The sequence below is a fragment of the Pelobates fuscus genome, chromosome 2 (genome assembly GCF_036172605.1).
Source record: "Pelobates fuscus isolate aPelFus1 chromosome 2, aPelFus1.pri, whole genome shotgun sequence".
Taxonomy (NCBI): Eukaryota; Metazoa; Chordata; class Amphibia; order Anura; family Pelobatidae; genus Pelobates; species Pelobates fuscus.
The window spans coordinates 17,645,371-17,717,459 of record NC_086318.1 but is presented as its reverse complement, the minus strand read 5'-3'; positions in this window follow the sequence as shown (position 1 = coordinate 17,717,459).

Genomic DNA, 72,089 nt, shown 5'->3' with positions numbered 1-72,089 from the left:
GGGCTTAGTCGGTCACCTAACTGTACGAGGCTAGTAAGGTCGGTCTGGGGATCCCTTTCTAACAGGTCCGGTAAAGGTAAGTTCTCGGTGTCGTCGGTAGCTGGGGCACAAACTGCTGCAACATCTTCGGGTCGTTCCTGATACTCCTTGAGCATGTTCACATGAAAGGACCGTTGTACCCTTTCATCCGAACAGCTGGCTATGAGATAGGTAGTATCGCATACCTGAGCTAACACCTTGTACGGGCCCTGCCAAGATGCTTGCATCTTGTTTGCCTTCACAGGTTTGAGCACTAGGACCTTCTGCCCAACCTGGAAGACCCGCTGTCGAGCACCCCGATCGTACCATCGTTTCTGTTTCCCCTGGGCCGCCCGGAGATTTTCCCTTACCATCAGGGATAGCTTCTCCATACGGTCCCGGAGTTCCAGTACATACGGTACTATGGGGGTCCCTTCTTGCTCTGTCTCCCCCTCCCAGTGTCCTCTAATGAGATCTAGGGGTCCACGAACCCTTCTCCCATAGAGTAACTCAAAGGGGGAGAACCCAGTTGATTCCTGGGGCACCTCTCTGTATGCAAATAGCAGATGAGGCAGGAATCGCTCCCAGTCTCTGCAAGTGTCAGTAAAGGTCCTCAGCATCTGTTTGAGGGTACCATTAAATCGCTCGCAGAGACCGTTAGTCTGTGGGTGATAGGGTGAACTAAGTAGCGGGTTGATGCCGCACACCTTCCACAGCTGCTGGGTGAGCACAGCGGTAAATTGGGTTCCCTGATCCGAGAGGATCTCCTGCGGGAACCCGACCCTAGTAAAGACTTTAACCAGGGCATCAGCAACCGTCTCTGCCTCTATATTGGACAGCGCTACTGCCTCTGGGTAACGGGTGGCGTAGTCTACCACAGTAAGAATATATTTCTTACCGGATGGACTAGCCCTGGCCAGTGGACCCACAATGTCAACGGCTATGCGGGAAAAAGGCTCTCCAATGATAGGCATCGGCTGTAGCCTAGCTTTTGGATGATCTCCCCGCTTACCTACCCGTTGACAAGTGTCGCACGTGCTACAATACATCCGCACATCTCGGTTAAAATTGGGCCAGAAAAAGTTTTGGGTGATTCTATGAGCTGTGCGGTGGGAACCTAGATGACCTGCTAAGGGCACGTCATGCCCAATCCGCAGAATCTCCTGCCGATACTTTGCAGGTACTACTAGTTGTCGCTTCTGCGAAGGGGCATTCGGTTTCGGGGAAGGTTTCGGGATCCTGTACAGCCTATCCCCCACCCACTCGTAGTGTTCCCCACCTACTCCTTCTTCCCCAGCGTCGGCCCTGGCTCTGTACTTGGCTAACGTCGGGTCCTCCCTAGTTTCTTTCCCGTACATCTCTGGGGTATCCCAGCCGAACGGGGCCTGGTCTAAGGTACAAGTCGGGGTAGAGAGTCTTACCTGGGTCTCAACAGCAGGTGGGCCGGCCTCAGTGGCACGGGTCTGGGCACGGGTCGTAACAGCGTCCACTGCAGCGGGGCCCATGGGAGCAAAGGCCGAAACCAGGGGGGCCAAGTCGTTGCCAAGAAGAACATCAGCGGGTAAATCCTTAATGACCCCCACATTCACGTGTCTAGCGCCCACTCCCCAGTCCAAATGTACCCGGGCCACGGGTAGACGAAATACTGCACCCCCGGCTACTCGCACCGCCACGGTATCCCCGGTATGTTGCGCTTCGGACACTAGGTGCTTTTGGAGCAAAGTCAGGGTTGCACCAGTGTCTCGTAGCCCACTGGCCTCCTTTCCGTTGACCTTTACACTCTGTCTGTGGTGTTGTCGATTGTCCTGGTGGGCAGCCTGAACAGGGTCCGCCTCATGTAATATGCCCCAGCATTCCTCTTCCTCTACACAGTGGACGGCTGGAAGAGGTGCTGGGGAAGGGGCCCCCGTGGGTTTCCTCCAGGACTGGTTCCTGTTGGCACGGTTCATCGGGCACTCCTGTCGCCTGTGCCCTAGCTGATTGCACAGGAAGCACCGAAGGGGTTCAGAGTACTCTCGGGCGTTAAACCGGGGTGGACGTTGGTACTGGGCAGCCGGAGGGGGTGCGGATGGTCTGTTTATGGGAGGCTGATACGTGGCAGCGGCTGGTTGGTATTCCGCTCTGGCTGTGGCCTTGGTGATGGAATTGTCCAGTCTGCGAGCGTCAGTGTACTCGTCGGCCAAGCGAGCCGCCTCGTGTAGAGTGGAAGGCTTACGGTCTCGTACCCACTCTCTGACCCCTGTCGGCAATTTGTCGAAACAATGTTCCAATAAAAACATCTGCAGCACCTCTTCTCCCGACACCGCCTGGCACCCTGCCATCCAGTGGGCGGCTGTGCGATGTACCTTGCAGGCCCATTCCACGTATGAGTCCCCAGTTGTTTTTGCAGTGTCCCGGAACCTCCTCCGGTATGCCTCGGGTGTAACGGCATACCGGGCAAGTAAAGCTTCCCGGACGGTAACATAATCCCCGATCTCCTCATCCGGAATAGCCCGAAAAGCGTCGTTGGCCCGGCCGGATAACTTGCCGGACAGTATAGCAACCCAGTCTGCCGGGGGTACCTTGTGCAGAGCACATTGCCGCTCAAAATCCGCAAGGTACCCGTCAATCTCTCCTTCGGTCTCACTGAAGGCTTTGAAGGCCGCAAACGGCACTTTCTGTTTGTCCCCCGGGTTTGCTGTGACTGGGGCCGCTGCAGTACCGTTTTGGCGTAGCAGGCTGGCCTCCACAGCGGCTTGAACCTGGGTGACGATCTCCGCGGAGGGGTTGGGGCCATAATGGGCCAGCCGAATTTTTACCGCCCGGTCAAACCTTGCCTCCTCGGGGGTTCTGTCGTCTGGGCTGGGTCCATTGGTTCCCTCTGCCGCTGGTACTCCATCCATTTCCAGCAATAAAGCAATAATGTCCCTCTTCTTGAGGTTACTGGCCTGTCCGCCCCTTTGTTCCAATAAGTCTTTTAAGGTAGCTCTTCTCAGGTTTTGGTATTGTAGTTCCATTTTATTCTTGGTCGTAGCGGTTTCTTTGGGCGTTGAAGATCATCCCGTCGCTTGCCACCAGTTGTTACGGTACCACCTTCCGAGCTCCAGACACAGTCGTTAGTCACTTGTATTCCCGGTTCCCCCAATAACGAGACCAAGCTCCATTATGAGGGTAAAACATGAACTGAGGACTGGAACAGCCAGCCTGCCTTTTATTTGCATTTCACACACACAGGCCACACCCAAGGGGAGGCATAAAACAACCACTGGCATCGATGGTACATCCCACACATTCCCTCCCCTTGGTGTGACACATAATCTTATTATACAGGCAGTTTAGAATATATTTTTATATAACTTTCATAACTCCAAATCCATCCATCATATTCACGTAAAAGGCACATATTCAGATTCAGCATACTTAAATCATAAACAGTCTCAAAAATCACACCAATCCCTCCAGTGAATCCAAAGTTACTCGAATGTCTGTTTATGACCGACCGCAGCTACCGTTTCGTGCCCAAAAGAGTTCCCTGGATTCGGGCTATACGGTCGGTCACTTGTGGGCCTAAAAATGTCTACGTCCTGTTCGAAGTGGATCGGTACTTCGACTACGTTGTACTGTCGAAGTATCGTCGATAGTACGGGTCGGCGGATTCGAAGGTAAAATGGCCGCCGCCACGTGGCCCTTTGTCCGATGTCGGCCACCACGAGGCTTTGATAGCTTTAGCGCTTCGTTGGTTTTGGCTGTATTCGAACTGTTAGTTGTGCAAAGTCACAACTCTCCGCAGGATCTCTCAGGGACCATAAGTACTGGGCAAATCAGACGAACCCAATCGATTTAGTCCAGCGGGATGGGTCTGTCACAACTGGCTTGGCTGAGATTGCCAAGGAGGTGGGCTGGGGCAAAGTCAAACACTGACCTGGCCAATCAGCATCTCTTCATAGCAGAGGGTACTCAATGCAGAGGGTGGAAACACTGAATGTCAGTGAAATTTCAGTTCTTGTACACTGTGCAGCACTGCCCCATGAAGCACCTCTCGTAGCCATCTGAGGAGTGGTCAGTGGAGGTGTCCCTAGGCTGTAATGTAAACACTGCATTTTCTCTGAAAAGACAGGGTTTACAGCAAAAAGCCTGAAGGGAATGATTCTTCTCACCAGACCAACTACATTAGGCTGCATTTGTTCTGGTGACCATAGTGTCCCTTTAATTGTTTTTGTTGTTATCTCATGCAACATGGAACGACTCAATGCGGGAATGTTCAGTAAATCTTTAGTGAAATTAACTAAATCTTGCAGGGTGTTAATCTGTTGCCTCTTTTGCACCCTAACTGTAATTTTGTCAATAACCTCAATTTTTTCAGCAATGCAATGGATTTATCAATCTTTCTGGCACTTTCTATATAAAAAAAAAATAGTTTCCCCAATCCTGGTTACCAGGCTCCCATTAACAGGCAGGAGAATAAACTGTTTATGTACATGTAGGTCAATTTAATGTTAATCCACATTTTTAGAATAAATTCTGCACATTTAAAATCAGTCAAGCAGGTTAAAATGGTCCGTGTTTACTACCAAACAGCAGCATTGAACCAGTTACAAAACGAGAAATAGAAAACATAAAAATGTCTTCCTTCCCACAAGATACATTTGCTTGTTTATCAATTCTTCTTCCTTCTAACCTCGAGGAAACACAAGATATCTTCTATACTGAAACAAGCATGACTCACAATTGCATCTCCTTTCAGTTCTTACATTCTAATCAGACAAAATCGTTTGATCAGACATTCTTTCTTCTAGAAGGCAGGCATGTGTTCTTTATGGTGCGAAAACAACAAGTGCATAGCTCTGGGATCATTTTCATTCAAATCATCATTATTCCATTGAACTGAACAAAAATAGCAGAAATAATAGCAGAAAGGGAGGAGGAGAGCATTTTAACATTCAAATTCATTTTTATTTCCTCCAAGCAAGTCCCATTTCAAATGTTTTGTGTACAAACTTTGTGAACTTGCTATTGCTTGTGGCACTGGAAGATTTTAATTCATTTTATGTAACAGGAATACAGCTCTTAATAATTATTATTTTCAAATGTCTGTTATATCATTGGCAACCTGTGACCATACATATTTTCTTAACATCTTAAAACTGTGGCTGCCTAGTCGCTAGTTTACAGGAAAACTATAGGGTCAGAAATACAAACATGTATTCCTGACCCTTTAAAAACACAACTCCCCCCCCCCCCCCCGAATCCCTCTACACCTTAAAAATAGTACAATCTTACCTTTATTGCAGTCTGATGCTGCTGCTTGCTCTACCCATGAACTACCTCCTTGGATGACATCATCAGGAGGAGTGTGGTTTTTGTTTACAAAAAGTGCAGGTTACAATAGCATTTGTCACTTTTATAAGTTAATATTGTTACACACCCCTGGCTGAGAAAACATGTAAAACAGATTTATTGATTTTTTTAAATGCACTCAATTATTTGCTCAAAGCTCAGGGTTGAAGGTATGATTTCAGTAGGGGCAACCCTTTAACGTAGATAAATGCAAAGTTATGCACTTTGGGGTTAAGAATGCACAAGCAACTTACACCCTAAATGGTAGTGAACTAGGGATAACCACACACGAGAAGGATTTGGGAATTGTTATAGACAACAAATTAGGCAGCAATATGCAATGTCAGAAAAAAGGAAGGAGGAAACCGCGCTCTAAATATGAGGAAATATACAAATATACAAAGAATATACGTACACAATGGTAGGAGTAATGATCTCTGTTATAATATAACCTCAAAGAGAGAAAAAAAAACACATAAAAAATAATAGTGTACCATATCAAATATAGTGGATATATGAATGAGTAATTAAGATATTTTTCACTCACATTTCACAGAGCTGACTAGGAGCTCTGCCGTTAGTGCGCGTGGACGGAACAATCCCCGTCTTAGGATATAAATGAAGCAGAAATGTGAGTGAAAAATATCTTAATTACTCATTCACATATCTACTATATTTGATATACTACACTATTATTTTGTATGTGTTTTTTTTCTCTAATTGAGGTTATATTATAACAGAGATCATTGCTCCTACCATTGTGTACGTATATTCTTTGTATATTTGTATATTTCCTCATATTTAGGGCGCGGTTTCCTCCTTCCTTTTTTCTCACGCTACTTTCCTACAAGGTTGGGGTTCCTTGTATTGGTTACTGCTGCCTATTTTACCATATAGCGAGCGCCTAATTCATCCATCTTCTATACAATATCAATGTCAATCTGCAGTTGCTAAGGCCAGTAAGGTTTTGTCATGTATAAATGGGGCATAAATTCTCGGGATGAAAATATAATTTTGCCTTTTTATAAATCGCTGGTAAGACCACACTTTGAATATGCTGTGCAATTTTGGGCACCTGTTCTAAAGAAAAATATCATGGCACTAGAAAAAGTGCAGAGACGAGCTACAAAATTGATAAAAGCAATGGAGCATTTTAGTTATGAAGAAAGGTTAAAAAAATGTAATCTGTTTAGTTTGGGAAAAAAGGGACCTGAGAGGGGATATGATAACATTATACAAATATATTCAGGGCAAGTACAAACCATTATCTGGAAATCTATTCATAAACATTGCTATACATAGGACACGAGGATACACATTTAGGCTGGAAGAAAGGAAATTTCATCTAAGGCAAAGAAAAGTTTTTTTTTTTACAGTAAGAACAATAAGGATATGGAATTCTCTGCCTGAAGAGGTGGTTTTATCAGAGTACTGCTATTTTGGTCAAGACTAAATTTTTCATGGTTTGTTGCAAAATTAGAAGCGCTTCAGACTGGGTTTTTTGCCTTCTTTTGGATCAACAACAAAAACATATGTGAGGAAGGCTGAACTTGATGGACGCAAGTCTCTTTTCAGCTATGCAACTGTGTAACCTTAACACATTAAAGCGTTGGAACAAGGGAACTACTTAATGGTTGGATTAACTCAGTTAAAATGTGCATACTACCGCAGATTCTTATTCTTTTTAGAGCAATACCAATAATGATCCCAAAGTCAGATTTAATAAAATTATGGCATACTATAAATGCACATATCTGGAAACATAACCCCCCCTATGGTATAATTGAACACAATGAGCTACAAAATTACAGAGGCTGGTATGGGAGTCCTGCAAATACAGAAATACTATATAGCATCTATAATGGCACAAACAACAGCGCTAATAGACAAGAACAAAATACCTCTATGGCACACATTAGAACAATCATTTTTGCCCCTATGAGATATTAGACCTTATATAGATAGCACACTGTGTCCAACCTGCAAATCCTTACTTTCTATCCACAACACAAGCTTCTTTGCAGATGTGGAGGAATTTGGCCTTTAAACTGTTGGGACGAGATAACTACTTTTATTATGCAACTTTGCAAAGTTTAATATACTATACAAAATATTTAAATATATTGACATGGGGAGCGTGGCCAGCAGACGAGAGTAATGGACGCATAAATCCTAGCTCCGGCTACACGGGTCTGCCATCTACCTCTATCCACTGAACAAAAGCAAGATAAAAAGGAACAAAACTAAGATGTCACAACAGAAAACCAAGAAGAATGCCAGCAAGGCGGAAAAAATATTTTTTTTTGGCAATAAAGCGACAGACCAAGAAATATCACAAGCCTCCATGCAGGAAAGCGACACAGGCCGTGAAGGCCCAAACACCCCGGTGGTCACGGAACTGGACCTAAACCCGGACAGAATCACCAAAAGCTACCTACAAACAGCGCTGGATGCACTATCTCAGAAATTAATCAGTACCTGGCAACACTCGATGGACTCACTGAGAAAAGACGTCCAAGAGCTGGGGAAACGCACGGCACATGTGGAGACTAAAATGGAGAGCTTTGCCTCAGCCCACAGTGATCTAGCTTCCCATGTCGAACAGCTAGAAAAGAAAATAACAGCAACTGAAATCAAACTCACTGACTTAGAAGACAGGGCCCGCAGGAACAACTTGCGCTTACGAGGGGTACCTGAGACAATAACGATGGACAACCTGCAGGCTTACGCTAGAGGCTTATTCAAGGCCTACGCACCGGACATTCCCACAGAAATGCTGCTGATTGACAGGATTCACCGACTACAACGACCGCGCTTTCTACCGGAGACAGCACCAAGGGATATTCTGCTCAGAACTCATTATTACCATGTAAAAGAACATATCCTACGAGCCTGCCGCAAAAGAGGTACGCAACCAGCGGAATATCCTGGGGTTAAAATCTTTGCCGACATCTCACCATCCACGCTACGCAGACGAAAAGACTTTGCTCCGGTTACTGATCTAGTGAGGCCAAATGGACTGCGCTTCAGGTGGGGTTTCCCCACCAAAATGATTGTAACCAAAGATGGGGCCACTCAAATTATTAACACACCTGAGGAGGGCCTACGTAAACTCAACGCATGGGGACTCACCGACCAAAAGCCAGAACAAGGGGCATCACCGGCGGAGCGCTTACCGCTGGACTGGAGCATCACCTTGCCGAGACGGGGAGATCATTAAGGCCGCAAGTATAAAGCTTAACTCACACAACGATCAGTTCTTGCCGGCTCAGGACATTTTATATATGCTATCTTAACATAATTTACACTACTAACTTAACATCTTATGACCAACATGTGTAAACAGAATGGACTTCTTTACTATTTTAGTTTTATGGGTCTTAGAGACTTACTCTCAGGTTAATGATGAAGCTAGTGGGTGATGTACTCAGGTGATACATATAGAGGGCACTACAAGCTTTAAGCAAACGCCTACATAGGGACAGTATTTGATAAAGTTAAAAATGGTCATGTCCATAAAATCAGGAACTTACAGGGATAATGCCAGATCTCCCCACGTTAGGGATTACATGGACAAACAATATAAATAAAAAACAAACAAACAAAAAAAAACCCTGAGCACCATGACCACCAATATAAGACCTAAACAAGCAGACCCGCTGCCACTACTTGGAACACGAAAATTCCTACCCCCGAGGTACCAACAACAGGTACCCTGCCTCAACCACCCCTGCCTCTTACCCCAACCCCATTACCCCCCCTCCCCCCAACGAAACCATGCAAAGACAAAGGAACATGGCAGGCACCACCACATAAACCACCACTGACCACTACCACCATAATGGGCTTAATAGAGCTACAAGCTAAGCAATTACGATATGTAAGGGACCTCCACACACAAACAAGGTACTTCAAAACAGAACCATGTCCAGCAAACGCAAAACACGAAGGCAGACACGACAGTAGGTTGAACTCTACAGAGTTCCAGTATGACATGCCACAAGGGCATAATGCAATGTCACACAAATCTCCTCATTTATCATGCCTGACATAACATTACAAATTCATAATGTAAGGGGTCTTAACACCCCACATAAAAGGAGACTACTCATGGAGAGGATGAAAAAAGAACAAATTGACATAATGGGCATACAAGAAACACATTTTAAACATAACAAAGTACCAGAATTCAGCCTAAAGGACTTCCCGACCCAATACCATGCTACACATTCATCTAAGTCAAGAGGAGTCTCGTTCCTCTTTCACAAATCCATCACCTTTGAACTACTGCAAATAAACAAAGACCCAAGCGGAAGATACATTATTCTACACTGTACTATTAATACAGCCACATACACCCTGGTAGGCCTATAAAGTCCCAACACGAATCAAAGAAACTTTTTACTCAAAGTTCTTAATAAAATACCATCCCCACAATGGGCTTCATTAATCATATGCGGGGACCTAAACCATGTCATGCACCCATTGGCCGACACATCCCTCAGCCCTAACACACCTAGAGCCCAATCCCTAAAAAAAACAATGCAAATCATTAACCAAATTAGTGTTGGAACACAATCTATATGACGTATGGAGAACGCAACACCCCACGGACAAAGGATATACATATCACTCACAAGTGCACAAATCATACTCTAGGATTGACATGATACTGGAAGCTAACACCATTCTACAAAAGGTAAAAGCCAGCCAATTAGGAGATATAAAAAAACACAACCAAAACGGGATACGGCTGAAAATTCTATAAAGGGAACATATAGGAAAAACACAATAGTGTAATACAGTAAATACAATGTATCTTGCGCTGATACTAAATGCACTCACGAGATGATGTAGATAAAAGCGCTCATAAGGTGCCTCCCCTGATGATATGGGGGGCTGGTAATCTCCCTTCCAATACGAGATGGCTGAAAGGTACACGGGACTCCAAGTAGGATCAAACTCCAAATCTTTTTATTGTATAAAAGGTGAAATCAACACCATTAAAATCAATATTAGAAATGCGGTATTAGGTCCTACGCATTTCGTTCAAAACATAAACTTCATCAGGGACCGCAGTAAAAATAACCACATACAATCTTACAGGCAGTAAAATCATACATCCTACTCCCCCCTTAATACAATCCCTTTAAATTGGGCTAGTCCCAATGTTCAATTAATCAATATTGTGGGTGTTTCCATTCTTCACATTCTCCATTGGTCCTAGGGTAAATCCTCTCAGCTGATAGTGTTTTCGGCATTTAGATCAATGAAAACGAGCGCGCTCAAATTAGAACGAAAATCGGAAGTGAGTGCGATCTCCTACTTCCGCGTTCCAAATGCGTTCCACATGCGTTCCACCTGCGTTCCACATGCGTTCCATCTCTATAACACTTTCATAGTAGCAAGAAACAAAGTGCTTGTGCACATAAACACAATTAATAAGGAAAGAAGCATAAAGTGCTTATCTATGTAAAGAAAAAATGTGTTAGTATATACAAAACATTGTTTTTATAATTTCTAATACTGTGTCCATATGACCCACAGTCTTATATTATTTACATAATCTGTGTAAAGTGACACATATAATATCAGTGGATTAAACCACCCTTATCATTTCATTTTTTTGATTTTTTTTTATAATTTTTTAACACTTTGACAATATATTAGTATATATATATATATATAAAGAAAAGGAATTGCTGATTCAAATACTGTGTCTAAGTGACCCAAAAAACTACATTATTTACACAATCTATATGAAGTGACTCATATGACATAGATGTCTTAAACAACACTTATCTTTCTTTTCAACACATTAAAAATATTCCCTCAATGATAGTAAACACATCCAATTTTGTATTTATATTTTAATTAGTAGACACATCTTTTAAAGAAAAAAGAGAAAAAAAAGAGTCCCCTAAAGGAAAAGAGCGAACAGTTACACAATGGTCAGAGAATGAATGGGTATTAAGTCTCTTCTGAATATTGTTCAGATGTTCTAGAATTCTAACCTTCAGAATACGCTTAGTGCGACCTACATACTGCTTACCACACGGACACTGTAGCAAATAAACCACATAGTCCGTGTGGCAACCAATCTCCATCTTGACCCCAAACGTCTCCCCTGTAACAAAACTTGAAAATTCCTTTGATCTTCCCGTATAAATCGTAGTGCAGACCTTATATACACCACAGCCCCTAAAGGATCCTGAGACTACATTTGAATGATCCCTCTTAGATTTAAGGGCATAGCTAGGGGCCAGCATATTTTTTAAGTTTTTATTCTTTTTAAAAATTACCGCTGGACGGTCAGATAAAGAGCTACCTAAGACTGGGTCCTGTTGTAAAATAGGCCAAAATTCATTGAGACTTCGTTTAATCTTAAAATGATCCACATTGTACTGTGTAACAAAAGCTGATTTAAATTTGTTGTCAACCCCAGTTATATGAACTTTTTCCTCCAATAGTGTACTGCGCTCAAGGAGGCCAATAGATCGGATTTCTTTTTCCAAACTATTTTTTTCATAGCCCCTGGCAAGAAGTTTATTCTTTATATGAGAGGATTGGGTATAAAAGTCCTGAGGCTGGGAGCAATTGCGTTTAAGTCGAGTAAATTGGCTTCTCGCTATGCCCCTCAGCCAGGGCTTATGATGACAACTTCGTTGGTGGACATATCCATTACCATCTGTTGGTTTAAAAAAACATTTGGTATGGATCTTCCCCTGATCACAAAAGATAGCCAGGTCTAAGAAATGAATTCAATTTTTGTTCCACTCAGGTGAAAAGATTAAATTATAAAAATTGGAATTGAGATACTGAACAAAATCAAAAAACTAGATGAAGGCCCCTTCCAAATGATGATCACATCATCGATGTAACGCCGCCAGAGCACCAGGTTCTCCCTCCAGCCATGCCCCAACCACACAAATAATTCCTCCCACCTCCTCGTGTAGGTGTTGGCATAGCTGGGGGCGAACCTGGTGCCCATGGCGTTCCCAGTGATCTGTAAATAATATTGACCATTAAAAAAGAAAAAAATATGTTCCAAAATGAACCGAACAGCAGTCAATATAAATTTCTTTTGATCCTGAGATAGATCCATGTCCCGAGACATGTAATGATCAAGGGCCTCCAATCCCAAACTGTGACTAATTACCGTATACAGAGAGGTCACATCCAGTGTGGCCCAGATGTATTTGGGGTCCCACTCTATACTCTTCAATTCCTGAAGAAAAGATTTTGTGTCACGTATATAAGATGGTGCCCCTTGAGAATATTTTTGAAGAAAAGAGTCTACATAAGCGGACAGATTGGCAGTTAAAGAATTGACTCCGCTAATGATAGGACGACCCGGTGGATTGGGGAGATGCTTGTGGGTCTTGGGGAGAGAATAAAAAATCAGAGTAACAGGGTGTTTCTGAAACAAAAATTCAAAATTCTTTGGTGATATAATCTTCTTGTCTCTGGCTGCAACCAAAATACCCTTACGTTCAGAATTAAAAGCAAGGGTGGGGTCCTTGTTAATAGTGATGTAAGTGTTCCTGTCCCCAAGAATATTAAGTGATTCCTCCAGATAATAGGAGGTGGTCATTAGTACTATACCACCCCCCTTGTCTGCCTCTCTGATTACTAAATCCTCTCGTTCTTTCAGTTTTCTCAAAATAAACTCCTCCCTTTTGGTTAGATTAAAAGAACATGGACCTCTATTTTCTCTTTTTGTTAGGGATTGGAAATATTGATCGACCATGTGTTCAAATGTTTCTAAAAAAAAGGGCCCTTGCTTTGGACTGGAAAAAAGTGCGATTTGGGGCGAAATTTATAATCATCCCTTTTCCCCACATTCTCAGAACCAGTTTCATTCGTAGGAGGATGTAAAAGAAAATGTCTCTTTACGGTCAGAGAACGAATGAATTTTTTCAGGTCTATGTAAAGATCAAAATCACTGGCAGTTTTATTAGGGGCAAACTTCATCCCTTTAGAAAGCAAGTCTATTTCCTCCAATGTAAGTGGAATGTCAGTTAAATCGAAAATACCTCTCTTAGTCTATTCCTCCTTCAAAGAAAAAGGTTTCGATATCTGATCTAATCCTCCATTCTCACCCTTTTGTGTGGTGAGTCCTGGTTTAAAGGGGCAAATCTGTTTGGGTGCTCCCAGGTGTTGACTCTGGGTCGGAAATAATTGGTTATGGATTTCTCCTTTGGACCTCTGGGTTTCCCTTGAAAATGTATCTCCTGTTCATTATACTGTGAAGGAGCCTTAAAGGTGTCAATATGGTTATGTACAGCCTGGGTAGGGGATCTTAAAACACTCTGTTTGTCAGGTGAATTTCTCAGAGGAGAAGAGGGTCTCTGTCTATTCCATATTTTTGAATAGCTAGTGGATCTACCACGCTTGGGTGCATAGTTATCCCTGTGACTGAATCTGGATTGGGAGTGATCCTTCACCCCAGTGGGTAGTCTTTGGTTTATGTCATGGGCATGAAGGGGTGCTGCCCAGAGACAGCACTATCCCTTTAAATGTAGGAACCAATTTAGCAAAGAATAAATGCAAAAGACACAATGAATAGTGCAAATAAAGAAATATATATTATAGTGAATCAAAGTACAAAAAGATAACAAAACAACATAATAAATATATACAAAGTTACAGAACAAAATGTATATAACAATATAGGATAAGCATGAATAGTGCTGGCAGTGAATACTTAAATAGTCCTTTGGTATGAAGGCAGGATTGTGCAGGCACCACTAGTAATAGGTAGGACACAGATCCAAAGATCACAAGGCCGATATACCAGGAAGTAAGACCAGAGGCAAAATAAATGAACCAGGCTGCAGAGTCAGGATCACTGGAAATAAAGCAGAGATCACGGAACCAGGACACAGGATCGGAGGGCACAGCAACGAAGGACCAGGAGGACACAGGATGAAGACCAGGAGAACACAGGAACAAAGAACAGTATGCAGGATCAAGGAGCCAGGAGGCAGGAGCCAGAATCACGGGAAACCAGGAACCAGGGAAACAGGAGACAGGAAACAATGATCTGGCAAGGAGTGAGGGGAGAACCCAAACTAAATAGGTGCTAAACAAGGACCAGGTGAAGTGCTAAATGAAAAGAAATGAGGAACAGTGCCAAACAGAAACAGTGGTGAGTATGAGTACTGCACGAGGGCAAATCAGCTAAGGAGTGGCGTGACAGTTTATCTTATTAAGAGGGTAAACACGTGATTTTTTTTCTCATTAATTTATTTCGGGTAGAGAAACTATTGGTCAATTTATCCTCCTTATCCCTACTATACTTTCTATTTTTTGTTTCTGCAATATTTTCATCGAGCTTTTTAATATCGGTTTGTAAAACCTCATCCCTCTCTTTGAAATCCGTTCCCTCTGCATCCACAGGGGGATTGGATTCAAGTTCAATTAATTAATTTTCCAATTTACTCTGTACCTCTTTAGAGTGTCTAATAATGAGCTGAATCCGCTGAAAAGAGCAATTGGTAAGAATTTCATCCCATTCCTGTAGGAAAAGGTCATCTTCCAATCCAAATGCCGGTGTTTTGTCTATTCTTAAAACACAGGGGATTAAACCTTCCTTGAGATAATTCTCAAGATAGGCTATCTCCCACCATTTTTTGGTTTCCGCAGACGATAATCTCTCCTTTCTTCTAAAAAATTCATCTAGTCCCTTGAAGGGTTGTGGCTTGTCCCACTCTTGAAACAAAGCCTCAAACTTCCTTCTACGATTACTTTGTAGATTAGAAAGGAAACTTACATTTGTCGCCATAATAATTTCAGATGTGTGTACTTCAAAGTAGTGGATAACAGAAAAACCAACAGATATAAACACCACAAATAGTGTGAAATTACTTAGCTTTGATTAATTTATCCTAGGACCAATGGAGAATGTGAAGAATGGAAACACCCACAATATTGATTAATTGAACATTGGGACTAGCCCTATTTAAAGGGATTGTATTAAGGGGGGAGTAGGATGTATGATTTTACTGCCTGTAAGATTGTATGTGGTTATTTTTTACTGCGGTCCCTGATGAAGTTCATGTTTTGAACGAAACGCGTAGGACCTAATACCGCATTTCTAATATTGATTTTAATGGTGTTGATTTCACCTTTTATACAATAAAAAGATTTGGAGTTTGATCCTACTTAGAGTCCCGTGTACCTTTCAGCCATCTTGTATTGGAAGGTAGATTACCAGCCCCCCATATCATCAGGGGAGGAACTTATGAGCGCTTTTATCTACAGCATTTAGTATCAGTGCAAGATACATTGTATTTACTGTATTACACTATTGTGTTTTTCCTATATGTTCTCTTTATAGAATTTTCAGCCGTATCCCGTTTTGGTTGTGTTTTTTTATACTTGTAAAGATCGTTTCTTGTGGATAACGATCCCGGGAGGCTGCACACTAATCAAAGCTAAGTAATTTCACACTATTTGTGGTGTTTATATCTGTTAATTAGGAGATATAGTATGGTCAGACCATGCACCACTATCAATAACATTACAATCTGATTATGACCACAGGGGTAAAACCCCATGGAGATTGAATGATACCTTGTTACAAAACGAGGAATTCCGCAAACAGATAGAAACAGAACTTAGTGATTACTTTCAAAGTAACACACTTCCAGAACTAAAACTTACAACTACATGGCAGGCACATAAGGCAGTAATAAGAGGGGTTTTTATAAGCAGAGCATCGTATATCAAAAAAATTAAAAATAAAAAAATATCTAGAACTCTTGATGGCCTTGCAAAACCTCAAACAAATGCAGCAAACAAACCCTACTTTAGACAAAACACACGAAATAGCTAGAATCACTAAGCTACTCAATGAGCTACATGTTGAAGACACAGCACAAGCACTTCAGAGACTAAAAATAAGAAACTACACCCAAGGGAATAAAGCCGGGAAAGCCCTGGCATCCCTGCTGCGACAAAAGCAAACTCAAGCCAAAATTCAGTACATCTACAAAAAAGAAGGAGGGAAAAGATACGATCCACATGACATTCTTGCAGAAATGGCGAGCTTCTACACATCACTATACAACTTACAATATGACAAAAATACCCACCAACCGACCACTACAGAAATCTAGATTATCTAGATTATCTCAGGAACAACGAGAAGCACTAAGTAACCCAATCACACTAACGGAGTTACAAGTTATACAATCACTACCGATAGGCAAATCACCGGGACCTGATGGTCTTACTGCAGCATACTACAGAGCCTTTAGCCACCTCATAGGACCCCATTTGACGGACACACTCAATATGATAGTAACCACAGGCTCCATGCCACAAGACATTTTGAGGGCGCATATAGCGACACTTCCCAAACCTGGCAAGCCATCAAGCAAACCACAAAATTTACGCCCTATGTCATTACTAAATTTAGATACCAAAATCCTAGCCAAAATATATGCCACAAGATTATCAGCCTTGATACCCGCAGTAATAAACTCAGATCAAGTGGGATTTGTTAAAGGAAGACAAGGGACAGATGGAACGAGAAAACTTTACGATTTAACGTACACCAAAACACGCCAGGGCGGACCCAGGGTATACCTGTCACTCGACGCCGAAAAAGCGTTTGACAGGTTGCACTGGGACTATCTCAATGAAGTACTGCACTATACTCAAAACCCACTGCGAGAGTAACAAATGGGGGTTTCGCATCGCGACCATTCAGTATAACTAATGGAACACGGCAAGGTTGTCCGCTGTCCCCATTATTATACATCTTAGCGTTGGAGCAGCTGTTACAAACGATTAGAGACAACACCAAAATCATGGGCATTAACATCGGTAACACGCAGCACAAACTTACAGCAGTCGCAGACGATGTCATGCTGACATTATCCAACCCGCTAATATCTATCCCAGCTTTTAAAGCAACATTAAAAGAATTTAGTGCGTGCTCATATTATAAATTAGATGAAACAAAAACCCAAGCTATGGGGTTCAATATACCCGCAGCGGAAGCCAAACGGTTACAAGATATGAATGCCTTTGAGTGGAAACAAGATCACCTATCTTTGTTAGGTATCAAATTTACAAAGTCAGAGCAAAGACTAATCAAGACTAACTATACTTCCCTTCTCCAAGCAATTAAACAGCAGCTTTTGCAATGGACAAACAAATATATTTCATGGACAGGCAGAATAGCTGCGGTGAAAATGATGGTCCTCCCAAAACTCCAATATTTATTTAGAACCCTTCCTATACGTCTGCCAGCAACATATATTAAAGAAGCAGAACAAACACTTAATTCCTTTATCTGGGCAACAAAAAGACCCAGAGTAGCCGCACACATAATGTACATGCCCCAGAAGAAAGGGGGAATGGGAATGCCAAACATAGAAAGGTACTATAAAGCAGCACTGATCAGTCCCCTAGTAACGGCCTTTCACCTTCCGGCATATAAACCATCATGGGTACAAATAGAAGCCTTTCACACAGATGGTATCGAAATCACCACATTAGCAGGGATAGAGAAAAAATATAGAAAGATTTTCCCGCACATGTGCGCTACCACTTCACTAACTTTGAAGGAATGGGACAGGTACATTAAAATACTGAACCCGGAAGGGAACATCCTCCCAATAATGACGCTCCTTTGAATTGATAATACCAAATATCCATATCAGTAAATGGGTGGACAAAGGCTTAACACACATATACCAACTCCTGGACAATAGAGAACCTATCCCCTTCCACAAACTACGAAAACAATACGAACTAACGACTACTGCGGAATTTGCACATAGACAGATCAGTTCATGGATCAAACGGCACAAAGAAACGACACGTACACAAAAGAACAGGGGACACATGACAGAACTAGAACTAGTATGCAACACCACACAAAAAACACGGGGCACCATGGCAAAAATCTATGAAAGCTATGGCCGCCACACCGAGACACATCACATGGGTTTTATACAGAAATGGGAAAAAGACCTAGGCAAACACATCCCAGAACGGGAATGGCTACGCAGCTTTACAGTCAACAAACAGTTCACGCTCTGCACATCCCAGATAGAGATGACTAGGAAAATGCTTTATAGGTGGCACATGGTACCCACTAAGACGAAACACGTAGACCCCACACAGTCAGGAGAATGCTGGCACTGTGGATTTGCAACAGGCGATGTAATACACATCTGGTGGAATTGTCCAATGTAACGGATCGCCTGGCACCCCGACTTGGTACCTCCGTTAATGGATGCTCCTAGTGCTTCCTGAGGGCTCCAAGCACTCTGGCAGACACCCTAATCACCGAATCCAAGAAAACCTTTAAATTCTCCCAAGCGTATGAATGCTGTAGACCATTGAATAGGAACCATACGAATAGGCTTGTACCCCTAGCAGTCAACTGGAACAGCATACAATAAATCCTTCCCCCAATAATGAGACGACACATCACTTTGAGGTTAAAACAGGAACTCTGGACTGGGACATCCAGCCTGGCTTTTATTCACAATCCACAAAACATAGTGCTGCTCAGAGGGTTTTGCAGAACAACCAATAAACACATTACAACACATACAATGCAAGTACAGCAGCCAATCAGACACAATGGGACAATAGAAACACACCCAGCATATTCCTCCCCTCTGCTTAGGAGATAATTGAGTCAATTACTGTATCTACTCAATTATCTCCAAGCTGAAAAGTTACACTTTTTATACATTTTTATAACTTGGTGAGTTAACGTCGTACATACATAAAACTTATATTATTTTAACCAGTATAACTTGGGGACAAACATATCCAAAATTCACTTGAATAGGTTCAGGGGTTTAACGGTTAGGTCGAAGTCCTTTGTTTTCACTTGCAAGCATGGCTTTTCCTTGTCCCTGGGACAACACCCTGCTGGAGAACAATGGATCCGGGGGAGGGGAAAAGGAATTGTCCAAAAAGTTTCAGTATGTCCATACACTGTTTTTAAAAGGCCAGCACAGTACAATAAAAGTCCATTCACTGTGCTTAAAGGGCCAGTAGCCGCACAATAAAATACAATATGCCCAAATATTGCATTCAAAAGTACAACTTTACCAGGGGCCATAGTCAGCAGGTAGGAGGCGGGCAGCCAGGCCTCTCCAATGCCCAGTGGCGAGGTTGGTTTCGCCACATTTCTCCCCTTTTTCCAAACATACTAACAGGGTACCTGACCTCTTGCCGGTCAGTGCCCTTGTTAGTCCAGCAGCCCACCCACAAAACAGAAACAGCAGTACAGTCCACCCACAATGAATGGTTACTACACCTGAGTAATGGAAAAACTTGTCCAGGTCCAGGTGCCTCACCCCGGCTGTGTGGGGGACTGGTAGGCTGTTTTGGTGGGTTGCTGAGTGGGCAGAGACCAGCGGTACTCTGCCCTGGTGCCAGCACTACTACAGGAGTAGTCTGGTTGGAGCCTGGTTGCTGGAGACCGACTGTCTCCCCTTTAGCTGCGCAGCTCTGCTGCTGGAGACCGACTGTCTCCCCTTGAGTTACACAACTCTGCTGCTGGAGACCGACTGTCTCCCCTTTAGTTACACAGCTCTGCTGCTGGAGACAGACTGTCTCCCCTTTGGCTAAACAGCCCTGTTGTGGGGGGGCAGGACCGACTGTCCCTACCCCCTGTGCTGGAAGTGCAGAGACCACGGTCCCATCTGCACAGGTGTGGGGCTTACAGTCTCCCCCTGGTACATTAAGCTGCCGCTGGGGAGAGGTGGTAACAATCTCCTCTCCCATTAGAACACTCTGCCGCTGGGGAATGGAGACTGGGCTCTCTATTCCCTTTACATTATTGATCCGCCGCTGGGGAGAGGTGGTAACAATCTCCTCTCCCATGCATACTTCCCGTCTCTGCGGAGGGAGACCGACTGTCTCTCCTCCCAGCACAGAGTCCTGCTGTGGGGAAAAGGGGGCTGGGCTCTCCATTCCCTGCTGGATACTCTGCCGCTGGGGAATGGAGACTGGGCTCCCAATCCCCAACAAATCACACTCCTGCTGGGGAGGGAGGACGGCCCCTTCAGCTCCGTGTAACTTGGGCGCAGAGACCACGGTCCCATCTGCGCTGGTGTGGGGCTTACTGTCTCCCCTTGGTGTGCTAAGCTGCCGCTGGGGAGAGGGGGTAACAAACTCCTCTCCCTTACACACTTTCAGCCGCTGGGGAGCAGGGCTGACCCTCTGTACTCCCTGTAGGCAGGGCGCAGAGACCACGGTCCCATCTGCGCTGGTGAGGGGTTTACTGTCTCCCCTTGGTGAGCTGCGCTGCCGCTGGGGAGAGGGAATAACAAACTCCTCTCCCTTACACACCTTCAGCCGCTGGGGAGAGGGGATAACAGGCTCCTCTCCCTGCACCGTAGAATGCCGCTGGGGAGCAAGAACGGCACCTTCAGCTCCCTGTAACGCACACTGCCGCTGGGGATCTGGGCCGACTGCCCAGCATCCCTGTAGGGCCGGTAGAGAGACCGCAGTCCCATCTCCACCTGCCATCTGTGGGTCTTCCCAGGACCAATCCGTGAGGCCCCGCAACATTTGTGAGTAAGGGCCCGGTGGAGAGACCTTGGTCCCATCTCTACCTGCCTGTTGTGGTTCCTCACAGGACCAGTCTATGAGGACCCCCACTTCGGGTTCCTCCCGCCGCCTCAGGGAAAGACGGCTAACCTCCTCGGATGCAGCCTCTACTCGGCTGCTGTACCGCTCCTGCTGCTGAGCATACTTCCTCTCTTTTGCCAACCGGAATTCTCGGTCCAGCCTTGTGTTTCGCTCAGCCATGACCTGGTTCCAGATCACCCGGCGTGTCTCCATGGGTATATCATCCCCATACTCGGCCACTCGCTGCCTCACCTCGGCCAGCCAATCATCTCCAGAGCCAGAACCTTCCATACTTGTCTGCTCCCAGGGGCGCTGCACGACTGCTAGCGTTGCCCTCAATTTGTAAATCCAAACAGTGTCTCTGAGCTGCTTTACCTCACACTAGGACGCCATCCCACCGCTTGCCACCAATGTAACGGATCGCCTGGCACCCCGACTTGGTACCTCCGTTAATGGATGCTCCTAGTGCTTCCTGAGGGCTCCAAGCACTCTGGCAGACACCCTAATCACCGAATCCAAGAAAACCTTTAAATTCTCCCAAGCGTATGAATGCTGTAGACCATTGAATAGGAACCATACGAATAGGCTTGTACCCCTAGCAGTCAACTGGAACAGCATACAATAAATCCTTCCCCCAATAATGAGACGACACATCACTTTGAGGTTAAAACAGGAACTCTGGACTGGGACATCCAGCCTGGCTTTTATTCACAATCCACAAAACATAGTGCTGCTCAGAGGGTTTTGCAGAACAACCAATAAACACATTACAACACATACAATGCAAGTACAGCAGCCAATCAGACACAATGGGACAATAGAAACACACCCAGCATATTCCTCCCCTCTGCTTAGGAGATAATTGAGTCAATTACTGTATCTACTCAATTATCTCCAAGCTGAAAAGTTACACTTTTTATACATTTTTATAACTTGGTGAGTTAACGTCGTACATACATAAAACTTATATTATTTTAACCAGTATAACTTGGGGACAAACATATCCAAAATTCACTTGAATAGGTTCAGGGGTTTAACGGTTAGGTCGAAGTCCTTTGTTTTCACTTGCAAGCATGGCTTTTCCTTGTCCCTGGGACAACACCCTGCTGGAGAACAATGGATCCGGGGGAGGGGAAAAGGAATTGTCCAAAAAGTTTCAGTATGTCCATACACTGTTTTTAAAAGGCCAGCACAGTACAATAAAAGTCCATTCACTGTGCTTAAAGGGCCAGTAGCCGCACAATAAAATACAATATGCCCAAATATTGCATTCAAAAGTACAACTTTACCAGGGGCCATAGTCAGCAGGTAGGAGGCGGGCAGCCAGGCCTCTCCAATGCCCAGTGGCGAGGTTGGTTTCGCCACATCCAATAATAGTAACACTATGGAAAAATGTGAGACGACTTATATATAATTTAGATAGGATAGACATACCGCTCACCCCAGAAGTGTTCTTACTTTAACACTTTCCCACAACCCTAGCCAAGCATCACAAGTACCTTGCCTATCATATTATCCTGACAGTTATCACTGCCATAGCCAAATCATGGCTTCAAAAAGAACCGCCACTGTTAACGGCATGTATAGTCCAAATAGAAACAATCAAACTCTATGAAAGCAAGACCAGAGCGTATAGAGCCCCCAAAACATTCTGGGTGGATGCGTGGAACCTATGGGATAATTATAGAAAAACGCAAAACCTAGGCCAGAGTTGACCAGCAAAACAAAACAAGCCGAAACGAGACACAATGTGGGAAAGCCATGTTCCTGCCAATCCCACTACTCCCACTACCCTACCCTCCTCTCCTTTCACCCCCTCACCCCAACACATACCACCCATATCCTCATTCTACGCCCAGTTAAGAACACCTTGTTGAGAAATGTTATTATAAAAGACAAAGCAGGTATGAGAATATACGGGATTATGTGAATAGTAGGCGGATAACGTATCAGAATATGGGGCTCGCAATAACCCACGGAAACAAGAAAGCTATGCCTAAATATCTGCCTACATGTTGTATACCCATTTTAATGACAATGTGGAAATGCATGTGTGAACCTGAAATATTGTAAAATTATCCTGTATGTATTGTAAAACACTTGATCTCTGTATGTACCTTATAAACTGCAAATAAAAAAAAATTAAAAAATAAAAATATATATTAACATGGAGAAATAAAGGAATAACAAAAGTGAAACATATAATAATAGGTACGGATATATACCAGTTCCCAGATATACAAACTAAATAAGGGCTACACAACAGAGAGCTGTATACATATCTCAGGGTGAAACACATCCTAATAAAACTTCAAGTGGCAGAGGTGGAAATATCTAACTAACATGAATTTGGAAAGTTATGTTTAGGGGGACGATCACAGGACAAGCCTCTCTCAATATGTTATAGAGGACTATTACATTTTATAAAACCCAACAAACTGTCTTTTATGTTTAAATGGTTGAAGGGATTAAATAACAAATGGGAGTCTTTGCAGTTGTATAGGGCGATAGGAATGACCAAGATTGCCACTCATAATATAGAACATATAGAAGCAACTCATAAAATGTGGTTACAATGGTATATAACACCCCAAAGATTAGCAAGTATATACCCAGGAAATACAGGTATATGCTGGAGGTCTGGGGAAACGGAGGGGTCCATGGCCCATATGTTTTGGTACTGTGAAAGGATTACTGCTATGTAGAAATATATTCAACAATTGATATTTAATGTCACAAATATATTGGTGCCCCTACAACCAGATATCTATTTATTACATATTATGCCAGAGAGGCTATTGAAACAGGAAACCGCAATGATAATATATATATTTTAATGGCCGCAAAAAATGCTATACCTAGCTTATGGAAAACCACAATACAAAGTACCATCATAGTAAGAGAAAAGATTTCCAATACTAAATGCCATACTTTTGGTGTATCATCCCAATGGGCAGTAAATGCCTAAACTTGGTATATAATGTCAATGAGCAGTAAATGCATAAACCCTGTTTGTAGTCGGGGACAAAAGCCGTATACATGATAAGTTAGATATATGAGCAAGTCGGTTGTAGTGTGCCGAAACCGACGTATCGGGTAGGCCTGTAATAAAAGAGGGCCCACCTGTAATAGTAATATGTATAAGGGGAGAGGTGGGAGGGATGAACCAGGCAGCATCAGCCCTGTGGTGTAGGGGGCCTGAGTTTAAATAGCCGGGTAACCCCTCCCACAACTTCAGGCTACGCCTTCCAATTTGTAGTCGGGGACAAAAGCCGTATACATGATAAGTTAGATATATGAGCAAGTCGGTTGTAGTGTGCCGAAACCGACGTATCGGGTAGGCCTGTAATAAAAGAGGGCAAAAAGTTGAATAAGATACCTTATTACACATCTTTACGTTGCAAGATTCATAACGGCTTGTCCTACTCAAATCTAGCTCTGGTTGTGGTATGTATCTAGTATTATACTGTGGATTTCCAGCGTCCTAATGTTTATGGTGTGAGCAGGGAAATTTTTCTGGAAGCAGCTGATGCTGCCCTGATTCTGGAGGAATGTCCCGAAAAGGCATTGGGGTTGAGTCCCCGCCTAGTTAAGAGGGTTCTGAGGTACATTATGAATTTAGCTGTAGTGAGTGGTTTGCCCTGCAGTTAAATAGGGGCATATTGAGATTTGGTCCTGTGAGTGATAACCTGTAAAGGTCTGACATTTTGACCGGCACCTTATTGCCCGTAGGATTGTCCCTACGTATTACATATGGCAAGAGGATGTGAACTGTTTGGTACTAGGATGGGCACTTAAGACATGGTGTAGCCAGCCAGGTAAGTTTTGTAGTGTTAAGAGAGATTTTATAAATTGTGTGGGCAAAAAGGAGAGGAGTGTCGCAATGGTGACTAGTGAACGAATATCGGTTTTATGGTAATCGGTGGTAAACTTGTTGTAAAGGTGAAATGTCTATTGTATGCTTGTGATGTATAATCAGAGAGGGCAGCTCAATCCAGAAATCTGCCAAATGCCATGAGGCGAGTTAGTGCAGTATTAAGCCATGGAATGTGGGTATAGCCAGCTGCTTTATTGTCAGAAAATCACTTGACTTCCCCTATCCGATCATACCTCCCCAGGCCTTGTAGGCGGCCACTATGGGGCAGATTCCAAAGAAATGTTGACGAGGAATAGAATTTTTTTTTTTTTTAAAGTCTCAACTGGCCAGGCAACTCAGAACCAAAAGTCACCAAATTGGCTGTGAAATCAGTGTGTGCGGACGCATTGGTCCATGTAACTGGGAAATGATGAGAAATGGCGGGAATAACCTGGCCCCCAATCCAATGTGGTATGAACCTGAGCCATATGTGTAGGTCTGCTTACAACTAGTGCCAGAATGCAACTGTCGGTGGGAAGAAGACTCAGCGGTCGGGAAATAAATGTGCAGAATAATTCTCATGGCAAACCTCAATGTGCCCAGTAGGACTGTAGATCCATTCTCCCCCCACCCTCCCCGCTTGTTCTTCAGAAGGAAAGGTTCCCAGGACTCCGATGCGCTGTACCTTCTCTGTAGGTGGACATGTTCTGTAGCTTATTAGTGTCAAGATGAATGCCTAAGAAGGTCAGTTTGTGAAAGTGGAACCCATAGTGAGGAAAAGTGCCATCGTCTTGTGAATACTAACCAGAGCGGAGTGAGGGCGTTCTATCATGAGGAAGTTATCTAAGATAACCGGTGACTGCAGGACATTCGCTAATATTGAGTGTTAGTCAACATAGTGTGTTAGAAAATAAGATAAACAGCTTGGGGTTACTCTTTGCTCTAAAAGTTACACGTGTGGGAAATTCATGACAATCCCTCCATAAAATGCCATGAACATGCCCTTGGGATGGCTGAATAGGTAGAAGCTTGGAGGCATAGGAAATGTCTGTCTTGCCCACCCAAGCTCTGGTCAACCCCTTTGGCATAGTGCTGGGAGAATTCCTTAGAGGAAATCAATGAGTTGAGGCTAGGGGTGGGTAATTAATATGGTTGAATACCTTCTTAAGCAACGTGATTGAGTTGCGGGGTCTATTAATGCAGACAGAAGGTTTTGACACTCGTGAATACCGGACAGGAGTGTGACCAGACCTGTGTGGAAACCTTGATGTAGAAGTCGACTGAGTGACAGAAAGGCTGTGCTTAGAGGTAAAACTCCAGGCTGTCGATGCAAACCTTCTCTATGGTGAGGAGAAGTAGAGCCACTTACATCACAAAAGTCTGAAGGCTAGGATGAATTCTGGGATAGTGAGTTTCTGATTGAGTCTGGGATTCTGGTGTATAGAACGACGTACAGATAATCGTAGTAGTAAGACTTGTACTCTAAGACATCGTGGGAGGCAATCAGTAAGGAGACTAAATTAACCTTTCCAGATGTCTTTGCGTATGGTCAGGGACACAAAGTATGAGGGAGTAATGTAAACCGATGTGCTAAGGGAGGGATTTGAAAGGATAACATAACCATGAGAGGGATTTGGGAGTCCTGTGGCTGGGATGTGCATCAGTGCCTGTGGAGATTCCAGTCTCTGTAGTCCATCGTTGATGTTATGTATGGAGGCAAGTAGAGTGGATATCAACGGTTTGACTTCATGTGATTTGGACTAGTGGGCAGGGGCCACTGAAAGGTGTGGCAAGAACGTTGGCCTCTTGGGGACTGTAAAAAGAGTCAATATAAGAGGCCATGCTGGGTGAGGCCCTAACTCGTAACCTGGAGAGGTTGATGTGAGGCGTTAGCTATGTGTTGGGCCAAGGGGCGTGTACCTCCATATGCGGATGAAGATGGGTGTTGGCCTCACGGAACTGATAATGATGAGGCTAGTTACTGGCATAGCTGGGTACCAGGCCGATAGCTGACATAGTGGATCCGAGAATGGGACGGGTAATGGGTAGTAGCAAGGTGGGTAAACATACCTTGCTTGGGGGTAGAATGTGGTTTCCTTGCCAGAGGAATGAGATATTGGAGAACCTAAAGGGAAATGATGGTGGAAGGCAAGTTGGAACTGGAATTGGGCTTGACTTACTGTGAACGAAATACGCCTGTATAATCGGGGTGGTTGTTCTTGAGGCTGGTCTATGAATAGGTAACCTGAGGACATAGTTGTTAGAATCCTGACCCTACGATGGTGGGTACAAGATTCATAGGACATAAATCAAATATCCCTATAAGTGAGTAGGGTGAGGATCCTAGGCCATTACCAGAGACCATGGGGAGTGTTTAACCAATACTGCGACAATAATGGGGGATAGGCAGAGTCATGAGTGACCGCTAATTGGTCCTGTGACTTCTTAAGCTAAAATACATATAGGGGGATATGGAATACCAAGCTATGATGGCAGTTTTGAGCTATCCCGGTAGGACTGCTTTATAGAATATTTATAGAATATTATAGAATATTTAATTATGGTCGTGCCAGCATGGGAAGGAGGGTGTATGTGTGGGGAATTAAGGATCCCCGGGCGTGGGCCTGTGTACGGCCTGGCAAAGGAATTGCGTGCCAGCGTTGGCTGATGTAACATAGAACAGTTAGAGTGGAGTTGCTGTAGGTTTAGTGATACAAGGGTCGGTTAGGATGATGAACTTGCTTGAGTAGAATATAGCAGCAATGAGTAAATAACCTTTGCATAATACGTGATTATTTTGACGTAGAGTCAGGGGGAACATATGATGGTATGGTAAAGCCTGGTACACTAGGGTTTGTCCCAGGGAACATGACGATACATATGAACATAGGAGTGTGGCGTGTTACAAAAAAGGTTTAGCGAATAGGTGATCGTCCTCCAAATAAGTAATATACCTATCGTGGGAGCAAGTATACAGATTGGCCATAACACATGGTAACAAATGTGAACGTGATGACTGCCTCAGAACAGTACCAGGTCCATAAGTGATAGAATAAGACATATGCGATATATGATGGTAATGCTATATATGTAGTGAATATTAAATGCTTACCAGAGCTGAATTAGTAATGGGAAACTGACAATATCCATGCACAATCGTAAATAATAACAAGAAACATAGCAAATATAACAGAACTACAGGGGGCATGTAAGGATAACTAGTAGCAGGCTAAAGAACCTGGACATTTCATGTATCAGGGAACAGTGTAAAACTAACGAATTGGTACTATGATTGTGGTGGCCGTTGATGGAAGCATGGAATGGAAGATGGAAGCATGTAATTGAGATAGACGGGAGACTAGTTTGGTAGAAATTTGACGAAAAGAAACTAGCGAATCGGAATGGAACAAAGAGCAGGCAGGAGTAGGTGAACTGACTTAAGTCCTGAACGGGAAAAAGTCCAGAATATACGGTATGTAAAAACTTAACCGTGTGAACAATTGTGTGTTCATGGATTTGGCCCGTACAGGCAGACTCACGGTTCGTGGATTTGACTGGTACAGGAAACAAACGAGAGGTCAGCTATGTGGCTGGAAAGTACCCAGACTTGGTGGACACGGAGGTTTGGTCCAGGAAAAGGCCCGATAAGCCGGTAAGGGGTCTCATAGCGCCAGCGAGAACGAACAGCCAGTTCTGGAGAGGAGGTGAGTAGTCTGACTGCGTGTGGCTGGAACAGCGTGATGGGAGTTGTTGGAGCAGGGAAAACTTGGTCCAATCAGCGTGGGAGTCAATGACCGCATGTGGCTGGAACAGCGTGATGGGAGTTGTTGGAGCTGGGAGAACTTGGTCCGATCGGCGTGGGAGTCTGACCGCATGTGGCTGGAACAGCATGATGGGAGTTGTTGGAGCTGGGAGAACTTGGTCCGATCGGCGTGGGAGTCTGACCGCATGTGGCTGGAACAGCATGATGGGAGTTGTTGGAGCAGGGAGAACTTGTCCAATCGGCTTGGGAGACTTTGACCGCATGTGGCTGGAACAGCGTGATGGGAGTTGTTGGACCAGGGAGAACTTGGTCCAATCATCGTGGGAGTCTCTTACTGCATGTGGCTGGAACAGCATGATGGGAGTTGTTGGAGCAGAGAGAACTTGGTCCGATCGTCCTGGGAGTCTCTGACCGCATGCGGCTGGAACAGCGTGATGGGAGTTGTTGGAGCAGGGAGAACTTGGACCAATCAGCGTGGGAGTCTCTGACCGCATGTGGCTGGAACAGCAGGATGGGAGTTGTTGGAGCAGGGAAAAACTTGGTCCGATCGGCATGGGAGCCACAGTAGGCCCAGACCAGCTTGTTTGGAGTTTTAGGCAGTCTGTGTTGATGACCTTTGAACCGGAAGTAGTCATGAACCAGGCAGCATCAGCCCTGTGGTGTAGGGGGCTTGAGTTTAAATAGCCGGGTAACCCCTCCCACAACTTCAGGCTACGCCTTCCAATATATCATGCAAAAGAACAATACATTCATAACATCTGCATATCATACCAATGACTCATCTGGCAAATTAAAAGGCAACTTAATAGATAAACGCCAGTATCCACTGGTGAATAGCTCTTTAAGTTTAAATAATGAGACCGGATATGTGTACCATAACCACTGTGTCACTGCAGGAATAACCGCCACCTACGGTTAAGAGTATAAATATGGGGTATCTATTGAAAATCAATAGTAATTTGCAGGACTCTGCGGAGATGGTTGCAATATAGTTTCAAAAAATAACAAGATAACCAAATTGTATAACCAATGTTTCAGCTGTTTGTATCTTTTCTTCCCATATGAGGGCAAGAAAGATGAATAAAATTAGCTGAATATAAATAATCTAGTAGAGGTTCCACAATATGTGTTAACCAATACACTTGAAGATAAATAAATTAGGGAAAAATTGTGTGTAATCCCACTGTAGTAGAAAACGAATTATGTCAATTATACTGTGCAGCCGACAGATTGGTTAAAATATGCACGATTTTATTTAACAACAATTAACTGTCAGTGACTAACACATAAAATATAAAAGACAATAAAAGTTCATGGAAGTTCCCAAATATGGAGAGCAACTGCTGTCTGGTTAAAATTACGAGTGTCCAAAGAGATGTAAAAATCTTTCTCACCGGCCGGATGAAATCAGATGTGGACCTCCTCGTGTTGTGGACAGACTTGCTGACAGCCGCGTGCGTTCCACTGCGGCTCCGGTTTGCGTTCCAGCTTGCTCTCCTGGGACTCAGAATATGGCGGCATTCTATTTCACATCTGATTTCATCCGGCCGGTGAGAAAGATTTTTACATCTCTTTGGACACTCGTAATTTTAACCAGACAGCAGTTGCTCTCCATATTTGGGAACTTCCATGAACTTTTATTGTCTTTTATATTTTATGTGTTAGTCACTGACAGTTAATTGTTGTTAAATAAAATCGTGCATATTTTAACCAATCTGTCGGCTGCACAGTATAATTGACATAATTCGTTTTCTACTACAGTGGGATTACACACAATTTTTCCCTAATTTATTTATCTTCAAGTGTATTGGTTAACACATATTGTGGAACCTCTACTAGATTATTTATATTCAGCTAATTTTATTCATCTTTCTTGCCCTCATATGGGAAGAAAAGATACAAACAGCTGAAACATTTGTTATACAATTTGGTTATCTTGTTATTTTTTGAAACTATATTGCAACCATCTCCACAGAGTCCTGCAAATTACTATTGATTTTCAATGACTCATCTGACCCCAATCTCTCTGTGCCATCTATCTGCCTTCATCCTCTCTCTGCTATCTCTAGGCCCCCAGGAATGGATCTGTCCTCAATGTCTCTGTGCCATTGTCCTGCCCCCAGCATCTCTGTGCCATCACTCTGCCTCCAGCTTCTTTGGGCCATCATTCTGCCCCCAGCATCTCTGTGCCATCACTTTGTCTCCAGCATCCCTGGGCCATTGTTCACCCCCAGCATCTCTGTGCCATTACTTTGTCTCCAGCATCCCTGGGCCATTGTTCACCCCCAGCATCTCTGTGCCATTACTTTGTCTCCAGCATCTCTGAGCCATTGTCCTGCCTCCAGCTTCTCTGGGCCATCACTCTGCCTCCATCATCTCTGGGCCATTGTTCTGCCCCCAGCATCTCTGTGCCATCGATCTGTCCTCTTAAGCTATGTACCATCACTCTGCCCCAGCTATTCTATACAATTGCTCTAAACTCAACACCTCTGTGCAATCTCTCTGCTCCTACCAATCCTGATTGCATCCCCAGCACTAGCTCTGCACCCAGGTGGCATCCCTTGCACTTACCCCAGGACCCAGATGACATCCTCACAGTATTTGTGTACTGTGTATGTGCACTGACATCCTATCTGTCTGCCTCTTGTGCTCTCCACGTGTTTGGTGAAGTCAGAGGTCGTGGGTCAGGTAACTTGTGACCTCTGACATCCCGAGACACATGGGGAGCACGACAGGCAGACTGACAGGATGTCAGTAGTGGTGTATTTTGGATTGGTGCTGCCCTATGCATGATGGAACTCAGACACCCTCTTATTTAAATTTGCCACCCCTTCATGCCAAGGCCACATCTCTTCCTCTTAATTAACACACATTTTGGCTGAAAAACACACACTGACAGACACACTCACAGATAAGCACACACTCTCTGATACACTGACATACACACACACTGATTTGAAACAATCTAACAGACATACAATCAGTCAGACACACACATGCATGCACCGACAGACGCACACACACTTAGACACACACATTCACTGACAGATAAACACACATGCACTGAACGACACGCACACTTACTCACAGACACTCACAGACAGACATACACAGACATTCACTGACAGACAGACACAAAGCCACTGACAGACAAACACATTCACTGACAGACAGACACAAACTCACTGAAAGACACAAATATTTACTGACAGACAGACTGACAGGTAAACACACACACACATATTCACTGACAGAATCACACACTCACTGACAGGCACACTCGTTGAAAAACTGACTGAAAGTGCTCCCTCGCCGCCCGCCTGGAAAACAAATGGCTGCCTGCCCCGAAGGGATGGGGGGGGGGGGGAATTCCCAAAGGTGGCCAGCTGGACAACTCTTGGGCCCCATAAAATGAGGCTTACAAGGCCTGGACTTTTGGGGGTGGCAGTTTTTGATGCCCCATGGAAAGTGCTGCCCAAGGCAAATGTCTTGTTAGCCTTGCGGTATATACAGCCCTGGATGTCAGTGCACATTACCGCAGAGGTAGCTGGCTGTGTGCCAGGCACAAATAATACCAGCAATGCTGCTGGTATATTCCTAATGCCTCTGCTGGCAGTAATTTTGGGCTGTCTGGGTGGGGTAAATGCTCCCCCGGCCCAACCCACCGCTGGCTGCAGCTGCTGAGTAATTATGGAGTATGTTCCCATAAAATCTCCCAGTATCAAGTACATCTATCTCCCTGTTCTTTGTGAAGCTTTCAAATAAAGCATTTTTTAAGACAGTCTAGTGCTGTAATCACTTTAATGTAGCCGTATTGAGTATATATTGCTCCATCAATCATTCTAAATTCCATTCCAGATCATAAATCTTACAATAACCCAGAGCTTTCGATTTGCTGAGCAGAGCAAAAATAATTATAGAAAAAGTACACCATTACTTAAACGTTGGCATCGCTGCTTTTGACGAAGTAATCCTCTTTTTTTTTCATGAAAGCATTCTCGTAACTTGCATAAAAAGGGAATGTATCTAAATAAAAGCTTTCACGTACCTACTAGTAATTATCTACTGGCATACAAAGAGCTTCTGTGAATATTTTAAGCTATAGTTTGGCAAATTGAGCTTCCTGACCCGAAGGTCACTTCATTAGTCTTGGAGAAAGGTACATCCATAATAGAATAAAACTTCTGTGCCAAAACTACATTATTTGTCATGTTCTTACCCTTCTTTCTCCTTATTACCTATTGACCTTCCCACTGATCACATATATGCTTATATGACCACTTCCTCATAGATTATAAGCTTGTTTCATAAGGGCCTCCTTCCCCCCAGTGAGTATTTGTTTTGTAAGTCAATTACTTATTGCCCAATATCCCCATTCCATGATTGTAAGGCTCTCTAGGATGTGTTAGCAATTTATAAAAAAACGGATGTTGCATCTTAGAGTTTCAATACTAACACAGCCAAGCAGTGTTAATTTCATCGACTAACAATCATCGACTAAAACTAAAACAATTCAGATGACTAAAATACAACTAAAACTAAATTGGCTTTTTAGCCAAAAGACTATGACTAAAACTAAAGTGAAGTTTGCCATCAAAATGAAGTGATTAGCGAAGAGTCAAGACAGGTGTACAATGCTAGGAGATACATTTAGCAATGCAGACCACTGCATTTCATTTTATTTTTCAGATTTTGCAAACTCATATAATACTGGGAAAGTAATTATAATATTGAAAATTATTGGAAATAAAAATATAGCTTTCTTCACTAAATAACATGAAAGTTGCCCTTTGGATTTCCACAATTCAAGAGATAGTTGAATTGTGAGAATTCACAGTGAAGTCAAAGTGAAACTTTAATTTCAGGTAAAATAGTAAATTGGAATAAATCTCCAAATCAGTTATGCTTTGAATGTGACTATTTCTGGGAAGAAGTTGTAATGTTCTTTGTATTCAATCTGCATTACTGATGATGCAAACGTCACATAAGATAATAATCCTGTCTGTGTTTTTGGTTACTTATTTTTGGAAGATTTGCAGACAGATTTTCAGGGGGAGACTCAAATTAAAAAAATAATGAATGGGGGAGTGGCATCGCACTCGAGCTGCATGGCCGTGACTTGGTGACGCTCCTGAGACCCGTGCAGCATGAAGCTATATATAAGTGGTCTACAGAGCAACTATTACCCATGTGATGGGTGACTTCATAATGTCCCAGAGATCTAAAACTAAAGCAGCAAAAGCAGATCGAGTCACCTTCTTCTTGTCCAGAACTTTCTCAACAAACCTGTGGAAGGCCCGATTCCTACCCAAGAAGGAGGAAAATCCTAGGTAGAGCTCACTGTCACCTCCAGCCTCCCCCTGCTCACTAGTGGACAACCGGCACCTTTCAATCACCACAATGTTGGCAATGATTCTTGGACTCCATTTAAGCCAACATCAAAGCTTGGCCACTAACATGTGCAAGGAAGTTCAGGACATTGGTCTGAGAACTGCCCATGTAGAGCAAAACATGGATGACTTAATTGGGGCTCATAATGGTTTGGCAGACAAACTGTAGGAGATGGATTATACTTTGTCAGCATACAAACCAAAAATCAAGGATCTTGGGGAGAGATCCAGGAGAAACAACCTCCATATTAGAGGCATCCCAGAATTGGTGACCAATTCTGGGATGCAAAATTACCTCCTGGACTTGTTTCAAACTATTGTGTCTGCTATCCATCTGGACCAACTACTGGTAGACAGAGCCTATCGACTCCGTAGACCTAAGCACCTGCCGACCTCAGCAGCTACAGATGTCAACACACATTAAAATGCATTTCTTTCACGTTAAAGAGAGAATTGTGAAGGCCTGCAGGAAATCAGACTTACTGGAACCGTACTTCAACATCAATCTTTTTGCGGATCTTTCAGCCAAGATGCTTCAATTTTGCAAGGCTTTGATGCCCATCATGTCTACTCTCTGCAAACAAGTTCTAAATTACTGATAGGGATACCCAGCCAAGCTATTGATCTATCAGCAGGATGCCCTCAACTCCATCTCCAACATAGATGAAAGTTTACTTAAATTGTGCTCTTAGGTATTGCCGCTACAGGAGAAGTTGTCTGCGGCACCTGCCAACCCTACAATGTCTAATGGACAGTTAAATAACCACAGAACTTGGGATATGAGGTGCTTTATCTGTACTGCAAGTTATCTTATGTTCTTATATTCTTATCTTTTACTGACACCCTTCTTTATTTGTCAATATGTATATGTTATAGGTACTATTATACACACGGTTGAGTACCAACCTCATGGTTCACGATATTCCACAAGTGTTTTTTCGCTATATCAAGACTCTGCACCATTCCTGAATGTAAAAGAAAAAATGTGTTGCTCCTAAATTATGACCGGATTAGACTCTTTGCATTACTAATTACCTGATTTGTGAACAGACCCACGATATTGACATATGACCCACAGTATTGTATCTTCTCTAGCTTTCAGTGTACACAAGCTGTCCTGTAAGCTCCAGCAGGACCTTATCAGTGAGCACTACTCACTCCCGGATTGACTCGCTACCCTGAACCCCAATAACTGCATCCGAGCTCCCATTGGCGCTCTTAGTTTTTGAGCCAAGTTAAGTATTTTACCCTAAAGTTCTTTCTATGTTTCCCTTTCTGTTTCTCCTTGTTCTCCTTTATTTTGCTCTATTTCCCTTCCAGGGATTATACTGTACAAACAAGACTCAAATGTGTGAGATGCACAAATCTTCTTTACTGTGCTTTGTCCCAAATTACCTAGTTATTTTGTTCATAAACATGGCTCAGTTTCACCCTGCTAGACAAATCCTGATGGACCTATGTCTGTATGATATTGGCCCAGGACCTTGTATGGTTTGGAGGTATTCCACTATCTACACCAAGTGCGCACTTTGTTCCCAACACCAATATGAGAATTGTGTCCTATAACGTAAAAGTATTAAACGCCCCTGATAAAAAGGACTACTTAACCAGGATCTTAGGGAACACTTTATTGACATAGCGTCCAGACTCAGAACTAAATTGTAGGCAACTAAAATAGCTCTCATCTTTTTGGTGAACATGGAATAAGAAACTGAGCGCCCAGGACATCAGTCATGAGTTTGCAAAATTCTATTCATCCTTATGCAATCTGTCGACAGAAGAAAAAACAACTAATCCAGTTGATCATTCAATTCAGACTTATCTCTCAAATAATAACCTTCCCCAGATCTCTTCCCTGATTGTAGAGATCTTGTCAGTGAAGTGAGTTGTAAAGTCTGAGGCGGTCAAGTTAGTAGGTGGAGGAGGAACAATAGGGCGAAGAAGAGAGATAAATGTGTGAAATAGTAATTTGGGTTCGTGGGAGAGTGTGGTTATGAGGGTATTGAAGTAATTTACTTTTGCAGAGGAAGGAGCCAACCTGTATGAGCGCAGCTTACATTTATAGTTTAGAAAGTCAGACACACAGTGAGACTTTCTCCAACAGCGTTCAGCAGTTCTGGAGCATTTTTGGGGGTATCAAGTCAGCTTGGTGTACCAAGGTTGTTGTTGTGTGCGCTTGCTGCATTTAAATGTAGGAGGTGCCATGTCTAGTTGAGAGGAGAGGGTGTAGAAGGAGATTGCAGAGCTAGGACAGGTGAGGTATGAGAAAGGTAAAAGGAGAGTTTGGAGATTAGTGGAATGCTCTAGGTCAAGACATTGGAGGTTTCTGTGAGATTGATGTTCAGACGGTGGTGTAATTTGGGTATGCCGATGTCAAAAGTCAGCAGATGGTCGTAAGATAGAGGAAAAGGAATATTAGAGAGAAATAGTTAGGAGTGATATTCACTAAAAAGGCTGATAACAGGTTGCGGCGGTCTGCCAAAGTATCACTGCCACGGATGCCCTTTTCCCAATAAAATAATGCCAATAATCCACAAGGTATACTGTCACCGGTGTCGCATAACCCCCCACACATGAGCCAAGGATTAATGCTTGGAGAAATCTGGTTTATCGGAAGCCACACATGGCTTTTTATACAAAAGCCGCAACATGGGGTTTCTCACACAGAACATGCAAGGAAATCCTTCCCATGATCCTCTGTGCTATCTCTAAGGACAGAAAAATCGAACATTTCTTAACCACCCCAAAAGTGCCCCAAAATACATGGAAACCCCACATCCCCGGATAGCCTGGATCTGGGTGAACAATATATCCGAAAATCACCCATGTCCGTTCGGTAGTTTTGGATCGCTATCGCGGGGAAGTTCTGACTGGTCTGCCATGAGGTTGAAGCCCAAAATAGTTCCAGGGAAATTGTGGCAAAAGCCGGTCTCCACTCTTGGGGTTTTGTAACAAAACCACATAAGGTAGATGAAAGCTGGCTCATGCAGATTGCTTCCTGTGTTTGGTAGTCTGTTACTTCTGAAATGGAACGGGCCGTAGGTCCATGGTGATCGTTGTTCACTGGAATGCCTGGCCGAAATGAGTTCCAGGCACTCAACGACCAAGTCCCCCTGCCAGCGTTCGGGAGACAAAATGGCCACCATCCATTGTCCTAACCAAGCGTTTGCATGCACAAAATGGCGGCCACCCAATGGAGCATTCTAATAATGATTTCCTTTACGGTTTTCATAAAAGATACCCAACGTTGCACTTTCTAATGGGTCTCTATGGTGGTGTTAGTTAAGGAACCAAACAAAATAAACAAATCAAAATTAAGTACAAATCCAGATAGGCAAAAGGAGCTGAAAGTAATGGGCTTCACACCTGTTCTCAGCAAACTACATTAAAATATGGAAAGTATGCAAATTCCTTCTCAGCAGTTGGGCTTCAATATTTTTGACATGGACAGAAAGCATTGTGGCCATAAAAATATAAATTTTACTGAAGCTCTGGTATCTTTTTCGTACTCTTCCACTCAATGTACCACTTTCTTATTTCAGATCTATCCAAAAAAGACCTCCTTAAGTTTGTATGTTGACATAACTCCTCCAAGCCTAGAAACACCTGGGTAGCCTGCCACTATCATGCCACTGGCTTGGTTTCAGCCCTACCACATTTCTCCCGCAGTCACTCTCCACAATGGGTCTCGTTAGAGAAATCCTTAGTTAAACCTTTTGATTTACCTACCTTGCTATGGTTGCCTAAGTAATTTAGACCACCTATACCATTAGCACCTGCACAAATAAAATTAACTATACAAGTGTGGGATGCAAACAGAGCTAAACTGAGCAACTCAACCTCATTCTCTTTAGCAACCTCAATAACGGCCCTCATATATTGCATACCCACCTTTCATGCTAAACCAGGGAAATCTAACAGAGCTACTTGTCTGTATCCCCTTTTCACCCAAAATACAATGGCAGACTTTCCAACCCTATTGTCTACTTACAACCTACCCTGAGCATCACAATTCTCATACACACAACTACACTGTTTCTTAAGTCGCACTCGTACACAGGGTGCTTTGCTAACTGGTACAGCCCATGAACTGATTAACTGGGAAAGAACTTGTATTAAACAGACAAAATTCTTTCTTTGTTGATGATATCGATGTGCTATGAATGCCTACTGATAAATGCACCGTTTTTTTTCGGTGGAAAAAAAATAATAAATCCCCCCAAGTAACTAATAAAATCTGCCACTCTTCTAGAACAACAAAAAAAAATACTGTATAGATGGTATATGGTGCCAACAAAAATCCATCAGATATTTCCCCACTAATCCTTCTTATGCTAGAGCAAAGAGGGTACTATGCTGCACAATTGGTGGCACTGTGACATACTTACTCATTTTTGGCAATCTATCCACCAGCTCAATGTGACAGCCTACTCCCTACCATTCACACCACTTGTATATATCCGGTTGAACCTACCTGAAAGGATATCTACACACAAGCAGAAGCTGATGCTCCATATCTTGTTGACAGCACACCGTTCAATTGTGAGAGCATGGAAATTACAAGTAGCACCAGCTCTCTCTTCTATCCTTCTCGAGAATGACAAACAATCAATCATTAGCATCTATTAGCATCATCCCATCCGCCCGCACCTCCCATGCCTCACCCTTCTGTCAGTCCCTACATTGGATTCCTATAAAATATAGAGCTCAATTTAAAATTCTGGTTCTTGCTTTCAAATCGCTACAAAATGCTGCTCCTACCTATCTATTCTCCCTTATACACAAGTATGTCCTGTCTAGGCCCTTATGATCTGCTGAAGACTTACGTCTATCTTCTGTCCGTACTCCCACCTCTGATGCTCGCCTTCAAGATTTCTCGAGGGCTGCTCCTGTGGAACTCGCTTCCCTCCTGCGTTAGATGCTCACCCAATCTCCACTCCTTTAAAAAATCATATAAATTAAACTGTTAATAGCTCCTGACTGATTCCTCTTCTGCAACTGTCACTAGTCTAATACTATCCTTACCTTTTTGTGTCATTTTACCCCACTCCCTGTAGCATGTAAGCTCATTGAGCAGGGCCCTCAACCCCTCTGTTTCTGTGTGTCCAACTTGTTACAACTACATGTCTGTTCGTCCACCCATTGTAAAGTGCTGCGGATGGCGCTATATAAATAACATAATAATAATAGCTACCGTCTTTCACCAATCTAAGAATCTAAGACTGTGATGAATATCTGCATCATCTAAATACTGTGCCATCATAAGCTTTTAATTAGATCTTGACATATGTACATCTTGGGTATAGAGTAGCCCAAACATACTGGCGATCCAATGCCTCATGGAAATACTGCACTGTGAAAATATATGTATTACATATATTTGCATATATATATATTGTGAAATGTGGCATACATACATACATGGCAGGCAGGCGCGCGTGAGGGAGCACTCTCCCCTGACGTCATCTTCCGGCGCCAGCATCCCTACGCGGCACGCAAGGGAGCTGAAGAGGAATGTCACGGTTCTCACCAGTTAGACAGACAGCCAGACGTGGTCGCTCCTGGAGTTCCCAACAGGGGACTTGAACCGGGGAACTTCTCAGTCCTAGTCCTGCTTTCTGCCTCTGAGCCACAGCAGCTTTACACAATGACTACCCACTGGGCCAGCCTCTTCTCCTGGGGGGCCCAGGAGCCAGCCACCTCAGGGCCCCCCGAGGCTGTCCCTGCTGGGCTCCTGGGCGGCCAGTCACTGGGCAGGCAGCCAGTCACTGGGCAGGCGCCAGCATCCCTACGCGATGTGTGTGTTAGTGTTACTGTGAGTGTTACTGTGAGTGTTACTGTGAGTGTTAGTGGGTGTGTTAGTGGGTGTGTTAGTGGGTGTGTTAGTGGGTGTGTTAGTGTTACTGTGAGTGATACTGTGAGTGATACTGTGAGTGATACTGTGAGTGTTACTGTGAGTGTTACTGTGAGTGTTACTGTGTGTGTTACTGTGTGTGTTAGTGTGTGTTAGTGTGTGTGTGAGTGTTGGTGTGAGTGTTGGTGTGAGTGTTGGTGTGAGTGTCTGCTAGTGAGTGTCTGCTAGTGAGTGTCTGCTAGTGAGTGTGTTACTGTGTGTGTCTGTGTGTCTGCTAGTGAGTCTGTTGGATGTCTGTTAGTGAGTGTGTGTTTGTCAGTGAGAGTGTATGTTTTGTAAGTGTGTATGTATGTCTGTCGCTGAGTGTGTCTCTGTCAGTAAATGTGTGTGTTTGTTAGTGTCAGGATCGGGACAGGGATCCAACACGCAAAGTACAAACAGGACAGGGTACGTATACCGGTCAGAAACAAGCCGAGGTCGAGGGAACGAGAGGACAGGTGAGCGAGGAACAAGCCGGGTCAAGGATACCAGAGGGAAACAGAGTAAGTCAAACTAGCCGGGTCGGAACCAAAGGAATAACTGAAATCGCCAGAGCACTGTGTGACTAGACAGGCTAGAACCACGACAGGGCAATGAGTGAATGGGAGAAACAGGTTTAAATACCCTGGTTACAGTGAGTATACCCGCCTCCGACGAGTCCTGAGTGGCTTCCAGTCACTTGAGTGACAGATCGGTCCGGACTGACGTCATGACGTCGGGCAGCGTGCGTGACGTCATAAAATGAGACGGATCCCTCGCAGCCGGCGTGAGAGTGTCTAGGAGAGTCGCGAGGGATGGAGGAAGCCGACCTGCTGGAGGAGTAAACTACTAAGTCTCTACCTCTTTCGGAGGTAGAGGCCTCAGGTACCCTGACAGTTAGCTAGTGTGTATGCATCTGTTCGTGAGAGTGTGTGTGTCTTCAGCACTTACCTTTCTCCAGCGCCGGACTCCCTTGGCGCTGGGGTTCCCTCCGCCTCTCAGCTCCGAATGCGCATGCATGGCAAGAGCCGTGCGCGCATTCAAACCGCCCATAGAAAAGCATTACTCAATGCTTTCCTATGGACGTTCAGTGTCTTAGAATCGCGGAAGCTCCTCTAGCGGCTGTCAGTGAGACAGCCACTAGAGGCTGGATTAACCCTCAGTGAAACATAGCAGTTTCTCTGAAACTGCTATGCTTTCAGCTGCAGGGTTAAAACTAGAGGGACCTGACACCCAGACCACTTCATTGAGCTGATGTGATCTGGGTGTCTGTAGTGGTCCTGTAGTGTGTGCATCCCTGCAACCCCTGCGACCAGATGCCCGCCGCCATGTGTTGCGGCCCCGGCCCACCCAGAGTAAGCATGGGGGGGGGGGGGCACGGATCAATTTACCGGGGCCCCATGGGTCATGTGCACGCCACTGATAGTGAACATAAGATTTCTGTCTCCTGGTACATTGAATGTAACTCACTGTACTACTCCCTACTTTTTCTTTTCTGTACCCCTCCCCCTACCTTTATTGCCTTATTAAAATAATACAAAAAATGTATATCAAAAATAAATAAATAAATAATACAAACATATATTTTGAAAAATAACAGATTGTTGCAGCAAGATTTCAACAATGAAGTATGAAATATTTATTGGTTATATATATTTATATAAACAATAAATATTTCATACTTAACTGTTGAAATCTTGCTTCAACAATCTGTTTTCTTTATTCTTGTTTCCTCAGCGATAAAAACATGGTCTGTCTGTCACAATTGTAATAAAAGATTGTAATTAAAAGAAAAAGTAATGGGCAGAAAAAAAACTGACTAACTTGTGTCCGCAATGGCAATACTCCTATCTGCTAGAGCAAAATATGATTTGGAATGTGGACAGCCTAGGCAAATGTACAGCAATTGCCCATAAATCTTGTGTCCGGATTAAAGTCAGTGCTCTGGCGTCCGAACTCTATACAAAGTATCGTATTTGGAAGGTTCACAAAGCGTCGGTTTTAATCAATTTTATGAACAAATGCATCCAGCATGAATTTGAATGTGCAATACCTAACTATTAGTAATACTTATTGATCCCCAGTAGGCTTTTTGTTTTTTAATATTATTATTATTATTATTATTATTATTTTTTTTGTCAATCTTAGAAAACAGGCACTGCAAATATGGAATTAACTAAAACATGCCTATCTCCTTATGACTCTGCTAACACTGCCTCATTATCCTCTGGTGGTCTTCAATTAACTCACACCCGTAGACAATCTGACAATATGGGCGGCAGAGTAGGCTTTCTTCTTTCACCCCACTGTTACTTTAAACCTCCACCCACCCCCGTCCCTCTCTTTCTCCTTATTTGAAATGTACTCAATTCGCTTGTAGAAACCCATCTCTGAAAATGTTGCTTTTTTTTACCGCATCCCTACTTCTCCTCTTCTCTTCCTTGACCATTTTGCTGCCTGGATTCCATACTTCTTTTCAAGTAATATTCTGTCTCTATTTCTTAGTGACCTTAACAATGAAATTAACCCAACCTTCACCTCAAAACGTCTTTCAATTGCTTACTCCCTTGGACTACGTCAGTGGGCTAATTGCACCATACAGTTAGCTGGCAGTACCCCCTTGATCTTATTTTTTTCAGATACATGCATGGTTTCTATTCTGTGTAATACTCCATTTGCTGTGTTCGATCACCACCTCTTATCTTTTGTTCTTAAGAGCCCCCTCACCCAACACTCTCAGTTTAACGCTCTGCAACTTAGCAGGAACCTGAATTTTATTGACATCCAGCAACTCTCAGCTGATGTCCATTCTCAACTATATCCTCCCTCTAGCATGTAAGCTCATTGAGCAGGGCCCTCAACCCATCTGTTTCTGTGCGTCAAACTTGTTTGGTTACAATTACATGTTTGTTAGTCCAAGCATTGTAAAGCGCTACAGAATTTGTTGGCGCTATATACATATAATAATAATAACGCTCATCTATCCCTACCTTATCCTGTCCCCCACTGGCTTAATACCTACAACTCTCTTCCTTGCACTGCTGTAGCCACCCCCAAAGTAAACTTTCACCGATAGCTTTGCATGCTATTTTACTGGCAAGCTTAACAGCTAAGGAAATAATTCTTCCCCCTTTGTTCCTCTCTCTCTCTCAGCTCTACTCGGACCATGTCTTTTCTATCATTCAGGACTTCTTCCTGGTTACTGAACAGGAGGTGGCTGCACTTCTCTTTTCCTCATGCCTCACCACTTGTGCGCTTGCCAAACTCACCTTATGAGATCTCTCAGCCCCTGTCTTGTGCCATCCTTAACGCATGTCTTCAACTGTTCTTTTGGTTCTGGCACTGTCTCGTTCCCCTCAAACATGGTACTCTCGTACCCATCCTTTAAAAAAAATAATAATTTGATCCCTCTTCTCTTTTCAACTATAGTCGCATAGGCTCCCTTTCTCCTCAAAGCTTCTGGAACGACTTGTCTTTACTCAACTGGCTTACTTTCTCAATTCCAACTCACTCCTAGTTAGGGGCATATCTAATGTCCCACCTTTTATGTTCCTTCTATCTTTTGATGTTGGTAGTAATTTTTTTTGAGAACATGTTGTTTGGTATTGTAGCAATGATCTTATCCCACAAGATATTTAGGAATGGGTCCAGTTTCTTTCATTGCAGCTGTCACGCAGTGACCTAGCCATTTGCTATATACATTTATAGTGATCTACGTTGTCCAATGCCCATGTCCTCCCTGCTCAACTGCAATGAGCCATTAATTGACCGATTAATTTGACATTGCCTAATTTAGAGGTTCCTAAAGGACAGAAACATATTTACTCTTTAAAACAGCATAATATAAGGTGCTGAAATAGTGCCTACTTTTCTCAGTGTAATGACAAACATTTACACACTTTAATGGAGAAGACACGTTCTGATCTATTCAACAATGAGAATGTACAACTTTTACATGTTAATGACAGACAGACAGATAGATAGATAGATCTCCCTTTTCTTATGATACCTCCTCCCTATGTCCTGTCTTGGTTGGAGTCGCCCAAGGCTCTGTCCTTGGTCCCCTTCTATTTTCTCTTTATACTGCCTCTCTTGGCAAACTTATTACCTCATTTAGATTCCACTACCACCAGTATGCTGATGACACCAAGATATATCTCTCCTCACCAGACCTTTCCCCTGCCGTCCTGCATCACTGCTTGCCTTTCTTCTATTTCTGACTGGATGTCCTCCCGCTTTCTGAAACTCAATCTCTCTAAAACTGAACTCCTTGTCTTTCCTTCTAATACTGATCCTCCTCTCTCACTCTCCCCTCAAGTCAGTGGTTTCCACATAAGTCCATCCTTGCAAGCACGCTGTTTTGGTGTCATACTTTATTCTGGTCTCGTCTTTGAGCCTCACATCCAGCATGTTACCAAGTCCTGTAGATTCCATCTTAAAAACATAGGCCACATCCACTTCTTTCTTATGCAAGATGCTACTATGGAGCTTGTCCATGCTCTAGTCATTTCCTGCATGGATTATTGTAACCCTCTCCTAATTCCCAAAAATGCAATGCCCAGCTACAGTCTATAATGAATGCAGCCGCCAGACTGATTTTCCTCTCTAGTCAGTCCTCTCACACCTCACCTGTCTGTCAGTCCTTACATTGGCGTCCTTTATCCTATAGGATTCAATTCAAACTGCTAACCCATACCTATTAAGCACTGACCAATTCTAGCCCCTCATATCTCTTCACAGATCCATAGGTATGCCCCTTCTCGGTCTCTCCGCTCTGCCTGTGACCTTCTCCTGTCCGCTGCTCGCACCCGTACGGCCAACTCACTATTGCATGACTTCTCGCGGGCGGCTCCCTTCCTATACAATAGCCTGCCTACTGCCATCAGACTCTCCCCTAGTCTTCAGTCATTTAAGAAGTGCCTTAAAACCCGCAGAGTAACCTCTACCTCACATACCTGTCTCTTGCGCTCTCCTAAAGGGCAGCACTCTACTCTCTCCTCCAGCTCTGCTTCACTCCCACCTTATTTGACTGCTATTTCCTGTCCTTATGTGTTTTACACCCCATTTCCTACAGACTGTAAGCTCGCTTGAGCAGGGTTCTCTACAACCTATTGTTCCTGTAAGTTTTCTCGTAATTGTCCTATTTATAGTTAAATTCCCCCCTCTCATAATATTGTAAAGCGCTATGGAATCTGTTGGCGCACATAAATGGTGATAATGATAATATTAATAATAATTGTATCACATACTGGGGGAATTGACTAGGAAAGAAAAAAGTATACCTCTATCATTGCTGATCAATAGCTTAATTCTATTTTAATTTTCTTCTAATCACTAACAATTTAACATTAGAAGTCATCCATGAAGACATGTAGGAGTTGTTTGTATGCACTGGAGGGGCAATTAGAGGTAAATTTACGAGATTAGCGTCATCACTAGTTGCGAACAGAAACCAGAGAATGACAGATATATTTATTTTTTACTAAGTTAACAAGCACGTGTGTTTTCCTAAAAGCTGAAGAAATTGATTTTTTTTTTTAATCTAGTAAATGGTTCAATTGTTAATGAGTTTTTATATTCCTATGGGACTTTGATAAGCTGCTGGAAATTGATAATAACATTCCAAATCCCCTTATGTCACATCAAACGGATAACCGTATTAGTGTCTGTGATATCATTCATATTTAATTTAATTTATATATAATCTAGTTGAAAAGAAAAGTGCTACTAAAAGTCTAGATTTAATAACTAATAATTTGCAGATAATGCATATTTTTTTTTTTAATTCTTTATTTTTGTTGTGGTAAATTTACCACTGGTTTAAGTGGTAGCACGCATTTGTTCCATACAAAAGGATAAAAGTTAAGCATAACATAAAGTAACAGTGTATGTGTATTCATCTTGGTAGATCACGTTGGCAGCTCTGGTAGGGAGCCAAAGAGAAATGTAGTAAATTCGCAAGCCAGTATCTCGCGCTGTTAGGCCATAAGGACCGACAGTTTACAGTATGGTGTAGCACCCTAGAAGCCCGAGGGTATAATGCTGGTGGCTCCAGCTGGTTTTGGCTGGTTTGGCTGGTTTTTCGTGGCTTTTTGGTGTTATTTTCGCTGTGTTTCACAGGAGCTCCCTGCACACACGTCTGCTCAGTTGCACGGCTGGCCACGCCCCAGATAATGCATATTTAAATTTTGAGGGGTGAAGCATTGCAAATTAGTTTTGCGCCAACTGACTTAAAGTGTACAATAATGTATAGCGCTTGGGCTGCTCTTGATATTGGGGCCACTTGCGGGCAGGGGACAGTCCTTGCAGAATGTCTCGTTAGCTGCCCACAGGGTGTTAAGACTTATTGATCGCTCATGTGGGTTTAGGGAGTAACAGTATAATATATCACTATGGTAGCTCATATGGGGTCAGAGTAAAGGCACATTGATAATGCCCTCTACCGACTCATGTGGGGGTAGAATATATACTAATATATTGGTTAGGTCATATTAGTGTCTCGTATAGGTTTGGATTATGCCCGGTGGTATCGTGCATTAGCGGCTTAAACATGGTGAAAACAACACATCTATAATACATATTAGCGACTCCGATGGAGTTAGAGTGAACACACTGAGAGAACCTTCAGACAACTCTAGTGGAGAAGGCCCTGGGGAGATAGCGCAGCTAAGCGGACAAGGGCACATGTAGGAGTGTGGGGATAGATGCAGGGGAGGGTCTTTGATAGTGGGTGTATTGTGTGGGTGGGGGTTAGGGCTATGTGAGCTAGCAGGGGGGGAGGTCTTACCTCAGTGCCACTTGGGATTCGGGCCAGTGAACAGCTTCCCGCCCGCCCACCCCGCGTAGGTTTAGTTAGTCACAGCGAGTCGGGGGTATGTCCTTGCCAATTAAGTGTGGTTATGTTAAGGATGGAATAAGTTCCTCATGTTTACAGGTCTCAGCCTCCCCTGCTTCAAAAGGTTTAACTTTATGTTGCCTGAGGTCTCGTGCCCATCGAGCGTGGATAAGGTCGGCTGATGGCAGGCATTGGATTATGTTTTTTATGACGGGGGGGGAGGTGAGAGGCAGTGGTGTTTAGGAGCCACTGCAGGTTTTTATTGGCAAGGACGGGGGCTTCTCTGTATAGCACTGTATGTTGAGTTGTTATTTATATATATATATATGTTATTTATGTTTTGTTGCTAACAATTTCGTTACAGAAAGAAGAGTTTAATATATGGAGTTATGGGTGTGTTATACAGTAATTTATTTATGTTATAATAAATGCTGTGGCCTGTTCATCCATACCACGTTGTCTGTCGTTATTGGGGGGAGGTTGAATGGGGCTAATTATGTTTATGCTTCATCGTAATTCCCCACTACGTACATACATGAATTAAATACTTTGGTAACACATAATAGTGTCTCTTGTGGAGTCAAAATATGCACTTCAATGGTGTGCGTTCGCATTTCGGGTGGTGTGTCCATGTGCGCATTGCAGGGCTCGTGAGCAACTCTTATGGGGTAGTGGCTAACTTCTCGGCGGAACAGGTTGTCAGTTCATGCGGGGCACTGGTGCCTCTCTGCAGGGCTCAGGTAACTGGTATGGCCCCAGGGGTAACCACTAGAGGGTCAGAATTAGGGGAGCACGCCAAAGAAAGAGAGAAAAAAAAAATGTTATAAGAAAAATAAAAAAGGTTCGAACTGGGTTCAGTCACGTACCCCCAAACTGGTTTTGAGTCTCGATTGAGCCTCTGCCCTGTCCCGGCAGTCCTTCCAACTGTGGCCTCCCCCGATGTTACCTGTCTCTGGGTTTCTTCCCTTCTCGGTGGAGCGTTTGTCTGCTGGCTGCGTCTGACTTGTCGTGATGGCAGCGGGCGGTAACTGTGGTAGTTGGAGCTTTTGCAAGAAATCTGCTGGGTCTTCCTCTGCAGACAGCGTCAGTACTGTGTCTCCGCGCGGTACCACCAGGGTACCTAGAGCACCCCACCTGTATTTGATTCCGTGGTCTCTGAGGAGTCTGGTGACCGGCATGAATCTGCGTCTCTCCAGTAGAACAGTAAAGGGTAGGTCATCGAAAATCCGCACTTGGCAATTTTCCACCGCGACGGTGGGTGTATTCCAGGAGCTGTTCAGCATCGCTGCCTTCACCGCTGCGTCCCGTGTGACGGCAATAATGTCCCTGGGGGCGTTTGCTGGGGCTGTTGCGGCCTTCCTAATCCGGATTGCTGAGGCTATGGGTGACAGCCCTCCCTCTCCCCTTACCGCCATCACGGTGGCCACCTTGTTGGAGAACTCCAGCACCGACTCAGGTCCCACTGTCTCCGGCACCCTTCTTATGCGTATATTTTTCCTCCGGTGTCTGACCTCCGTGGCCGTGACTGCGCGGGTGAGTCTTTGTAGCTGTTGGGAGAGGTCTGCCACTTTCGTTCTGGTTTCTGCAAAGCTGCTGTCTCTCTCCACCCCTCTGGTCTCCACCTCTCCCAGGCGGGACACAATGACGCCAATTTCACCTCGCACTCCGTCCAGGTCCTTCTTCCAGACCCCGCGGAGCTCGAACAGGAGTCTTTTAATGTCTCCCTTGGTAGAGGGCGATGTATCTGAGTCGGAGTCCTTCCTTTGGTATACTCCGCTGGAGGTTTGTGTTATTACAGGTCCCTCTTCGTCCGGGGACATTTCCGACTCACTGGAGCCTTGTGGTCTTCCTGACGCCATCTTAGGCTGCGTAGTCTGTTGCGGCCTATCAAATGACCGTCTGATATCGGGCTGCCTGGCGGCCTCAGAGGTCTGTAATCTGCGATGTTTGCGCCCCATCTCTCTTTTGGGGGGTTCAGGGTCACTAGTCTCCTGGTTGTAGTGTTGGGTTGCTGGTTTTTCGTGGCTTTTTGGTGTTATTTTCGCTGTGTTTCACAGGAGCTCCCTGCACACACGTCTGCTCAGTTGCACGGCTGGCCACGCCCCAGATAATGCATATTTAAATTTAATACAATTGGTATTTATTATTTTCATCCAGTAAAAGGGACACACTGCCCAAATACAATAAAATAATTAATAAAAAATAACTATTTAGTAGATAGATCCCAATGAAAACATGCCATGCATGGATTTAATTATGCATTTCATTGGGGGTATATCTAAAAACTGCTTGCAAATGTTGCAGATCTCTTATCTCTTTTAGCCCCGCCCAGACTTTCTGTGGCTGTCCAATCACAGACTTCCCAATGCAGCTCAATGAGAAGTCTTTGCCAGGCAGATGCTCTGGGCAATCATTACCTCTTGAGTGTAGCTTCACCAAACCAGGATGTAACAGGAGCGCTGTAGCGGAGCAATAGTCCTGGTAGGGACTTCTCTCCGTATATCTCTATAATCAGGAACAAGATAAATGCCAAAGAAATACACCACCTCCTCCCCAGCAACTGGACGACACACAGTACAACTGTGTTTTATTACTGCCACAAATGGCTTTTATACATTGCCCCCAGCATGGGGTTTCTCAGTCACAATTACAGGGCTTTTCTTCCCAGGATCACCCATCAACTGGGTGGGACCAAAAGGATATTGGTTTGTGACTGGGGATTATGACCTGCCCGGCCTCACTCCAAGGGGGTTCGAGACCACCCCGAGGTAATGAAGAACAAGCTCCACACGGAGTACTCCAAGGAATTCATGTTTAAAGTGGAATTATGAGGCAAAAATTTGGTTCTTTGTTGAGCTCATTTGCATACACCTACCCAGAATCCCTTGCAGTAGTGAGAGCACTGTTAAAGTGAAATTTCTGTGGGAAAAGCAAGTCTTATGGCTTGACTGTTGTGTGCATTTGTGTTTAGCAATGTATTAACTATCCACTTACCTCAGGTGGAACTGGTTTTCAGCCACACTTTTTTACCCACCACAACTCTGTTGGCATATAATATTTAATAAAGCAGTTTTTTATCAAGTAAGTCTGTGGTTTGCTCAAGTAAGTAAAGAGATGGAGGTGGGGGGAACAGTTAAAGATGTCTATGTTTGGTATGTTTATACACAATACCCTCTACCTACACACATGGATATTATATTATTTAATGGAAACAAAAAACTATTTGTTTGGAAAGAAAAACATTTAAAAAATCATTTTCTAAATAATAAAGTTACAGATAAGAACAGTGTTGTAAATTAATAGAAACATAGAAACATAGAATGTGACGGCAGATAAGAACCATTCGGCCCATCTAGTCTGCCCGGTTTTCTAAATACTTTCATTAGTCCCTGGCCTTATCTTATAGTTAGGATAGCCTTATGCCTATCCCACGCATGCTTAAACTCCTTTACTGTGTTAACCTCTACCACTTCAGCTGGAAGGCTATTCCATGCATCCACTACCCTCTCAGTAAAGTAATACTTCCGGATATTATTTTTAAACCTTTGCCCCTCTAATTTAAGACTATGTCCTCTTGTTGTGGTAGTTTTTCTTCTTTTAAATATAGTCTCCTCCTTTACTGTGTTGATTCCCTTTATGTATTTAAATGTTTCTATCATATCTCCCCTGTCTCGTCTTTCCTTAAAGCTATACATGTTAAGATCCTTTAACCTTTCTAGCATTTATAGCATTTTTTAATATGTAACAAGGACATTTTCCCCGACAGTATGGTGTCACTTGTGTGTGTTTATATACAGTCTGCATTAACAAACATTTGGGAACAAATAGGTGGTTCTGAATAGCTCAGTGAATTCAAGTGTGGTGCTGTGATAGGTTGCCAACTTTGCAATAAGTTTGTGAAATTTCAACTCTGGTGGATATTTCACAGTCAATTGTCAGTGGTATTATTAAAAAATGGAAGAAACTAAGCTATGAAGCAGAAGATCACAGAGCAGGGACTGGTGCCAGGGTGGATGGAGGAGCAGTGGGCCACGTGGGAGTGCGGGTTGCCGCTGGGGGTGACATCAGTCCCCCTCCTTTGCTTATCCAGGGTCCCTTGGTTCCACAGGGTTTAAGGGGTGCAGCTGGGCCTTCCTGTGTGGGGGTTGAGGCTAGGGGCGCATGCTGGGATCAGAGGGAAGCCCCCTGGGGTCGGACAGGGGCCCCTGAGATGGTGGCTACCAGGGGAAGGCCACGGGGTCCTTCCCATCCATTGTCCCATGTGTAGGGCATCCCGTTTAGTGGTCCTGGTCAGGAGCTGGTACGGCAAGGTTGGGCTGTCGGGGGCTGATGTCGCCTTGGCCCGGGCTAGTGGGCAGCAGGTGGGTCAGTCGGATTGCACCTTGGGGGTGCAGGGCCCGCTGTTAGGAGGCGACGCAAGCAGGCGGACGGCAGGGGTAGCACTTTGGCTAAGGGTCCCGGGGCAATGGGGCGTAGGGATTACACAGGGTCGTGCACGGTGTCGGGCAGATCACAGAGTAGCAGACCCCCCGGTGCCATTAGGAGGACAATTTAATGGGTTGCCGTCGTGTTTGGGGTACCGCTTGCGGCAGGCAAGACTGAAGGCCAGACGGAGTGGTTCAGTTTCCTAGGACTGTAAATAGACTCCCTGTGGGAGAAATGTCATCTTCCCCAAGGAAATACTCCTAGGGCTGTGGGAGGTGGTGGCAGGAGACCGTCGGTCTCTGAAAGTCACATTGAAGCAACTGCAGTCGCTGATAGGGAAACTTAACTTTGCATGTCGGGTGATCCCAATGGGGTGGATTTTCAGTTACAGTCTCTCACGAGCAACAGGGGGTTAGTAGGGGGCAGGGGGGTCTCCGCATCATTTTATTCGGATATCCAAGCCCATGCGGACAGACCTTGATGTCTGGAACACCTTTTTGGAGCACTTGAAAGGGACAGTGTTCTTTCACAAGGTAGTGGTGTCGGCAGCGGACCTAGAGCTGTACATGGACGCCTCATTTTGGGGCTTATTTTGGGGGGTGGTGGTGTGATTTAGGCGGTGACCTGGGCGGGCAGCCAGCTGATGAGGAACTTGGCCTTCCTGTTTACATGTCAATCCCACATAAGGATAACAAATAAGGAAGTTATCTACTAAACAACTAAAAGATTAAAATGTAGAAAAAAGCTTTTTAAATGTTGATTTTTTTTGCTGTTTAGTAGATAATTCCCTAAATTGGTGCCCTAATGTGAGATTCCATATGTAAAGTTACCAAATTAGCAGATAGCTCCTTTATTTGGTGTCCTTAAATATGGCAATCTCACATAAGGATAGAAAATAGGGGAGTTATCCGCTAAACAACGATAGAAGTGGTGTCAGCTAGCTCAGAACAAACAATTTGGTTGGCTAATGTAAATTCTATGCAAATTTATTGTCTGATGCAAATTTATTGTCTGATGCCGATTCGACAGCCAATGGCAGCACATTACCCAATCCCCTAGTGAATATAATTAATGCCCCCCAGTTTTGACCGTGGTATCTTATGTATATATTGTTCCTAGAGTCGCCGCTGCTTCAGGGACCCGGTTGCGCGCTGCAGTGCTTTAACAGTGCGACCAGGTAATAATGTAATGGCACACTTAGTGCTATATACATTAAAAATATTTTCAAGAATGTTTTACATTTTAAAGTAGAGGGGGTGGGAAGGTGCCAAAAAGAGGACCCGTCCCGGGAGCCAAATGCTCTAGGTACGCCCCTGTAAGGAATGTATGCACAGCATTTATACACTGATCAGCTAGAACATTAAAACCACCTGCCTAACATTGTGTAAGTCTCTCAAATGCTGTCAAAACAGCTCTGATGTTGGAGACAGAGCAGGTTGGAGAAAACAAGGTTAAGTGTATATGTGTGTAGGGGGGTTAGTCCATTTAGCGTGGCCAAAGGAGGAAGTGAAAGATAGAAGTCTAGATGCTGCTGAGTTGTTAAGTAGGTTAATAGGTATAGTCACCAAGGATGAGGAAAGGAATGTCAGAGGACAGAAAGTGAGGAAGTCAAGCAGATAATTGGTTGAGGAAGAGTAGAGGAGAGCCAGGAGGGTGGTAGATTACAGCAACATGGGCTGAGAGAGTACTAAAGTGGATGGAGAGGACTTCAAAAGAGGAAAAGGAAGGAGACAAACAAAGGAAACCCCACACCACCACTCTTAGCATGACATGGCCTGGGGTAAAGGGATAAGTGCAATCCACCATAAGATTGGAAGGTGGGGCTATCAGTGTCAGAGGAAGAGAGCTAGGTTTAATTCAGAGCCAGGAGGTTCAAGGAACAGGAGATGAGGATCATTGCAAAATTGGAAACGCTTCAGACTGGGTTTTTTGCCTCTTTTGGATCAACAGCAAAAACATATGTGAGGAAGGCTGAACTTGATGGACACAAGTCTCTTTTCAGCTATGTAACTATGTATATGATTGGTAGTAGATTTTTATGTACTTACAGACTGGGCATCCATTCCAAAGGGCACAGCGAAAGGACCAGGATGAGGTTGAGTGAGAGGATATATATTTATATAAAGGATTTTCAGTTGTTCTGGTGGTGTTTTGGCTTGTGCGGGATTAGGAGACACATACTCTGCTGCTATGAGGCAATGGATGGGCTGAGAAGAAGGTGAGAATGAGACTTGAATGTATGTGTTGGACTTTGGGCTCTAGAGGAGCAAGGAGAGAAAAAGCAGATGTGTGATAACATGGCACGGGATGATGAAAAGCAAGCACTGAGCAGCTGCCACATGATTAATCTTTGCAGGTTTTTAAACTATTTAAACCAAAGTGATAGCTTCAAGTTACCTGCACACTACCCGAAATCAATCCATATTTAGACAAATGGAGTTTTTTTGTTTGATTCCAATGGCCATTAGGTGTAAGCCTGCCTGCCACGTCAAGGCAAACCTCTTAGGTCTGCAAGTCTTACTGACCCCCTTAGGCCTGCAAGTCTTACTGACCCCCATGCAGGGACGTATTTGCAGCGAGGTAAACAAGGCATTTGCCTTGGGCGGCACTTTCCAGGGGGCAAAAAACGCCGCCCCCAAATGCCCAGGCAAATACCTTGTTAGCCTGATGGCGGCTAACTAAATATCCAGGCGCACGGGCGGAACTGACGAGGGAGCACTGATTAGTGAGCTCTGTGCTCAGCTCCCTCTCACGCGCCGCAGAGTGATGACGGGTACCGGAATATGATGTCAAATCCAGGCGGGCTGCACTGGCGAGGGAGCACTGATTAGTGAGCTCTCTGCTCAGCTCCCTCGCCAGTGCAGCCCGCCTGGATTTTTAGTTAGCCGCACAACTGCCTGCATGCCTGCCTCCCTCCCTGCAAGAAGACCCACTGGACCCCAGGTAAAAAAAAATCCACCCAGCACTCCCAAGGTAGGGAGGCTAGGTGGATTTAAACTAAATTAGAAATATTAATTGGTTATTGTTTGGGGGGGGGAGAGGGGGGCTGTCAGTGTGTGTATGTCTGAGTGATTGTGTGTGTCTGGCTGTCAGTGTGTGTATGTCTGTCAGTGTATGTCTGAATGATTGTGTGTGCCTGGCTGTCAGTTTATGTATGTCTGTCAGTGTAAGTCTGTCAGTATGTGTATGTCTGAGTGATTGTGTGTGTCTGGCTGTCAGTGTGTGTGTCTGTTAGTGTATGTCTGTCAGTGTATGTCAGTGTGGGTATGTCAGTGTGGGCATGTCTGAGTGATTGTGTGTGTCTGGCTGCCAGTGCGTGTATGTCTGAGTGATTGTGTGTGTTTGGCTGTCGGTGTGTGTATATCTGAGTGATTGTGTGTGTCTGGCTGTCAGTGTGTGTATATCAGTGTGTGTGTGTGTGTGTGTCTTTCAGTGTGTGTGTCTGTCAGTGTGTGTCTGAGTGATTGTGTGTGTCCGGCTGTCAGTGTGTGTCTGAGTGATTGGGTGTGTCTGGCTGTCAGTGTGTGTATGTCTGTCAGCGTGTATGTGAATGATTGTGTGTGTGTATGTCTGTCAGTGTGTATCTAAATGAAAAAAGTATTCGATCCCCTGCTGATTTTGAACGTTTGCCCACTGACAAAGAAATGATTAGTCTATAATTTTAATGGTAGGTATATTTTAACAGTGAGAGACAGAATAACAAAAAAAAATGTATCTATGCAAATTGCTCTGAATGAAATGTGTTGGTGTTTGCTTAAAAAAATTAAATTGTGAAAACTCCTTTATATTACTACCTGTACATCTTTGGTGCCATCAACAAGTACAATTATTTATATATAGCCAACATCATATGCTGCTCAGTACAATAGGTAAAACAAGACAGACAATTAATCATAACAAAAATGTTTGAACAGTATTGGAAGAAAGCCCTGCCCAAAAGAGTTTACAATCTATAGAGATGAGGGACAAATACACAAAGTGAAGTGAGGGGATTAAGTGAACCCTATGTACCTGAAAGGTTCGTGTTTTTTTGTGTGGGGAGGGAGCACATCAGATAGGAGATGGCAAAGGAAGGTTTTAGCTGGCAAGATTTCTCTAAAGAACTGTGTTTTTAATAATCTCAGGATATTCAAAGGCATTCTTTTTTTAAGCAATCAGTTTTTGAGATTTAATAACAAATTCTATATTTATTTCAGTAAATTTAAAATATGAACTAATTCTGAGCATTGCATTCCCGGCACATTTACGGATAGCTTTATTCCTAATGCGTAAAGGATTGGTTCTCAGCAACCTAACAGCCACAGGTAACAAGAACTCATTTCAGTCTTTCATTTGATCTTTTTGTTTTAAGTAATTCGAAATAACTGCTTATGTGGCACATCCTACCTTTAGGACTATTGTTCTAACACATATTTTCTGTGCTTACTCTTTTTCCCTACTTTATTCTGTGTTATTACAATTATTGCATTTTAGTGTTTTCTTACAACTGAGTTATTGCTACAGTATATTCTTGTCTTTTCTTTTTGGACAGCAGGACACGGTCCTGGGCTGAGCTGCAGATCTATGAATGAGTCATAGATTGAAGGTCAACAATACATTGAGAAGCTCTCTGGAAACTGCATTGTGTATGTGAAATTTATAATTATAATGCATTGTATAAATGGAATTATGTATAAATCATTTAGCCATCTAATTAGGAATAAACCCACAAAACTATGTGTTGGTTTGTAAGTCTTAATCAAAAACAAACTTTACTTCCCCTTCTCCTGATGGGATCAGTGATAATCAAGATGCCTTTGGCTTCGATCAAGAAAAACAACTGTATTTTAATACTTGCCAGCTCATTATTCTGGCATGGGCTTTGAAGTTTGGCTCAGACTTCACAAATATGGAATAATGGTTGCTAAAAACATATTTGTTTCATTAGAGAATAAAGACCGTGGTTCATCCGGTTGATCTTTGGCTTTCAGTGTTCCAAACTGTGGACCTGTCCTTCTGTATCTTAAAGCATTCAGATAGAGTGCAATGCAGAACTGCAGATTGTGTGAAAACAATTTAAACACATTTGGACTTCACAAGTATTTTGATTAATTTATTGTCTTCCACATGAAGAGGACACATTGCCCATCTGTTAGTAAACATTGATATCTTACATGCACTGTTAGCATTAGTAAAGAGCAGGAAACACTGAAGCCGGCCGCCGTAGAGCCTGTTGTTGCCTCGGGCTCAGTATGTGGCTCTTATACCAGGCCCGAGGAGATGAGCTAGGGCTAAGCCAAGCCAGAGGGCGGGTGCGCTGACCCGCGCTAGCACGGCCACCCAGGAAGGGCACCACGGGAGGGATGACAGGTGCAGACACACCGTTAGGAGGGGAGACCGCACCGCCAGACTGCTGGGGCTGGAGTAGGCAAGCAAATTGCTTGCGGAGCTGCTGGCCACCGTCCACTGCTGCACCAGCCCTGAGAGCTGACAGGATGGATTCAACATCCATTACCACAGGCCAAAATTACCTACAGGCCCAAACAACAGGAGGAATCTCAAACTGTTGCTGGTCCGGCTCCCAAGTGGCACTGAGGTCAGTCTAATCTGTCACAACCCACTTCCTCACATACAACACTCCCACACATAATAGACAATCATGTTTCATCCATTCCCACACTCATACATGTGCGCACTCTCCCTGGGGCCTGTATCCCAGATATACAGGGCTAGTAAATAGCTATATCCCAGATTAGTGATGTCCCGAACTGTTTGCCAGCGAATAGTTCCTGGCGAACATCGCTTGTTCGCGCTTGCCACGGATGGCGAACACATGCGCTGTTCGGTCCGCCACCTATTCGTCATCATTGAGTAAACTTTGACCCTGTACCTCACAGTCAGCAGACACATTCCAGTCAATCAGCAGCAGACCCTCCCTCCCAGACCCTCCCACCTCCTGGACAGCATCCATTTTACATTCATTGTGAAGCTGCATTCTTAGTGAGAGGAGGGACAGTGTAGCTGCTGCTGATTTGATAGGGAAATTGATAGCAAGGCTAGTGTATTCAGTGTCCACTACAGTCCTGAATGACTCATCTGATCTCTGCTGTAAGGACAGCACCCCAAAAAGCCCTTTTTAGGGCTAGAACATCAGTCTGCTTTTTTTTTTCTGTGTAATGTAATGGCAGTTGCCTGCCTGCAAGCCTCTGTGTCAGGCTCACAGCATATACTGTGCCCACTTGCCCAGTGCCACCACTCACTCACTGGTGTCACAATAGCTTGCATTTAAAAAACAAAACAAAACTTTTTGGACTGTAATATAATAGCAGTCAGTTTCCTTCACTAGTGTGCGTTTCAGGGCCTCCCCAGTGCCACCACTCACTCATATCTGGTGTCACAATAGCTTGCATTTAAAAAAACAAAACTTTTTGGACTGTAATATAATAGCAGTCAGTTTCCTTCACTAGTGTGCGTTTCAGGGCCTGCCCAGTGTCACCACTCACTCATATCTGGTGTCACAATAGCTTGCATTTAAAAAAAACAAAACTTTTTTGACTGTAATATAATAGCAGTCAGTTTCCTTCACACATGTGCGTTTCAGGGCCTGCCAGGGCACAGTGTCACACCAGTGCAACTCATTTCTGGTGTAACAGTAGTGTACATTTAAAAAAAATATACAATTTTGACTGTAATAGATTGAACAGCAGTTAGTCGTCTGCCAGCGTGTGTGTCAGGCTCACAGCGTATACTGTGCCCACTTGCCCTGTGCCACCACTCATATCTAATGTCACAATAGCTTGCATTTAACAAAAAAAACACTTTTTGAACTGTAATATAATAGATATAATATAATAGATTGCACGCACAGTGCCCCAAATTTGAAGTAGGAGGACCGACCAAGCTGTCAGGATCGGGTCAGGGATCCAACACGCAGAGTACAAAGAGTTGCAGATACGTATACCGGTCCTTAGAATGGCCGGACTTAACGTATAACTACAATAGAATGGTCAGAGACAAGCCGAGGTCGAGGAAACGAGAGGACAGGTAAGCGAGAGACAAGCCGGGTCAAGGATAACAGAAAGGCAGGAGAGTAAACAACAAAGCCGGGTCACAACCAAAAGACAAGCGAATAACAAAGCACTGTGTGACTAGGCGGACTAGAACCACGACAGGGCAATGAGTGAATGAGAGAGCCACTGTTAAGTATCCTGGCTAGGGAGAGAAGACACGCCTCCGGCGAGTCCTGATTCGTCTCCCGAGATTTGAGTGACAGGACGTTCCGGGTTGGCGTCATGACGTCTACCTCCGGTCCTCCTGTTATAAAAGGAAGTGACTCCCTCGCGGCCGGCGTTAGCAAGACCGAGTGAACCGCGAGAGGCCGAGAAGACATGCCGTCCGGACGGATAAACTTCTAAGTCTCTACCTCTCTCAGAGGTAGAGACTTCAGGTACCCTGACAGTACCCCCCCTCTCAGATACGCCCACCGGGCGGAAGGAGCCGGGGCGAGATGGAAAGCGGGAGTGAAATGCCCTGCGAAGACGAGGAGCATGAACATCCTCTTGTGGTACCCAACTCCTCTCCTCAGGACCATATCCCTTCCAGTCAACTAAATATTGTACTCGCCCCCGGGAGACACGAGAATCAATAATGGAGTTAACCTCATACTCCTCCTGACCCTCCACCTGAACAGGGCGCGGAGGGGCGATTGTGGAGGAGAATCTGTTACAGATTAGAGGTTTCAGCAATGACACGTGAAAGGAGTTCGGGATGCGTAAAGTAGCTGGGAGAGCTAGACGATACGCCACTGGGTTAATTCGAGTCAAGATCCTGTAGGGACCAATATAACGAGGAGCGAATTTCATGGAAGGAACTTTAAGACGAATATTCCTAGTACTCAACCACACTCTATCGCCTGGAACAAAATTCGGAGCCGCCCTTCTACGTTTGTCAGCATGTTTCTTAACCAGTACAGAATTGTGTAGAAGAATCTGTCGAGTCTGATCCCACAACTTCCTCAAATTGGCCACATGGACATCAACCGACGGCACTCCTTGGGAAGGAGAAACCGGGGGAAGAATAGATGGATGAAAGCCATAGTTCATGAAGAAGGGGCTTGAATGCGTAGAGTCACAAACGAGATTGTTGTGCGCAAACTCCGCCCAAGGAATCAAACCGACCCAATCGTCCTGGTGTTCGGAAACAAAACAACGTAAGTATTGCTCAATCTTCTGGTTGGTTCGTTCAGCAGCTCCGTTAGACTGAGGATGATAGGCGGACGAAAAATTCAATTTGATGCCTAATTGAGAACAGAACGACCTCCAAAAACGTGAAACAAATTGGGAGCCTCTATCAGAAGTGATCTCCGAGGGAATCCCATGCAAGCGAAAAATCTCTTTAGCAAAGACTTCCGCCAATTCAGGGGAAGTCGGGAGTTTAGGCAAAGGTACGAAATGTGCCATCTTGGTAAACCTATCGACTACGGTGAGGATAACAGTGTGCTTTTTAGAAACAGGCAGATCCACAATAAAGTCCATTGCCACACAGGACCAAGGTTTGTCAGGAATTTCCAGAGGTTGTAGAAGGCCACAAGGAAGCGAATGCGGTAGTTTAGTTTTAGTACAGACCACACAAACCCCGATAAAATCCTTAATATCCTTCCGTAACGACGGCCACCAGAAATCCTTGGAGATCAAAGAATACGTCTTGCGAACACCCGGATGACCAGCCACCTTACTCTCGTGAAGACACTGTAAGAGCTCCAATTGGAGTTCAGGAGGGACGAAAAGTCTGGAAGCCGGAGTCAGTCTAGGTGCCAGATGCTGCAAGTTCCTTATCTGATCAAGTAGCGGAGAATGAACTTTGAGAGTAGTGTTAGCGATAATGTTACACTTGGGTACTATAGAGGACAAAACCGGCTCAGATACGGCAGCAGGTTCATATTGGCGAGATAAGGCGTCGGCTTTAGAATTCTTAGAACCTGGCCTATATGTGAGTACGTAGTTGAAGTGAGTGAGAAATATGGACCAACGAACCTGTCTAGATGATAGTCGTTTAGCCTCTCCAATATAGGATAAGTTTTTATGATCTGTCAAAATAGTAACAGGATGCAAAGTACCCTCCAATAAATGTCTCCACTCCTTCAAGGCCATTATAACCGCTAGTAGTTCCCTGTCACCAATGTCATATCTGCTTTCAGTACCTGACAATTTTTTGGAAAAGTATCCACAAGGATGTAATGGTTTATCTACACCCAACCTTTGGGACAGAACAGCACCTATACCTGTCTCAGAAGCGTCAACTTCGAGTAGGAAAGGTAGAGTAGTATCAGGGTGAACTAAAATTGGTGCGGAAGCAAACAGCTCCTTGAGTGTCTTAAAAGCCAGAAGTGCTTCAGTAGACCAATTCTTAGTCTCAGCCCCTTGTTTGGTCATATTGGTGATGGGAGCAATGATAGAGGAGTATCCCTTAATGAAACGTCTGTAGTAATTAGAGAAACCAATGAATCTCTGGATAGCCTTGAGACCCTTAGGTAAAGGCCACTCTAATATGGATTGGAGCTTCTCCGGGTCCATTTCAAACCCTTCCCCAGAAATCACATAACCAAGAAAGGTAGTTTGGGATTGGTCAAAGCTGCATTTCTCTAGTTTGCAGTATAAGCCATGCTGAAGAAGTTTGTGTAAAACCCTTCTGACTTGTCCGTGGTGAGTCTCAATATCCCTGGAATGTATAAGTATATCATCAAGGTATACAATCACACAGTCATCTTGAAACTCCCTAAGAACCTCATTAATAAGGTCCTGAAATACCGCCGGGGCATTGCAGAGACCAAAAGGCATTACAGTATACTCATAGTGCCCATATCGAGTATTGAATGCAGTTTTCCACTCGTCACCGTCGTGGATTCTCACCAAATTATAAGCACCTCTAAGGTCTAACTTAGTGAAAATTTTAGAACTTTTTAATCGATCAAAAAGCTCGGTGATCAAGGGAATCGGATATACATTTCTGATGGTTATCTTGTTAAGACCTCGGTAGTCAATGCAAGGTCTTAAAGAACCATCCTTCTTTTTAACAAAAAAAAATCCAGCCCCAGCAGGAGAGGAGGATCTTCTAATGAACCCCTTGTCTAGGTTTTCACGAATATACTCTTCTAGAACTAAGTTTTCATTCGTAGACAAAGGGTATACATGACCCCTGGGGGGCATGGTACCAGAAAGTAAATTAATTTTGCAATCAAAAGGCCTATGTGGTGGTAAGGTATCAGCCTTTCCTTTGTCAAATACTGCCTTTAAATCTTGATACAAGGACGGTATCTGTACTTTGGTAGAGTCGGTAGCGTTATTAAGTGAGTTGACACTACAAAGAGGTGACACTTTCTTTAACCCCTTAAGGACCAAACTTCTGGAATAAAAGGGAATCATGACGTGCCACACATGTCATGTGTCCTTAAGGGGTTAAACAATTCTCTTGACAATCCTGACCCCACGAAACTATTTCCCCTGATCTCCAATCTATAACGGGGTTATGTCTCTTAAGCCAGGAGTATCCCAGGACTATGGGAACAGAAGGGGATGAAATGAGTAGTAGGGATATTTCCTCCTTGTGTAGAATACCAGTAGTTAAGTAAAGAGGTGTGGTCTCCCGGAAAATCACAGGCTCAACTAAAGGTCTACCATCAATGGCTTCAACAGCCAAGGGTGTCTTCCTTAACTGGGATGGGATAGTGTGTTTGGTGAGAAACTTTTGGTCGATAAAACTCTCAGCAGCGCCGGAGTCTATCAATGCCATAGTCTCTAAAGTTCCCTTCTCCCAAGTTAAAGAGACCGGTAATAGGAGTCTATGTTCTTTGTAGTTATGAGTAGAGGACAAAATCGAAACACCCAAGGTCTGTCCTCTAGAGAAACTTAGGTGCGAGCGTTTCCCGGACGGCTGGGACAGCTCAAACGTACATGACCTCTGGCCCCACAATACATACACAGTCCCTCTCTTCTCCTGTACTGTCTCTCCTCCTCTGAGAGACGAGTAAGGCCTAACTGCATAGGTTCTGAAACCTGTGGATTTTTGGTTTCAGAAATTTGAAATGATGGTGCTAGTCTAGAGGAAGATTTAGCGGTTCTATCTCGAGTATTCTGTCTCTCCCTTAGACGTTCGTCAATACGAGAGATAAAGGAAATTAAGTCCTCCAGGTTCTCGGGAAGCTCTCTTGTCGCTACCTCATCAAGTATTACATCAGATAATCCATTTAAGAATACGTCTATATAGGCCTGTTCATTCCATTTTACCTCTGCCGCCAAAGACCTGAACTCTAGTGCATAATCCACAAGTGTTTGGTTGTCTTGTCTAAGGCGCAACAGTAATCTGGCTGCATTGACCCTCCTGCCAGGAGGATCAAAAGTTCTTTTAAAAGCAGCTACAAAGGAATTATAGTTATAGACTAATGGATTATCATTCTCCCACAACGGATTAGCCCATCTCAGAGCTTTCTCAATGAGTAAGGTAATAATAAATCCCACTTTTGCCCTATCAGTAGGGTATGAACGGGGCTGTAGCTCGAAATGAATACTGATCTGGTTCAAAAAGCCACGACACCTCTCAGGAGAACCAGCATAACGTACAGGTGGGGTAACTCGGGAAGAAGCACCTACAGTAGCTACCTCTAGCCCCGAACCCACAGAAGAAGCAGACATATTACGCATCTCCTCAGGTGGATTAATAGGGCGAGACAGCAGCGCCTGTAGTGCTAGAGCCATCTGATCCATCCTATGATCCATGGCGTCAAACCTAGGATCAGGAGAACCAAGCTGACAATTTGTACCTGCAGGATCCATGGCCCTGTCGTAATGTCAGGATCGGGTCAGGGATCCAACACGCAGAGTACAAAGAGTAGCAGATACGTATACCGGTCCTTAGAATGGCCGGACTTAACGTATAACTACAATAGAATGGTCAGAGACAAGCCGAGGTCGAGGAAACGAGAGGACAGGTAAGCGAGAGACAAGCCGGGTCAAGGATAACAGAAAGGCAGGAGAGTAAACAACAAAGCCGGGTCAGAACCAAAAGACAAGCGAATAACAAAGCACTGTGTGACTAGGCGGACTAGAACCACGACAGGGCAATGAGTGAATGAGAGAGCCACTGTTAAGTATCCTGGCTAGGGAGAGAAGACACGCCTCCGGCGAGTCCTGATTCGTCTCCCGAGATTTGAGTGACAGGACGTTCCGGGTTGGCGTCATGACGTCTACCTCCGGTCCTCCTGTTATAAAAGGAAGTGACTCCCTCGCGGCCGGCGTTAGCAAGACCGAGTGAACCGCGAGAGGCCGAGAAGACATGCCGTCCGGACGGATAAACTTCTAAGTCTCTACCTCTCTCAGAGGTAGAGACTTCAGGTACCCTGACACAAGCATCGTTTTCCATCTCCCGGTTCCTAAAATCGATGCCTTATAGGGGATGTAACAGGGATTAAACTGATAAGAATAGTACTACTTAACACACCACTCCTATCTGGTGGCACATTAGATTGCACGTGCAGTGCCATAAATTTGAAGTAGGAGGACCGACCAAGCATCTTTTTCCATCTCCCGGTTCCTAAAATCGATGCCTTATTTACACGTCCCCTGATAGGGGACGTAACAGGGATTTATCTGATAGGAATAGTACTACTTAACACACCACTCCTATCTGGTGGCGCATTAGATTGCATGTGCAGTGCCCCAAATTTCAAGTAGGAGGACCGACCAAGCATCTTTTTCCATCTCCTGGTTCCTAAAATCGATGCCTTATATACACGTCCCCTGATAAGGGGACGTAACAGGGATTAAACTGATAAGAATAGTACTACTTAACACACCACTCCTATCTGGTGGCACATTAGATTGCATGCGCAATGCCCCAAATTTGAAGTAGAAGGACCGACCAAGCATCTTTTTCCATCTCCCGGTTCGTAAAATCAATGCCTTATATACACGTCTCCTGACAGGGGACGAAACAGCTACTACTTAACACACCTTATAATAACGCAGAGAGAGGCAACGCAGAGAGAGGAGTCTGAAGAAGAGGAGTCAGAGGAGGAAGATGGCTTTGAGGAGGTGGAAGACCAAACACAGCAGGCGTCGCAGGGGGCTTGTTGTCACCTTTCGGGGACCCTTGGTGTTGTACGTGGCTGGGTGGAGGAAGAGAGACCTTCAATGACATCAGTGAGGACAAGGAACGGGACATGGCTAGCTTGGTATCCAACCTTGTGCAAATGGGGAGTTTGCGGTTGTGCAAATGGACTGTTTGTGGTTGTTTGCGGTGCGTTAAACGGGGAGTTTGGTCTGTCACTGTGAAGCAGGCATAACCCTTACACTAACTGATCGATACAACATCATACCTGATGTTTTAAAGCATGTTATTCCAAACAATCTTGGAATGTTAGGTGATTTATGCCCTTTATGGCTTAAAACCAGACTCTGCAGCAACTATGTAATTTTCCATGCGAGTTTTGCCATGGATCCCCTTCCGGCATGCCACAGTCCAGGTGTTAGTCCCCTTGAAACAACTTTTCCATCACTATTGTGGCCAGAAAGAGTCCCTGTGGGTTTTAAAATTTGCCAGCCTATTGAAGTCTATGGCGATTCGCCCGGTTCGCCCGTTCGTGAACATTTGCGGAAGTTCTCGTTTGCCGTTCGCGAACCAAAAATTTTATGTTCGCGACATCACTATCCCAGATATACCGGGTTAGTAAAGAGCTATATCCCAGATATACAGGGTTAGTAAATAGCTATATCCTAGATATACAGGGTTGGTAAAGAGCCGAGCTATATCTCAGATATACAGGGTTAGTAAAGAGCTGTATCCCAGATATACAGGGTTAGTAAAGAGCTGTATCCCAGATATGCAGTGTTAGTAAAGAGCTGAGCTATATCCCAGATATACAGGGTTAGTAAATAGCTATATCCCAGATATACAGGGTTAGTAAAGAGCTGTATCCCAGATATGCAGGGTTAGTAAAGAGCTGAGCTATATGCCAGATATACCGGGTTAGTAAATAGCTGTATCCCAGATATACAGGGTTAGTAAAGAGCTGTATCCCAGATATACAGGGTTAGTAAAGAGCTATATCCAGATATACAGGGTTAGTAAATAGCCAAGCTATATACCAGATATCCAGGGTTAGTAAAGCTCTGAGCTGTATCTGAGATACACAGGGTTTTGTTATGTGATGAGGTTTACCCTAGATATAGAGGATCAGGAGCAGAACTACCCACAAGGGGGCCGACAATGCCAATCGCCCTTGCATTAGTCATGGGGCCTTTTCGGGCTAGCACTGCCCATAGTTGCTGTTATGACATAGAATGAGTCAGGGCTGCAGGAAGAATCACCGGTTAGTCAGACCTAGACTAGGAGTGAGGGTGAGGGTGAGTGTATCTTTGTGCGCGTGTCAGTGTTCTTGGATCTATGTGTGCGTGTCAATGCTATTGGTTCCAGGACCGCCACCAGAAATTTTGGGGCCCCTAACTGAGCTCAGGGTCTGGGCCCCCGGGGGCCCGCCTCCAAAACCGCCCACAGAGACCGCCTCCAAATCCCACCCACAGGAATACACACACAGACACAAACACATTCACACACTGATACATACTAACAGACACACATACTGATACACATATAGGCATACATACTGACACACATACTGAGCCATACACACATATACAGACACACAGGCGTACATAGTGACAGACACATATTAACATACATACAGACAACATGCATAAGGACATACAGACACAGACATATTCATAATGACATACATACAGACATACATTCATACTGGCATACAGACACGGACATCTATACACACATACATACACAGACATACATTCATAATGACATTCAGACAGACTGGCATACATACATTCATGCAGATACTGACATCCATACATACGCACATTCATAATGACATGCAGACATACATACACTGACATTCATACACACATAATGACATACATACATACATGCATACATACATAGACATACAGACAGACATACATATACATACATACACATACACACATACATAGACAGACAGACAGACATAGACATACAGACATGCAGACAGACAGACATACATATACATACAGACATACAGACAGACATTCAGACATGCAGATATGCATACAGACAGATACATACATAGACATATAGACAGACATAGACATATAGACAGACATAGACATACAGACAGACATACAGACAGACATACAGACAGATACACACACAGAGCTCATTTCCCAGCCACCCTCCTGTCTCTTACCTTGTCTTTGCAAGAGGGTGGCTGGGGCTGATGTGACTGGCCTGGGAGTCGGCTGTCTCTCTCTCTTCACTGCCGGGCGCACACGGAGTGATCTGGGAGGAAGTGACTTGCACTGTTGCGGCATTTTTTTTCTTAAAGGGGCCCGGTCACGCTATACCATGGCCACAGCGCTGACCGGGCCCCTGAAGGTATAGGGCCCATCGGGTGGCCCTAAGTGCGTGGGCCACCCAAGGGGCCCTATCAGCGTTCGGGTGCAGGTGCAAGTGCACTGGCGGCAGTTCCGCCGCTACACGTGGGGCCCGGGCGGCCAGGCCCCCCAGGGCCGACCGGGCCAGTGACAACCGTTATGGTTGTCACCCCCTCATGGCGGCCCTGATTGGATCTATGCGTGCGTGTCGGTGTTCCTGGATTTATGTGTGCGTGTTGGTGTTCCTGGATCTGTGTGTGTATCTGTGCTTCTGTTTCAGTGTTTGTAAATGTGTACATTAGTGTGAATGTGGGCTAAAGCAAAGAGACAAATTTTAATCTAGATTTACAGAGTTAATAAAGAGCTGAGCTTTATATCAGATGCAGTTGTGCTCACAAGTTTGCATACTCTGGCAGAAATTTTGATATTTTGGCATTGAATTGAAAATATGACTGATCATGCAAAAAAATTAATTTATTTTATTGAAGGATAGTGATCATATGCAGCCATTTATTATCACTTAGCTGTTTGGCTCCTTCTTAAATCATAATGATAACAGAAATCACTCAAATGGCCCTGATCAAAAGTTTACATACCGTTGAATGTTTGGCCTTGTTACAGACACACACGGTGACACACACAGGTTAAAATGGCAATTAAAGGTTAATTTCCCACACATGTGACTTTTTAAATTGCAATTAGTGTCTGTGTATAAATAGTCAATGAGTTTGTTAGCTCTCACGCAGATGCACTGAGCAGGCTAGATACTGAGCCATGGGGAGCAGAAAGGAACAGTCAAAAGACCTGCGTAACAAGGTAATGGAACTTTATAAAGATGGAAAAGGATATAAAAAGATATTCAAAGCCTTGTAAATGGCAGTCTGTACTGTTTAATCACTTATTAAGAAGTGGAAAATTTGGGGATCTCTTGATACCAAGCCAAGGTCAGGTAGACCAAGAAAGATTTCAGCCACAATGGCCAGAAGAATTGTTCAGGATACAAAGAAAAACCTGCAGTTAACCACAGTAGCAATACAGGCTGCTCTGGAAAAAGATGGTGTGGTTGGTTCAAGGAGCACAATATGACGATACTTAAATAAAAAATAAAGCATATTTGATGCAGGTATACTTCAGAAAAAACATTGTATGTTATTTCATCTGATCATTTTATATTTTAATATAACTATCTCTTATGTGCTATGTTCTAACTGTGGATAGAAATAAAATGAATAAAAATAATAGATGCAAAATAGTATAAATAAAAATATCAAAGACTAATTTTGCTGATACAACTATGTGGGAACACAACATGTTCTGCGGGATATTATTTAATATTCTGTTTATTATATCTACAAAGGACATATACTCTTCCAGCTATACAAGTCAGTTATTGACACATGTATCAATCCTAGCTTGAAATATTTTGTTTTCATAAACTTTGTTATTTTTTCTGTTGCTCAATACCAACTGTCTTTTAGTGTAATTTAGCATGTAGTCAAGAGATATTGAAATTTGATAAGAGCAATGTTTGAGGTCCAGCTGACGTTCCTTCATGTTCGTCTAAATTGCTTTTGGATCATTTCTGAGTATTAACAGGAAATCTGTAAACCTATAAGGAAACATAGCTCTGGGCAATAAGTGCCATTGTTCATAACACAAGGCAGAAAAACATCAAATCAGACCAAACAAACAATAAAACTTAATTACCAGTTATATGGAACAGGAAAGAACAGCTCTCTTGTGAAACCTCTACAAACCAGATAAACCGATACACAGAGACTACTATACATTATCATCGCATAGCAGCAGCACTAACAAATGTATCAAAACAAGGTCTGTGGCATCTCGTCCATAGAGAGTGCAGTACAAAAACTAAAGCCCTATACATAGAAGCAGTAGAAGGGTGCACTACCTACCTGGATGCATCTTTCTTCTAGTTGTCCTCTTTTTCCTCTTAACCAACTCAAACCAGTCTCCCGTGTACTCCCCCTCACCCCACTTGCCAATGAACCAGTCACAAATCAGTATGAGTGGACAGGGCAATAGCCACAGCTTTATTTTAAACATTAAACGGACACTGTACTCACTATATTCATTTCATCTCTTTGAATCTGTTATGATGCCTGGAATCCCCTGGCACTGTCTCTCCATGTAATGTTAAATCATTTTAGAGCAGTTTAACACTAAATAAGGGATCCAGGCCACCCTCCGGCCTCTTCTGGAGGTGTGGCCAAGGCAGAGATTACACACTTCCTTGTAGTTATACCCTTCATACCGTCAGTCGGAGCTCTGATAGGCTAAAAACAGACAGCTGATACTCTCAGCCAATCATAGCTGCCCATTGCTGCTCAGGCTAATACTTCCTCATTTGCTGAAGCAGTACAGAAACATAAAAATATGAAAAACTGTTCAATGCTGAATGAATTTATGGAACTTGGGAACTCCGTACACTATAATCAGTTTAATGAAATGAAGCAGATACAGCTCCTACAGTGTCCCTTTAGGCCAGCATTCACATAACACATACTTTCAGCTGCTGGCTAAAAAAACAACAACATATCATCTCACTGTTCCCAAAAGTCATCCACAATGTACCCACTGTCTTCAAACCAAAGCAGGTTGCGTTTTCCCATTTGGGAAAGGCCCATTTGGACCTGCTTGAGAATGAAAAATTGGCAAGGATAAAACACCAGCTGTGACAAACGAAAAGTAGCAAAACAAAATACAAACAGCAAGAACATGTAACCCGTTCAAATAGTATTGGTTAGAATCAGAGTGGGCGGACGGGTGGACATTAGTGCTAGGCTCCCCCAGCAGTGTTCATCCACCGACTGGCAGGAATTCCAGCATCCCCCGGTCCAGGTGAGTTCTCATATAAAGTATCCATTCTGTTGCCATAGCTACCATCCTTCTCTAAAGCTTGTGAGTAGGCCTTTACAGTCTAAAACTGTGACAATTTTTAACGTAATTTGAATAAATATCTTAACATACAATTATATAAAAAGAAGAAGAAAATCAAATGCTGGTCCTTTTAAAATTGAGTACTAGGACACAAGGAGTACAGTAAGACAGCAGAACTTAAATGTTAAATTGGGACAATGCTCAGGGACATCTAATTTCACAAGATCTTATCGTTATTTTCCCTTTACGCTAAGATTTCTGAATGAATATTTCCAGAGCTCAGTACTATTCTGGATATAATTAAGGGTTTGATGAATAATTAAAAAACCCAACTCTTTAGGGGGTTAACTACAAAGCCACATGATCATTATGTTTATTTTAAAATGTTGAAGGTATTTGTCTTTTGAATATGAAGCCCTTAGCTACGCTCAACATTAAGATTTAATTTTGTATTAAATGGTCTCATTGATCAAGTGATATGCTCACATTGTTCTTTCACATGAAAGTTTAAAGCCTTCCAGTCCCAAATTACAGAAACACAAATTAGCAATCCATCTTGGATCCTTCATGGAATAAAACACTCCATGGGGTAGGTTATCATTCATCTTGCAAATTGTATTTTAAATAACACTATGCAAGATCTCAGATTGTTGGATATATCTACTGCATTACAACATTTAGACTTCAAGTCAATGTAATCACAAGCTTTGATATCTTTTATAAAGAAATACTGGGGCCTCTTATTATCTATAAATAAAATACCTACAATGACTATAAGTCAGTAATTCACTTAAAATGTGTAATATTTAATTTTGTTTATATAAAATGTATTACTGACTCATAGGGATGAACAGGAAGCACAAGAGGTGAAGTTCTGTCTACATTACATAGCGTATTGTTCTTACAAAATCATTAATAAAGTTGGACCAGGCACATATAGATGGTGTTACGGCAGATTTTATTGGAAAACTGTACATCGTTTTGTCTCCCCCAGTAGCCTTCATCACGCTAACACAAACACAGAGTGAACTCATTTAAATAGCCGAGTAATTAAGGTGATGTGTGCAAAAACAGGAACATGTGCAAAACAATAGTCATTTATTAGGACATCACACAAATTGAAATACATAAATTACATACAAAACTATCATATCAAACATGTATGTAATAGAGCATCTAAATATAATACATTGCTCCTTTATTTATTCAAAAATATTTAAAAACAAAAAACATTTATATTTCCCACATTGTCAAAGTATCAGGTCACATGATCAAATTGGCAGCAAAAGACCATGAAATCAAATCTAGGTCCCCCCCCTAAGTGGAAACAAAAGACAGCATGGGGTACACAGGAAAACTATAAAAGATATAGCTTAGATCATGGTTACATGATAGACCAAATTACCAAAACTTGAAAATAAGAAATATATAAAGAAATAGTTCTCCTAATGTTTCATGGTAAGATACCTTATTCTTTACACACATAATTGGTTCATTGTTTCCAAGTGCAATGTAATACCGTGTGACATGGACAGCATACCACCACTGCTCATGTTGGCTCTTCCTAGCTGTAACATTTATCTTACAATATAAGATAGCTCTGTAGAGCAAGACATTGTGTTGTCCACAGCCATGTTATGAAGCATTAATGCCAATAGCCCAATATTACCACCCAGATCCAGTACACTGGTTTGAAATCAAGCAATGCCTAAAAGATGAAGTATAGACTCAACTTTAATTTGAAGATATCTGCATCCATTATCTGCATCCATAAACCTTAAACTGCACAGGAGTTACAGCCTGTGTTATATGTGGTCCCTTAGGAGACCAAAGATAATTAGACAACTAACTCTGCTCAGCTGTTTTGTGACCAGGTGTGTGTTATTGCATTTTTCGTTCATGCACAGTAGGCTTTCAAAAGATACTGAGTTGATTCTAGCTGTGACGTACGTTGCTGTTTCTTAAAGGGACACTATAGTCACTTAAATTACTTTAGCTAAATAAAGCAGTTTTAGTGTATAGATCATGCCCCTGCAATTTCACTGCTCAATTCACTGTCATTTAGGAGTTAAATCACTTTGTTTCTGTTTATGCAGCCCTAGCCACACCTCCCCTGGCTATGATTGACAGAGCTTGCATGAAAAAATAACTGGTTTCACTTTCAAACAGATGTAATTTACCTTAAATAATTGTATCTCAATCTCTAAATTGAACTTTAATCACATACAGGAGGCTCGTGCAGGGTCTAGCAAGCTATTAACATAGCAGGGGATAAGAAAATCGTAATTAAACAGAACTTGCAACAAAGAAAGCCTAAATAGGGCTCTCTTTACAGGAAGTGTTTATGGAAGGCTGTGCAAGTCACATGCGGGGAGGTGTGACTAGGGTTCATAAACAAAGGGATTTAACTCCTAAATGGCAGAGGATTGAGCAGTGAGGCTGCAGGGGCATGTTCTATACACCAAAACTGCTTCATTAAGCTAAAGTTGTTCAGGTGACTATAGTGTCCCTTTAACATGAGGAGTAGAGCTTCAACTGCAGTAAAGCAGGCCATCATGTGAAGATAATAAGATAGGATATATCAGTCTGAGGCCAAGCCAAAACGTGACACCACAATCAACACCATAGCATAAGCATATTATT